The 72,089-nt window shown below is 35.1% G+C and overlaps 2 protein-coding genes and 3 long non-coding RNA genes across 10 annotated transcripts; 4 read left to right on the top strand and 1 right to left on the bottom strand.

Annotated features, from left to right (window-relative positions):
- Positions 1-6,470: 6,470 nt before the first annotated feature.
- Positions 6,471-8,647, bottom strand: LOC136203125 (uncharacterized). 2 transcript variants are annotated; one of them, XR_010674712.1, is made up of 3 exons: positions 8,248-8,647; positions 6,723-8,118; positions 6,471-6,620 (listed from the first exon to the last, which is right to left on the bottom strand). It is a non-coding gene; the product is annotated as an uncharacterized lncRNA (long non-coding RNA). The 2 variants fall into 2 exon arrangements; XR_010674713.1 differs by having other exon boundaries at positions 6,723-8,102.
- Positions 8,648-25,578: 16,931 nt separating this feature from the next.
- LOC136203517 (uncharacterized) lies at positions 25,579-28,135 on the top strand. Of its 3 annotated transcripts, none has more exons than XR_010674887.1 (5): positions 25,579-25,759; positions 25,857-26,028; positions 26,415-26,592; positions 26,812-26,881; positions 27,821-28,135. It is a non-coding gene; the product is annotated as an uncharacterized lncRNA (long non-coding RNA). The 3 variants fall into 3 exon arrangements; XR_010674886.1 differs by adding an exon at positions 26,980-27,019 and having other exon boundaries at positions 25,579-26,028; XR_010674885.1 differs by having other exon boundaries at positions 25,579-26,028.
- A 1,546-nt stretch (positions 28,136-29,681) lies between these two features.
- LOC136202344 (uncharacterized) lies at positions 29,682-30,778 on the top strand. Its single transcript, XM_065992905.1, has 2 exons — positions 29,682-30,157; positions 30,233-30,778. Exons 1-2 carry the CDS (start codon positions 29,882-29,884, stop codon positions 30,683-30,685), a joined length of 729 nt encoding a protein of 242 aa, XP_065848977.1. The 5' UTR covers positions 29,682-29,881; the 3' UTR covers positions 30,686-30,778.
- Positions 30,779-49,117: 18,339 nt separating this feature from the next.
- Positions 49,118-51,589, top strand: LOC136203455 (uncharacterized). Of its 3 annotated transcripts, none has more exons than XR_010674846.1 (5): positions 49,118-49,298; positions 49,396-49,567; positions 49,869-50,046; positions 50,266-50,335; positions 51,275-51,589. It is a non-coding gene; the product is annotated as an uncharacterized lncRNA (long non-coding RNA). The 3 variants fall into 3 exon arrangements; XR_010674845.1 differs by adding an exon at positions 50,434-50,473 and having other exon boundaries at positions 49,118-49,567; XR_010674844.1 differs by having other exon boundaries at positions 49,118-49,567.
- Positions 51,590-53,335: 1,746 nt separating this feature from the next.
- Positions 53,336-54,232, top strand: LOC136202359 (uncharacterized). The gene is made up of 2 exons (XM_065992926.1): positions 53,336-53,611; positions 53,687-54,232. The coding sequence occupies exons 1-2, from the start codon at positions 53,336-53,338 to the stop codon at positions 54,137-54,139; spliced, it is 729 nt and encodes a 242-aa protein (XP_065848998.1). The 3' UTR covers positions 54,140-54,232.
- Positions 54,233-72,089: the final 17,857 nt, after the last annotated feature.

Below are 72,089 nucleotides of genomic sequence, written 5' to 3'. Positions count from 1 at the left end.
GTCATTTCCTATGTCTTTTGCAACAACATCTAATGGCATTTGACAATGTTTCGGTCTTCTACTTGACTTTCCCTTTATAATTAGTCTTCATACAACCCATAGAAGAAAGGCAGAATAAGTTTAGGTGCTTTAATATAAGAAAAACTTCATTTTCCATTGTGGTATTCTTATATAGGTCCATCTTTTGTACGTTTAATTTTTTTTATAGAATTTGATCATTATTTGTTTGATAAATTTGTTATAAGCTTATGGTCTAAAGAAACTGTATCAATTCTGTTCAGCTATCATGAATGCTCGTTAAATGATAACAAGTTACGCCGTCTAATCCTCTGTTTCTTCTAGAAGGGTATTGTCGTATGAGGCGAATCCCCTTTGACCCCCTCTTGGGCGGATCCTTGTATGCAGCCCTAGCACGACATAGTATTCCTGTTATGTGCTATGTGGCGGATCACCGAAAGGAATGCTTAAGACGACGTCGTATCCTTATCTGTTCGCCATATATATCTTGAAGGTGGGTCTTTTCTCTCTTTAAGCCCTTTTTGCTAGGGAATATCTCCCACTTAGTCCTTCACATTTCATGGCGGATGTTATCAGAAGCCCCCCCTAAATGGTCCTTTAAGTTCTTTAGGACTTCTAAGCTTCCTCGCAGGCTATAAGCATTTATTGTTCCTGACAGGCGCCTTTATCTAAGCCAATGACGTTCTTACAGGTGGCTGTCCTCGACACTTACCATTACTTTCTACGGTTTTCTTCAGCCATCCACAGAAGCTTTTCCTCTCCTCTCTGATCTTTCATGTAAGTTCATCCTTTTACTATAGTTTCTCCATTCTTCTTTTGAATTTCTGTTTGCTTTAATGCTTCTTTCCTCCTCTACCTCCTCTTTCGAGAGAACTTCAAGTTTGAATTAGAACTATTCCCTAGCTCCCTCTTCGTTTCGTATTCCTACCGCATCCATGAAAACCCAGAATCCCACTTCTGGAGAGGAAGCGAGTTCTTCTACTCCTAAAAAGAAAGGGGCAAAGGCTCCTAAAATGGAAGTGACTTCTTACAGTTTTAGCTTTTCCCTTTTGATAACCCTTCAGTCCCTATATCCTTGGCTCCAAGCAGCTTCTTGTATGGTTCCCACGCCCTATCAAAGACCTGCATCCCCTCCTAGGGGTTATTTCGCAGTTTACAAAGCCATATCGAGAGGGGCTTTAGTTATCCAGTCCCGAAAATGATTGGGGACATTCTCGAATTTTTCCTCATCCCTATTTGTCAACTACATCCAAATGGTTGGTTAGATTTAATTTTAGATACTTACTTGGCGGCGAATCTAGGCTTAATTCTGAGCCCTCGCCTTTTCCGAACTCTTCACACCATATCCAAGCGCGGGGTGGAAAGCCACCTTACTTTTTCCAAATTAAAAGGGTACTCCCTTTTTCATAGCAAGATGTCAAACGTCCACCGTTGGGAGCAAAGATTTTTCTTTGTGAAGATAGTGGAGGTCGTACCTCTTGGATTTCCTGCCGCATGGAACTATAATCCAAAAGAAAGGGCGAATCAAAAGTTTTACCTTACCAAGGAGGAGAAGAGTACCCTGCGGATCCTTCGTTCCCTCAAGCATGATTTTTGGACGTATGACCAGGCTTTGACTATTATGAAATCTGGCGAACCCTTGGCAACAATGCGGGTGGCCAGTCCTGATGTGCAGGCTTCACAAGCTAGTGAGCCGGATCAGCAGATGGTTCCGGCTAAGACACCCAAAGTCTCCCTATTATCTTCTTCCTTTTCTCAGGTACGCCTTTTCTTTCTATATACTTCCAACTTTCAGTCCTCGAAGCCTGATATTCTTGGGGGCTATTGGCTATCCACTTATGGTCCGGGATTGGTCCTGTCTTCGGAGCACATAATGCACGACATTGAAGAAGCCATTGGCAAACTCCCTGTTGTTCTGGAGACAAGGGCCAAATACAAGACCTTATCTCATCTTAAGATGATCAAGCGTCGGGCTCTGGCGGTAAGTGTTATTTCTGAATTTGACACATTTTTGTGATTTTCTTTTCTAACTTACTCTTTCTTTTATCTATCTCAGACTATTGATCACTGCAACGCTGTGGAGGCGGACCTTTCCATGAATGCAGTGAATGAAGCTCGCCTCAAGGAGCTAGAGGATGAGGCCTCTCTCGCCAGATCCAATGCCCAGGCAGCAAGTGCTTTGGCGGATGGTTTAAAGGAGAAACTTGCTAACCTGGAGAAGAACCTAGAAGAGAAGACTACGGAAGCTGCCCGATTGTCTGAGGAGCTGAAGGCGGAGCAAGAGAGGCGGGAGAAGGATTGGGAATGCCTGGAGGGAGCTTGTGGACTCCGTGCCTACTATTACGGTGAGCGCATCCTGGCGGCTCTTTCGCGAGACTTTCCAGATGCTGGCCTCGACGACCCCCAAGTGGAGGTGCCTTCCGAGAATGAGGCAGTTCACTATGCTTCCTTGGTGGATGCTAGGGCGGTCATCTTTGTTGAAACACCTTTCCACATGATTTTGATTTGACAAAATTATTTAAGTAAATTTAAATATATTCTAAACACACTAAGTTTAAATGCTTTGATTTATTACACTAATGTGTTTGTTCAATGTTGAGTTAAATTGTTTATAAGACATAAAGACTAAATGACTTAAAGCCCAATACGAAAGTCAAAGCCCAAGTCAAACCGATCAAGACCACTCGGCCCGCATGTGCAAAACGCTATCGTTATGAACAAAACGCAGCTCAGCGAGAGAAGGATCTAGAAGACCTTCGTTGAACAACTTCGGAATGAAGCTGCTGAGTTGAATCGACAAAGAGTACAAGACAGCAGCTGAGCAAGAACAACTTCCAGACAAAGTGTTTCCACTTTGGGTAAAGTTCAGAAGACACCGGACGCTGTCTAGTTGACCTTACCATAAATGGAGAGACATTCTTCCGAACTGACTAAAAGCTGGCCGAGGACAGAAGCTACTCAAATCTGATTGGCCGAGAGCTCTGAGCAAGACTAAGTGACAACGACAGAAAGACGTTTCCCTCCAACGGTTATTTCGAAATTCGAAATGACTGATGCCTCAGACGTCTCTATAAATAGAGCCCTTCAGTTGTTTCATTTCAACACAGAACTTTATCAAGCCATTACGCTGACCAAAATTCTACTCAAAGTTCTGCGAGAAAAAGCAAAGCAAATACTTACACCAAATTCTATATCTTTCGTGTAAAAGTCTAGAGTGATTATTCAATCATCTAAGGTGTCTTAGCAATTGTTGTTTAGGACAAATCTTTATCATTTCTAGATATTAGAAAGGAGAGGCTGAGTACTCGGTTATAGTACTCAACGAGAGATTAGTTGTGAGTAGAGGTATAGAGGAAGGTACTCTTGTTATACTCAGCTTCTAAGTTGTAAAAGGTTTGATGCTCTACCGTTAAAGAGCTCAGTAGAGAATTCGAAAGCTCGGAACGTGTTCCGGGGACAGGACGTAGGCTCAGAGGCCGAACCTGGATAAATCTGCTGAGTAACATCTTTCTAACCTTAAACTCCTTAATATATATATTGCTTGCTTAAACAAAACTTACCAAGTAAAGAGGTCACGCTGAGTTGTATACATTGAGTATCTGAGTTCAGGAATAGACTCAAGTGCTATCTCCTGACTCAAAGAAACAAGCTGACTTAGTCACCAGTTGACTAAGCTAGTGTCTTAATTTACTCAGCGCACTATATTATCCTTTTTCAAAGAAAAAGAAGTAAGCCTTAACGTAATAAAATTTTAAATAGTTCCTACCCCCCCCCCCTTGGAACTAACTTGTTACGTTATAAGGGACCAACAAGTGGTATCAGAGCTTAAAAGCTCACTGAGAAAGGTTTAACTACCTTGAGCTGATCCCCACTATGGCTGAAAACAGCACTCGGTTTCTCCCAGGAAACCAGACAACTCAGATCTTACCTGAGGGGTTGTCCATTACTCGGCCTCCCCTATTCTTTGGGTCTAACTACACCTTCTAGAAGAATAGGATGAAAAACTTTATTCAGGCAACAAATATGAGTGCATGGCTTTCAATAGTCCAAGGCCCATTTGTTCCTATTGAGGTTGTGGCTGGCCAAACAGTTGTCAAAGCTGAGGCCAAATGGACAGAGGATGATCTCAAGAAGCTACAAAATCACGCTTCGGCTATAAACATGCTTCATTGTGCGCTTGATGCTGCAGAATATAATAAGATATCAGGTTGTGAGTCAACGCAAGAGATCTGGAAGAAGCTGGAGGTCACCTACGAAGGAACCAACAAAGTAAAGGAGTCCAAGGTGAACCAGCAGATGAGACTTTACGAGCTGTTCGAGATGAATGATGATAAGGGAATCTCTGACATGAATGCAAGGTTTACAAACATCATCAACGAGCTCAAGGGACTTGGGAAGATCTTCACTGAGGAAGAACAAGTCAAGAAGATTCTTAGCAGCCTTCCTAAAAACTGGCAAGCAAAGAAGACTGCTGTTGAGGAAGCTCAAGACTTAACCACCTACAAATATGATGAACTCATTGGCCCACTGCTGACCCATGAGATCTCAATGAAGAATTTCGAGGGGTAAGCACCTACAAATATGATGAACTCATTGGCTCAAGACTTAACCACCTACAAATATGATGAACTCATGGCACAGGAGACTTGGTCATGTAAGCATGGACCTCCTGGCCAAATTAGCAAGAAATCAATTGGTTGAGGGACTGCCAGAACATAAATTTGAAAAAGATCAACTATGCCACGCTTGCCAAGCTGGAAAACAAACCAAACAATCTTTTCATAGTAAAAATATTGTCTCAACTAAGCGTCCGTTAGAGTTACTACACTTGGATCTCTTCGGTCCAGTCCAGCCGCTGAGTCTGGGTGGAAGAAGATTTTCCTTGATCATTGTAGATGACTTCTCTCGGTACACTTGGGTCATCTTGCTGAGTAGCAAGGATGAGACATTTGAGACATTTTCAAATTTGGTTAGAAAACTTGAAAATGATAAAGACCTAAAATTGGCTCACATCCGAAGTGATAATGGTGGAGAATTCAAAAACCAACAGTTTGTTGAATTCTGTGAAGCCATCGGCATTGACCATAATTTTTCTGCTCCTAGGACGCCTCAACAAAATGGGGTTGTTGAAAGCAAGAACAGAACCTTGGTTGAAATAGCCAGGACAATGCTGAGTGAGCATAGGCTTCCAAAGTACTTTTAGGGAGAAGTTGTTAACATAGCGTGCTATATTCTTAATATGGCTCTTGTTAGACCTACTAAAGAAAACCCCCTACGAACTTTGGAAAGGACGAAAGCCCAACATTGGATAATTTCGTGCCTTTGGCTGTAAAAGTTTTATTTTAAACACCAAAGATAGCCTAGCCAAGTTTGACTCAAAAGCTGATGAAGCTATCTTTTTAGGCTACTCAACAAACAGCAAAGCATACAGAGTTTTCAATAAACGAACTCAAGTTTTAGAAGAGTCAGTACATGTTGAGTTCGACGAAACTAACCCTGCAGGAAGATATCTGCCGCTGACCGAGGATGATCCACACTCAGTACCCGCTGATCAAGATACAGCCGTTGAGTCATTCCCTAAAGGGCTGACCAAAGGTAAAAGTGAACCTCAAATTGTTTTCATTGACCAGTCTACACCTGCAGAGATCGTTGAAACACAGACAGCACAAGACATCAATCTACCAAAGGAGATAAGGATACCAAGAGGAAACTCAGAGAGTGCTATTCTTGATGCCGCTGAGAATACCCTGATGACAAGAAACCAACTCAGGAGATACCTCAGCAACGTAGCCTTCGTCTCAGTTCAGGAACCTAAGAACTTCGCTGATGCTGAGGAAGATGAATTCTGGATGAGCGCAATGCAAGAGGAACTTGACCAATTCAGAAGAAATGATGTATGGAAGTTAGTGCCACACCCAATGAGTCAGAAGACCATTGGAACAAGATGGGTCTTCCGCAACAAGCTGGATGAGCAAGGAAATGTAGTCAGGAACAAAGCAAGGCTTGGAGCTCAGGGCTACAGTCAGCAAGAAGGTATTGACTACGGTGAAACCTTTGCCACAGTGGCAAGGCTATATGCTATTATAATTTTGTGCGCTTATGCAAGTTATATGAACTTTAAACTGTTTCAAATGGATGTTAAGAGTGCATTTCTTAATGGAGTCTCTGTCAATTGTAATAAGAATGACGTGTCCAACCCGTTATCGAAGCCTAAACTGATATCTTTTTTAAACGTTAAGCCTATAATGGTGCTATTTTGTACGGTGAAACCTAAATTGATACTTCCCCAAAAACCATAGGCCTATTTTGGTACTTTATCTCTTAATAATAACATCTTTAAAAGTATTTAATGCCAGAATTCACTACCATACTAACAAAGCCTCAATTAGTTTCATCCATCATAAAAAAAAAACATAAAAACAAATTAAGTTCATCAACAGACAAGCGTAAGAATTGGCTTTTGTATATATATACTAACACAAATTAAGGTATGGTAGTTGAACAATATGTAATTTCAAATGCAAATAAAGAAAACATTACTGAATAGCACATTTAAATGGTATGAGTCACAGCTCTTGCAACCTCCTTGAATCCATGTATTCCTGCACATTCCATCAATCATTGAGCGAATTAACAAAAAAAAAAAAGAGATATTTATACAATCTTAGAATGTGTACCAAGACCAAGAAAGATATGATCATTACCTAACTCTTTGGCTCCATTTAATAGCTTTAGATTGAGCTTCACAAGCAGCTGTATATCACCACTTTTGGCATCCTTATATTATCCTGCCTTACTTTCTGTGCAACTTGTTTCTAGTTTAACATACAAACGTGCATAGGTTCGGTTTTCATACAAAATCCACAAAACAAAAGATAAACCATAGAAATAAAGTGGGATTCCAAATAACAGGATGTAAATGGTTCTGAGGGTAACATAACAGGACGTGTGCTTACTGTGTTTATCAGCAAATGAATCGTCCACTCGCATAGATATTAAAAGAGGCATAATGATCATTGGTCATTCAGTAATGATGCTTTGATGGTGTTTTACCCAGAACCAGATGATATTTATTTGGGTGTCAACACTATTTATTTACAAGGTAAACGACATTGATGAATTGATTTATGGTGAGAAATTCTACACATGTCAAGAGGGTTAACACGATTACAGAAATCAGAGAACATAGAAAAATAAATTATGAATCAAGAAAACTAAGAGATGGATCAAACTAATACAAGTTAAGTTTTCAATCCAATTCCTGTTGTCAAGAAAAAAAAAAGTGAAATGGGGCTTGGGCTTATTATGAAAAGATCAAATATACATTCTTCTCCCCGTCAACGCTCTAACATGCTCGCATAATAGAAGATGATGATGTACTTCAAGAGATTACCAAAAATGAAATTTACAACAGGGAAAAAAATGAAAGAATTCCAATGGGATGCTGTAGGATTTTCTTCAGAGATGAAATTTATCTCATATCAGCATTTTAAGTAAAATTCTAAAGGTAATTTCATCGAACAGGTTATGTGCATGCTAAAAAATAAGCGAGAAACAGAGATGAAAGATGAGGATAAATCATAAGCAAGGTGTAATATGACCATTTGCATCGGTCATTTAGGTTTGGCACAAGGGTTCTAATAAATGTGATGATGTTAGGTTTGGCACAAGGGTTCTAATTCTTGCTGCAATAACTGATCTAAACCTAGCAAAATCTAGGCTAGGTTACAATCATCAACATCATTTGTTCCACTGATAGAAACTAAGCCAACCAGGTCCGGAAATGCAAAATATCAAAATCACAAGCGTAAAGAAGAATTATAGTAAGTTTCATATTTCAATCAAGCTACAGAACAATTCTTTCAGAAAAATAAAAATCAAATCAAATATACCTCAAATTTGGAGCTTCAAGTATAATCATACCTAACCAACATAATCTGAAAGTAAAAGAAGAATAAAAAAACAAGGCATATATTGAAGGGAAATTTTACCAAAAGTATCAGAAATAAGAAGGATGGCAAGGTTGGAATCCGGAGAGCCAGTGAGGTAGGTTTTGAGTCCACCAAATTACAGTGCAATAAATCCTAACCCATAAAATCACTAAAATACATATCAATTAAGGGGAAAATCCCTAAATCCATTCAAAATTTAAAAAAAATCCATTCAAATTAAATTAAACCCATTCAAAATCAAATCAAATTCTCACTCAAACATAATAAGTTAACTTACCTAAATTGAACCAAAACCCAGCGCTTGACGGTAGAGACAGAGCGTTCAAATGAAGCTAATCAGCCCGAGAGAGAGAAAGAGAGATTAATCGAACTGATGTGAACGGCTAATTGGTCCAATGAGAGCAACTGCTAATCCACTACAGACTAATCCTAGTTCAACACTCCCATTGTGCTAATTCAACACTCCCATTTCGCTAATTTCTCTTTAATTTGATACAAATCCACGATGTAGAAAATTGGCCAAACTCTGCATACTTCGATTGAGTGAAAGGAAGACCATGAAAAGGAGAACAGAGAATAGAGGAAGGGAGACGAGATCTTAGGGAACGGAAGCTTGATCGGAACTCTCGATTGAGTCTCGTGGATAGGAAGCTGCGATTTGAGTAGGAAGCAGAAGATTAGAAGGTCGGCTAAGTGGGATGAAAAACCCTAAAATCCAAATTTATATTAGTGACCCAATTAATTACAAAATATCTCCTCTTATTTTCTTAAATTTTTAAATTTAGGCTAACACTATTTTTAAATGAATCAGTTGATATTTGCATCAGTCCTTTTGAAAGGACCGATGCAAATAATATAGGTATTTGCATCGTTCCTTATAAAGGGGCTGATGCAAATGATTCAAATGATATTTGCATCGATCCGTTTAAAAGGGTCGATGCAAATAATACAGTTATTTGCATCGGTCCCTGTTAAAGGGCCGATGCAAATACTGAATGTCATGACATTTGCATCGGCCCCAAACAAACGGCCGATGCAAATGGACCTTTTGCATCGGCCCCAAATAAACGGCCGATGCAAATGGACCTTTTGCATCGCACTTTATAAGGGCCGATGCAAATGTGTCGATGCAAATGCCCATTTTTCCACTAGTGTTACATAGCTGTAAAAAGAATCCTTAGATATTTGCAAAGCTCAGTGAACGCAGGTTTATGGTATCCCAACACTCATTGTTTCACACTCGTTGGATACACTGACGATGACTATGGACGAGACAAGCTTGAACGAAAAAGCACCTCTGGAGGATGTCACTTCTTAGGAAGCTGTCTTGTATCCTGGTTCAGCAAGAAGCAGGCGTCAGTAGCCTTGTCTACCACTGAAGCTGAGTACATTGCTGCTGGACACTGTGTTGCTCAAGTCCTATGGATTAAACAACAGCTTGAAGACTATGGTGTTTAAACAAAGACAATTGAGGTCAAATGCGACAACAAGAGTGCAATTGATCTATCAAAGAACCCAATTCAACACAGCAGGATGAAGCATGTCAGCATAAGACATCACTTCATTAGAGACCATGTACTCAAGGGTGAGATAAAGCTGACCTATGTCCCAACGGATGAGCAGCTTGCGGATATCTTCACAAAGTCACTGGCTCGTGAACAGTTCAGCATACAGAGAGAAACCATTGGTATGTTTAATCCTCTTCAGTAAATTCCAGCTCTTAATATAGATTCATGCTGAGTGAATTAACATGCTGAATGATCTATTATTTGTTGAGTGAATAGATGTATGCTGAGTGATTTATGCTAAATGAATGAATATCACATACTGAGCAAACATTGGCACCGAGTAGTTATCTCAAACTGAGAAATCATCCGTTTGTATAAAACTGACCACTCAGAATATAAAACGCTTAGTATTCTAAACGCTGAGTATAAGATCCGTTGCATTTAATGCTAGAGCACGCGAATAGCCACCTAGGATGACGTATGGGCCGAATGTGTCATAAAAGCCAGGATCATTGTCGGTTGACAATCCCAAGGCAAAACTGACATATGGATTTGATAAGATCCACTTTTCACCGCTATAAATAATGGGCAAATCCCCATTTTTATCACTTTACACTTACCGAATTCTCAGGCATAAGCATTCTCTCTCTTAAAAAAAACTCTCAAGACTTCCAAACCCTTCTCTGAAACTATGACTAAGATTTCAGTGAACATCTCCGGTGCCGGTCACCCTAAGACCAGTTCTGATGAACCTTCTAAGCATACTACTCTGCCTGAAACGACTAAGGCCACTATACCGAGCAAAGGCAAAGCTGGCCAAGCTACCTCCTCTAAAGGAAAGCCAACCAAAGTCAGAACCTACACTAAAGTCTTCGAAGACGTTAGAGAGTGGAAGATAGACTTCTCAAGATGGTTCTCTGAGGCTTTCGTAACAACCGAGCAACCATTCTATGAATGGATATCGAAGAATGGATGGATGGAGCTGTTCTCTATCAGAGATCCAACTTACCCTGACCTAGTAAGGGAATTCTACCACAATCTACGGGTTGCTGACGATAACCAGGACTACCTAGTAACCGTGGTAAAGGAGAAAACAATCTTTATCAACCCTACCTACCTTGCCAATTTGCTGAAATTGAAGAATGGGGGAACAAAGCTGAGGAGAACTGGTGATTATGAAGGAACTGGGTACGAAGCCACCTTCTGCAAACCCCATGTCCATTCTGGAGAAATCTCAAGTTCATCAATGGGCCAGCACCAAAAGATGGCACACTACCTGCTGACCAATTACATCTACCCCAAGATTAATTGCACCAGCTCAGCGACAAATTTCGAGCAATGCTTCATATGGCATATGCTGACCTTCAAGCCCATCAATATGCCAGTTTTCTTAATTTCCGGCTTCCAAAGGAGCACTGAAACTTTAAGGCTGGGCTCACTCATAACCAGAATCCTCATAGACCATCAGATTGACCTATTCGAGGAAACTCAGGCCCAAGGCTCTGAGATAACAGGTGCTGCGCTGCGTGCCCTGAAGTATAACCAACCGGTTAAGAAAGCCAAAGGTGGTGATCAGCCTGCTGAGGAGACTGTCCCAAAGAAGGGCAAAAGAACAAAGGCTCCAGCTGCCCGCAAAAGGAAAGCTGTTGGGACTCCTTCAAAGAATGTTGAGCCTCAAGCCAAGAAGCTAAAGTCAGCTTCTCAAAAAGGTCAAGAGAGACCTAAGTCAGCCGAGAAGAGAAGCAGGCAAGATGAGCCTGATACAGAAGAAAGAGTGGATGCTGCTGAGCAACCTCTGAAGAAGAATAAGTCTTCAGAGCTGACCCCAATTGATGCTATCCCCACTGACATCATTGTTCCTGGTGATTCTCACTTCACACAATGTCAAGGAACTGAAGCTGAGCATCAAGAAGATGATGTGGAATTGGATGATCACTTCATCACTCAGGTGGAAGAAGAATTAGATAACGAAGATCAAGATGATGAGGAAGCAGAAGAAGAAGAAGAAGAAAGCGATCAGGATGACGCTGAAGAGACATCGAGTGAAGAGGAAGCTGCTGACCCAACTAATACTGAGTTGGCTGCAGATGAAGTACAAGAACAAACTAACCAGCCCAATGTTGATCAAGAAGAGACTTCTCCTTCTCACTCAAGAGAATCTATCCAAGCTGATCCTACTCCTCCTCGCAGAAGAAGATTAGTAAAGGCAAGTCAGAAAACTGTCATTGACCTCCCTGTTCAAAAGCCGACCAAAGATCCTTCCTCACTTAAGTTAAAGTTTTTCAGTAAGCAAACCCCTTTTTCTCAACAAGCTTCTCTTGAAAAGCAAGCCTCTGTTTCTTCACAAAAGGAACAAGCCGACTTGAGTGCTTCCGCCAACTCTACAAGTCAAACCGAGCAAGTTCTCGTTAATGCTGTTGCTCCAAGCAGTGTGCTGACTCAGAACATTCCTGCCCCTGTCAGCACTGACAGCATTAGGATTACTACTTCACCAACCATCACTACTGCCGATCAATCATCTCTTCCAGAAAACCAAGTGCATCTCGAAAACACCCTTCCAGTCACTGACCATGTCATCACTCTGACTCCTCCACCAACTGGTCATACTGAGGAAACTAGGCAACATGATGAAGGATCACTCAGCTTCTGCATGCCACCGAGTCTGGTAGACAACTCATCAACTCGGTGCAGTCATTAATCAAGGATATTCATCAAATTGCTGAACCTACTGCTGGTGGCATTAGAGATTGAAACGAATAGAAAATAAAGTTTTTTTCTTATAACTATTGGTACCCAAACGACCATGAGATGAAAGTTATCTTGAATTGTTTCGTTTATTCCAAATCATTGCTATGAAAAAAAAATCAATTAAATCAATAATATTAATTTGTAATATTATTAATATCACATTCGAATATAAGTGTATAAAAAAGAACTAGTTTAAATTTGGACAAAGAACTATATTGAATAAATTGCAAGTTTATTTGGATAAGAAATTGAAAGAAAGAGGAAAACATCACATTAAGGACTAAAATAAAAAAAAATATATAAAGTGAAAAAATAGGGACTAAAATGAAAGTTCCAAATTAGGGATTAAAATGAATAAAATTAAAAATATTAAATTAAAAGTTAAAATGAATAAAAAGGAAACCTAACTTATTAATTAAGGATCAAAGTGAATAAAAATAATATTATTATGTTAGAGATTAAAATGAATTAGAAAAGTAAATTATTAGATTTGGATTAAAAGTGAAGAAGGATAAAGTTATTAGATTAGGGGTTCCAACGAATAAAAATAAAGTTTATTACATTAGAGATTAAAACGAATAGAAAATAAAGTTTTTTTTCTTATAACTATTGGTACCCAAACGACCATGAGATGAAAGTTATCTTGAATTGTTTTGTTTATTCCAAATCATTGCTATGAAAAAAAATAAATCAATTAAATCAATAATAGTAATTTGTAATATTATTAATATCACATTCGAATATAAGTGTATAAAAAAGAACTAGTTTAAATTTGGACAAAGGATTATAACGAATAAATTGAAAAGTTTATTTGGAAAGGAAATTGAAAGAAAGAGAAAAACATCACATTAAGGACTAAAGTGAATAAAATATAAAGTTCGAAAATATGGACTAAAATGAATAAAATGAAAGTTCCAAATTGGGGACTAAAATGAATAAAATTAAAAGTATTAAATTAAAAGTTAAAATGAATAAAAAGGAAAGCTAACTTATTAATTAATGATCAAAGTGAACAAAAATAATATTATTATGTTGGAGATTAAAATGAATTAGGAAAGTAAATTATTAGATTTGAAATAAAAGTGAGGAATGATAAAGTTATTAGATTAGGGGTAACAACGAATAAAAATAAAAGTTCATTACATTAGCGATTAAAACGAATAGAAAATATAGTTTTTTTTTATAACTATTGGCACCCAAACGACCATGAGATAAAAGTTATCTTGAATTGTTTCGTTTATTCTAAATCATCGTTATGAAAAAGATAAACCAATTAAATCGATTTTAAAGTTAAAGAGCATAATGAAAGTAAAACCAATGTTTAGAGAACATAAATATAATTTACTATAATTACTATGATTATTTGCACATGTCCATAAATATTATTTTGGCGGCCATATTTATAATAATAAATGAATCTTTAATTAATTATATACGTTAATTTGTTCATAATTTCCATAATTCATATAGATATAATTTGTTCCGTTAATCTTAGTTGGCTTGCATGGCTAACACTCAAGCCATGAAAGCCAAATAAATGAATCTTTAATTAATTATGTGTGAACTGAACAAAAACATTCAAATATTTCTCATGTTTTGTTATAAGTTTTTTGGACAAGTTCAGAAAGAAATGATATGTAAAGCCTAAATTGTTCTTATTTGAAAATGTTAGGGTTTTAGTTATAAAAGTTTCTAAAATTCATGAGTTGATATTAGGGTAAATAATTTATTAGTCCCCTAATTTTTACCTAACACACTGTTTAGTCCCTTATTTTGAAAAACATATTTTAAGGTCCCTATTTTGCCAATATTAACCTTGTGGTCCTTTTATCTATTTTTTAGATTTTTAACTGAACATATCTTAGCTTTTAGGACAACCACAGTACAATATAAGTTGACCATGTTACTCTGTTATTTTATATCTATCTGTTTATGCTAAAATATAACGATTACAAGTCTAAAAAAACTAGACAAAAGGACCAAAGGGTTAATATTAACAAAATTTAGGGACTTTATAATGTGTTTTTCAAAATAGGGGAATAAATAGTGTGTTAGGTAAAGAGTAAGGGGACTAATAAATTATTTAACCCATATAATATATAGGTTAAATAATTTATTAGTCCCCTTATTAATTTAATATACATAACATCAAAATACAATAGCTCTCAAATCAAATTTGAGTTCGTGGTAACAGTAAAATAGAAACTACATATGGACTCAAATCAAATTTAAGTCTGTTGATAAAGCTACAAATTAGCAACAAATCTATGAAGTACTGATACGGGTACGTGTATGTATATGGGTATGACAACCAACATTTTTGAAAAAGATTAGACACGGGTTTGGCGGGGATATATATAATCACAAATTACACTCGTAAGTCATTATAAGACCATAAATAACACTTAGGTTCTGTTCTTTATCGCTGAAAAAAACTGAACTGAACTGAACTGAATTAAACTGAACTGAACTGAATTGAACTGAACTTAACTGAATGCTACTTAACTTAACCGAATGCTACCGAATGGTTCTAATAAATTTAATAATATCAATAATAAATAAATATATTATTAAAGATAAAAATAAATTGAATATCAAATAAAAGCTCGGGTTGATAAAATCTTGGCTCGATAAAAGCCTATGAAATTAAATAAAAACGAGTCTAATTTAAATTAAAAATACAAATTACATACAAACATAAATTTACATATAATTTAAAGCCTATGAAATTAAATACAAATTTTCATATGAATATAAACTCTTAACTTTTTATTCTAATTAAGGGTTAAAGTGCAAAAATAACGTTTTTGGTCAGGAGTAATTTTACCCCTAACGTCTAAAATGGTGCAATTTTATCCCTAACATTGATAAATTCGGTAAATTTTAGAAACAATTCATAATATGGATGCAATTCCTAATTTTTAAATATGGATGCATACTTTAGTTTTAATTTTTTTTATTAAACGATATATATTTTAATAAACTATCATTTCTTCACTTTTATCTAATTTATAGATAATGATAAACTATAAATAATAATAATTATTATATTATAATAAATAATGATAAATTACTGAATGCTGAAACTGTTGAAACTGAATGCTGAACTGAACTGAATTGAACTGATTGTTACTGAAATTAAATGATAAAGAACAGATCCTTATAATAAGTCATTAATTCATGAAAAAACATTTACTACTTCAAACTATTTAAACTACAAAGTCATTAGAAAAGCATAAATACCATTTACCATAACTAATAAGTAATTAATTCATAAAAAAACATTTAATTTCAAACTATTTAAACTACAAAGTCATTATAAAAATATAAATAACATTTAATTAGTCTAAGCCCGTAAAAAAAATCAAAACTTGAAAAATAAAACCTAATTTGTGATTTTAAATCTTTAAAATAAATTAACTTTCTATTTTTTACATATTTATAGCGTTTTTATAGATTTATGGATGCAATTTTTACACTTTAAGCAATTTTAAAGGACTAATGAGACACCATGAAGTTCCTAACAAAACTATTTAAAATTGCAACCTCCATCACTCTTTTGCTGGTTTTCCTTAACAAACTTCCTTTTTCATCTTAGGTCAAAATCTTATGAAATTTGACATTTCCATTTTCTTTAAATAGAACTCGAATGGACATATTTGTTCATTAATGAACACGTTCGTTCACGAACCCATAAGACTGTTCAGGAATGAACACCACTGTTCACGAACAGAAAGGACTATTCATGAAGAGAGGTGTCTTTAGGCATTGAATTTTGATGTATAGATTAAATCAATCGTTCTATGACTATTTTAACTCGCATATAATTATCACCATTCTTGTTTCCCATTCCTTACATTTGAGATATAGACCAATTCCATCATATTATTAGTAATCTTTCACAGGAGTCTTGGAAAGAAGAAATGGAAACGAAAAGGGTCAAGAAGTTGGAAGAGAAAGAAGACCGAATTAGTGATTTGCCAGATCCCATCATTCACGATATTCTCTCCTTTTTACCTTCAACTGAAGAAGCTATCAGGACTAGTATTTTGTCAAAAAGGTGGAAGACTCAGTGGACTCAAGTTCCGGTTCTCATCTTCATCGATTCAAAATGTACGTCTTATGATAACTACCTTGAATTCATAGACAAGACCTTAGATTTGCACGACTGCTTAAAGATAGAGAAATTCCACATTCAATATGGTTATGTTGATGATAAGGAGGATCCACAATTTGCTTCGAAAATCTGTTTTGCAATTGGAAAACATGTGGAGGATTTACGTATCAGTTCAACGGATAGAAGGGTAAATTATCAGCCTTATTTCCTTTTGGACTATGGTTACATATTGCCAGAAATCCTTTTCCACAATGCTTCATTTGTTAAATTAAGCACAGAAAATTGTTGGTTTATGCCTAGTGGAAAGGTAAATTGGCCACGTCTGGCAGCATTGAATATAGGACGTTGTAACTTGACTCATCATGCCATGGGACATATTCTATCTGGCTCTCCCTTACTCAAATCCTTAGAATTAATTGACTGTGCTTTTGAAAAGATTGTTATTGCCTCCAAATCCTTGAAAATATTGGTTATAAAATCTTATTCCCTGGCTAACATTTCTGTTCTTGAAATTTCATGTGGGAACCTTGAAGAATTATCTCTCAGGGGTGTGAGTATGAATGATACAGAGTTATTTGCTCAAGCAATTGAAAATGTTATATCTAGCAATTTGTTACTTGAATCATTTAAATTAAACTACTGTCGTGGGATTCAACAACTGGTTATTTCTTCCAAATCCTTGAAAATATTGGTTTTAGGAGATGTTCACAATGAGCTTGATCTAGAAATTTCTTGTCCATGGCTTGAGGATTTATCCATTCGGGTTGGTTTGAATGTTAAAACAGTTAAATTACTAAATTTGACATCTTCACTTTGTGCTACTATTATTTTCGACTTTCGTATGAAGATATATAAAAGAATGATTGAAGACATTTTGAACCAGCTTGAGCATGTGAAGGAGCTAATAGTCAATACTTACTTTATGGAGGTAAAGAAAATAAGCATTTCATCCTTCATAATAAGTTAATTACTTGACAATTTTTAATTTTAAAATCGATTATGTTTATAGGCAATGTCGGCTATGAAGTTGAGTGATCAGTTTTCTCCTGTGTTAAATATCAAATGTTTGACTATGGAATCTGCTCATTTAGAAAAGCACCATTCTGGAATTGCACTGCTACTTGGTATATCACCTCTGCTTGAGAAATTAGTTATCAATATGCGGACTAACTACCTTACCATGGTAATTTCTGGAAACATTCTAAATAACAAATTTAGTTTAATATTTTATGCATTAAAAAGTTTTTTAACACTTTTAGTTGTATAGAGCTTAATGTTATATATGTTTATTTTTCATGTTTTGTTAATTTCTTTGGCCTAATAACAATTTCCCTTATTAGGCCCATGATAACATTGAGAACAATTATTGGATTTCAAATACAACGGTTTTCAATTGTTTGGAATCGCATCTGAAGACTATTAAGATCACTGGCTTTCCGAGGACAGATTGTACACATGAGCATATGTTAAACTTTGCTCAATTTCTGCTCAACAATTCAAGAGTGCTGGAAAGATGGTGGTCGTTTTGAAAGAAAATGAAACAACTTTTCCTTTACAAGTATCTGAAATATTGTCAGGCTTGCCAAAATGTTCTCAAAATGCAGTTATTGAGGTGTTATATTGTAAGTAAACAGAAAAGTTTTGGTAGTTTTGCTCAATGTTTAAAGGGATTATTCAAAATGGGATGATGATTATGGTTTAATGACTATTTCTAATGTAGAGCTTATTGTTTTTTTCAAGGTTAAATAATTTATTTGTCCCCTAGTTTTTGCCTAACACACTATTTAGTCCCTCTATTTTGAAAAACACATTATAAGGTCCCTAGTTTTTACCAATATTAACCCTTTGGTCCTTTCGTCTAGTTTTTTTAGACTTGTAACAGAGTAACATGGTCAACTTGTATTGTAATGTGGTTGTCCTAAAAACTAAAATATGTTCGGTTAAGAATCTAAAATGACCACAAGATTAATATTGACAAAAGATAGAGACTTTAAAATGTGTTTTTCAAAATAGAGGGACTAAACAATATGTTATTGAAAAAAAGGGTAATATGTGCCTTGTCTGTTCTTCAAGGTGATCAGTTCTAACTTGAACATTGTATTTCAATTTGTGATGTTTATATTGTATTTCAATTTGTGATTTACGTTGATACTCCAATAATTGCTTTTTTTTTGCACATGATTTTGCAGTTGGCACGTATAGTTAGAATAAGTTTTTCTTATAATAAATAGAAAAGTTTTTGCAATTTTTTGTGCTTGATTATGCTTTTACGTTTGGGGTAAAATGAAGTAACCTGATTAATGAACTACAATAATCAGTTACCTGATTCTCCATGGAATTTGAGTCAATATAGAAGCACTAGGAAAGTGCACGGCTGCTCTATGAAGCCTTTGTTGAAACAACATAGTTCTATAGAATGGGTTGAAAAAACTCTTTCCCTATTCATAATGTTCTTGTTTTCATACTCCGGTGATAACGAGTCTATATAAGATTTGAGTTCGCTTGACTAATCTATATTGTATCCTGGGAGACGATCATTTCTTTTAATTTTGAGTGACAGTAGGTGAAATTTCCAGAATATGTCCAATTTGTTTTTCTGCATTCTTTTCCAGTCTTAAGCTAGCAGTGCATCCTGTATTGTTGATCCTGATTGTACAAGATAATTATACACACCGTGCATCACACGGGTACAAACTAGTTAATTTATATGTGACAAGTTTATACATTTTGACATGTTATTTGTATTTCCGTTAGTAATAAAATAAATATTTTAAACGTAATTAATGTTTGAAATGTTTGATATGATATCTTCGAAAATATATAGGAAATAAACTATAAAAATATAGGCTTAATACATCTTGTTGTTCCTGTACTTAACTATCAAAGAATATTTTTATTTTTTTTATTAAATTATATTTATTTATTAATAAAAACTGATGCCGATATTATTATTATCTTTGGGGTCGGTTTTTAATAACCCCGCCCTAAGAAAGCAATATTGTCACCCGTTTTTTTAAAAAACCAATACCGTTTTTTTTTAAGAAGGATAAAGTTATTAGATTAGGGGTAACAACGAATAAAAATAAAAGTTTATTACATTAGTGATTAAAACAAATAGAATCTTGAATTGTTTATAAAGCTAAAATTGATATTATTTGAAAATGTTATAAGTCCGTTGACAAAGCTACAAATTAGCAACAAATCTATGAAGCACTGATACGGGTACGTGTATGTATATGGGTATGACAACCAACATTTTTGAAAAAGATTAGACAGGGGTTTGGCGGGGATATATATAATCACAAATTACACTCGTAAGTCATTATAAGACCATAAATAACACTTATAATAAGTCATTAATTCATAAAAAAAACATTTACTACTTCAAACTATTTAAACTACAAATTTTCACACTTAAACTTCCTTTTTAGGTCAAAAACTTATGAAATTTGACATTTCCATTTTCTTTAAATAGAAATCGAATGGACATATATGTTCATTAATGAACACGTTCTTTCACGAACCCATAAGACTGTTCAGGAATGAACACCACTGTTCACGAACAGAAAGGACTATTCATGAAGGGAGGTGTCTTTAGGCATTGAATTTTGATTTATAGATTAAATCAATCGTTCTATGACTATTTTAACTCGCATATAATTATCACCATTCTTGTTTCCCATTGCTTACATTTGAGATATAGACCAATTCCATCATATTATTAGTAATCTTTCACAGGAGTCTTGGAAAGAAGAAATGGAAACGAAAAGGGTCAAGAAGTTGGAAGAGAAAGAAGACCGAATTAGTGATTTGCCAAATCCCATCATTCACGATATTCTCTCCTTTTTACCTTCAACTGAAGAAGCTATCAGGACTAGTGTTTTGTCAAAAAGGTGGAAGACTCAATGGACTCAAGTTCCAGTTCTCAATGTTGATGATAAGGAGGATCCACAATTTGCTTCAAAAATCTGTTTTGCAATTGGAAAACATGTGGAGGATTTACGTATCAGTTCAACTGATAGCAGGGTAAATTGTCAGCCTTATTTCCTTTTGGACTATGGTTATATATTGCCAGAAATCCTTTTCGACAATGCTTCATTGGTTAAATTAAGCACCGAAAATTGTTGGTTTATGCCTAGTGGAAAGGTAAATTGGCCGCGTCTCACAACATTGAATATAGGACGTTGTAACTTGACTCATCATGCCATGGGACATATTCTATCTGGCTCTCCTTTACTCAAATCCTTAGAATTAATGGACTGTGCTTTTGAAAAGATTGTTATTGCCTCCAAATCCTTGAAAATATTGGTTATACAATCTCATTCCCTGGCTAACATTTCTGTTCTTGAAATTTCATGTGGGAACCTTGAAGAATTATCTCTCAGCGCTGTGAGTATGAATGATATAGAGTTATTTGCTCAAGCAATTGAAAATGTTATATCTAGCAATTTGTTACTTGAATCATTTAAATTAAACTACTGTCGTGGGATTCAACAACTGGTTATTTCTTTCAAATCCTTGAAAATATTGGTTTTAGGAGATGTTTACAATGAGCTTGATTTAGAAATTTCTTGTCCACGGCTTGAGGATTTATCCATTGGGGTGGGTTTGAATGTTAAAACAGTTAAATTACTAAATTTGTCATCTTCACTTTGTGCTACTATTATTTTCGACTTTGGTATGAAGATATATAAAAGAATGATTGAAGACATTTTGAACCAGCTTGAGCATGTGAAGGAGCTAATAGTCGATACTTACTTTATGGAGGTAAAGAAAATAAGCATTTCATCCTTCGTAATAAGTTAATTACTTGACATTTTTTAATTTTAAAATCGATTATGTTTATAGGCAATGTCGGCTATGAAGTTGAGTGATCAGTTTTCTCTTGTGTTAAATATCAAATGTTTGACTCTGGAATCTCCTCATTTAGAAAAGCACCATTCTGGAATTGCACTGCTACTTGTTTTTCATGTTTTGTTAATTTCTTTGGCCTAATAACAATTTCCCTTGTTAGGCCCATGATAACATTGAGAACAATTATTGGATTTCAAATACAACGGTTTTCAATTGTTTGGAATCGCACCTGAAGACTATTAAGATCACTCGCTTTCCGAGGACTTGAGGTGTTATATTGTAAGTAAACAGAAAAGTTTTTGTAGTTTTGCTCATTGTTTAAAGGGATTATTCAAAATGGGATGATGATTATAGTTTAATGACTATTTCTAATGTAGATCTTACTGTTTTTTTCAAGGTTAAATAATTTATTTGTCCCCTAGTTTTTACATAACACACTATTTAGTCCCTCTATTTTGAAAAACACATTATAAGGTCCCTAGTTTTTATCAATATTAACCCTTTGGTCCTTTCGTCTAGTTTTTTTAGACTTGTAATCGTTATATTTTAGCATAAATAGATATATATAAAATAACAGAGTAACATGGTCAACTTGTATTGTACTGTGGTTGTCCTAAAAACTAAAATATGTTCGGTTAAGAATCTAAAATGACCACAAGATTAATATTGGCAAAAGATAGAGACCTTAAAATGTGTTTTTCAAAATAGAGGGACTAAACAATATGTTATTGGAAAAAAGGGTAATATGTGCCTTGTCTGTTCTTCAAGGTGATCAGTTCTAACTTGAACGTTGTATTTCAATTTGTGATGTTTATATTGTATTTCAATTTGTGATTTATGTTGATACTCCAATAATTGCTTTTTTTTTTTGCACATGATTTTGCATTTGGCATGTATAGTTAGAATAAGTTTTTCTTATTGAAAACTTGATTTTTCCTCTTATTTTTGCAAGCAAAATAATAAATAGAAAAGTTTTTGCATTTTTTTATGCTTGATTATGCTTTTACGTTTGGGGCAAAATGAAGTTACCTATTTGAGTCAAAGTCATGTCAATATAGAAGCACTAGGAGAGTGGACGGGCCAGCTAGATGTTGGCTGAACTGTGTCTGCCGTTAGAGCATGTCGTGTTCGTACGTGAACAATCGTGTCTGTGCGTGTACAGTTGTGTTCGTTCATCAAAAGACATCTTTACGAGTTCTATTTCTATAGAATGGGTTGAAAAAACTCTTTCTCTGTTCATAATGTTCTTGTTTCATACTCGGGTGATAATGAGTCTATATACGATGTAACACCCGTATCAAAAACCGTTTTATTTAATTAACATTTAGCTATAATAGACAATTAAAACATCATTAAAACAAGTAGATGTTTTAAATACACCAATTTATTAATTTATCAAAACTTTACACCTTAAAACTTAATAAGTCTATATTTTTACTATAGACTGCAAAGTAGTTTAACATATTGACCATCCTCACAATTGAACCGCTAGTCAATCAATACCTTTAACCTGAAAAGAAAACTGATAGGGAGTATGGTGAGTTTGAGAGGCTCAGTAAGATAGTTAATTATATACATAGCTCTAAGGGCCCTGCTTGTCAAGAAAAGATATACCCAATGGTTCACCGGTCAATTCAAAATATCACAATCTCAATCTCATCATAATCAACAGCACAGGATACCCCTCTCGGCCATGTATCCCCGCACCATCCCGGTGCGTAGCAAAAACAGCACAGAGTATCTCCTGCATCCCAAGATACTCCGACACTAGCCTCGTGGACAAGTGCCTAGCAATTCATATCTCAACTCAACCATATATATCATCAATACGTACACGAATGAACCATTGAATATAACTTCGTTAAGACAAGCTATTACTCATTCTCAATTTCTTTCTTTACCAAACACATCCAACATTCGCTTTCCTCAATAATAATTATTTCATAACATTTAATATCGCATTAATATATATCACGCTGACCACATTTATTAAACAAATCACAACAGTCACATAGTTTCAACTATCATCAATATTATCACTGAAAATAAAAAAGGGCACAGACATCATCAATCAGTTCATATTCACAAACTTAATACATCAATCAATGAACCACATCAATACTAATTTAACGATCAAGTGCAAAGAACATACAAATAAATATAATTAACCACATAATTAACCACTTACCTCAATATCCAAATTTAAATCTAACGAATCAGTAAACTCTGCGATCTAATCTTTCACTTGATCCTCGCATCGACAAAAAGAAAGAGTTCATTGGCATCGGCATTTTCTTTTTCCTGGAAAAGTCGGCTGCCTCCCCATTTGAAAAACTAGGGCTTTATTTGTATGTCATCCTCCCTTTTTTTTAACCTCAATATCTATTCCTTTATTAATTTCGCCTGATATATACTACTATTCTTAATTATTATCTTTAACTATAAAAGTATTTATTATTCTTTTTATGTTACTATTTTACTCGGCCTTAAGAGTCCTAATTTAACATATTTACATATATAATTATAATAATGCATTTTTTTTTACGATCGTTACATATTTAAATATAATAATGTATTTAAAAATTATTGATGATGTAGAGTTAAAATAAAAAGGGTAATTCCGTAATATATCAAAATTGTCTAAATCTGTAAAAAAAATATTACTGATGTGTCGTATTTTAATACCTTCATTGTTGAGAATTTTTCTGGATTGCGATAATTTAGCGGAAGCGATAAAATAATTTTATTGAATTTATGAGGTTTACAAGAGGTGCTCTCTAGAAACTTTCTAGAGTTACAATGAGATAAAACAAAAATAGTAGCACTCGCGTGTTTTCCAAAAATACCCAAAATAATTATCTTTACTATTTTTATCTCTCCCCAAAATAATTAGTCTACCCTCTCCAAATTAAGATCTCCTAACCGAAGACTTAATTCTCACAAAACTTTCTTAATTCATTTTGTCTTACTCCCCAGTGTCTCCATACTCTCAACTTCTCACATTTTTCCTTTTTCCCATTCTATGCAAATGGCAACCCACCAATATATTTATACATGAGAAGCTTCGTCTGCCAACAATAATGTTGGCAGATTTAATGTTCAACATTGAATGGGTTGACACCGATTCTGTGCCTACCCATTCAATATATTTGACTTTTTATTTATTTATTTATTTTTTTAATTATAAATTACAAAAACCAATCCCTCAATAATAAAAATTATAAAAATAGTTCTTCATGAATTAGGACTTCACAACAATTCCTTTTTTATTTAATTGTTTTAAATTAATAGTTAATTTTCTCAACAATCTTCCCCTTAACTATTAATTTAAAACATTCATTTTTTTAATATATTTATGATGTACTTTCTCATCATCACTTTGTAAACGGAGCACTTCTCTCCGCAAACAACTCCTTCGGAGCACTTGTCACCGAATCGATTTGTTAATGCACTTCTTATCAACCTTCAACTATTGGAGCACTTCTTTTCAAGTTAAACAAATTCTTCTTTCTCAACATTATGTGCCAAATTGACACTTTCTTCTCTCTTGTTCCTGCAATTCTGTTGCACGTGCCTAGACTTCTTACACTTGAAACATTTAGGTTTCCCCTTTTGCCAGCAGTTTTTCTCATCATGACCATACTTTTTGCAATGACCACATTGAAGAATTTCATTTTTTTTAACCTTGAGCAAGGAAAACTCTCTCAACTGCTTGCTCATTTTCTCCATTTCCTCACGCCCAATTCTTTGGTGCGTGACACTAATATCAGCGTAAGCGCCAATATTGAACCATGGTTCTGATACCACTGTTGGAAATTTTTCTGGATTGCGATAATTTAGCGGAAGCGAAACTTTCTAGAGTTACAATGAGATAAAACAAAAATAGTAGCACTCCGGTGTTTTCCAAAAATACACAAAATAATTATCTTTACTATTTTTATCTCTCCCCAAAATAATTAGTCTACCCTCTCCAAATTAAGATCTCATAACCGGAGACTTAATTCTCACAAAACTTTCTTAATTCATTTTGTCTTGCTCCCTAATCTCTCCATACTCTCAACTTCTCACATTTTTCCTTTTTCTCATTCTATGCAAATGGCAACCCACCAATATATTTATACATGAGAAGCTTCATCTGCCAACAATAATGTTGGCAGAATTAATGCTCAACATTGAATGGGTTGACACAGATTCTGTGCCTACACATTTAATATATTTGACTTTTTATTTATTTATTTATTTTTTAATTATAAATTACAAAAACCAATCCCTCAATAATACAAATTACGAAAATAGTCCTTCATCAATTAGGACTTCACAACAATTCATTTTTTATTTAATTGTTTTAAATTAATAGTTAATAATCGGTTTGTGATTTTCATTTCTGGGTCCAATCTCTAGAGACTCCAAAGCCCTGAGAATCAATCGGTTTGTGATTTTCATTTCTAGATTCTCTCACTGATTCCATATCTGTTTTTGGAGTTGTAATCTCTAGAGACTCCAAAGCCCTGAGAATCAACGCTAAAGACAAATTCCCTCTGGATTGTAAAACGCACTTGCATGTAATTGATTTTAAATGTTCAATTGCGAAATTCAAATCTCTTTTAAAATTTACTTGAATCTGTGCAAAATTCGAAGAAAATGATTAGAATTCCTCAGGTCCATGGAAGAATTGGGCCAACCAGAGAAGCTGGCCATCCAAGACTCTTACTAAGTCTTCTAACCACCACCACCACAGCTTCTCCACCGCTGTTTTGCCTCTCTCTGGAACTCTCCATGAAGTTGCTATTTACATTCATAGGTTTCATAACCTTGATCTTATCCAATAAGGGTAAACTTTCCTTTTTCTTTTAATTTTTGGCGTTTGATTTGCAGATGAATATTATTAAGCTTTTTTACTCATATGCCTCAGTTTCCATTTATGTACTTTTTGAGCTTTTTTATGATTCAAGTTTCCCTTTCAATTAAATTTCCTTTTACATTTATGTACTTGGGATTGTTGGCCTTTGTATTTTTCTTAATTGTTTGATTACTTAAAATACTCGATATTCTACTTGATTTGAATGCATATAATTGGAGTTATACTCATTCATATGAATTTCAGGTATGTATTCTATCTATAATCTCTTCAAAAGTTGCTCTCTATTTCACTTTTCATTTTTCTGTTGTATCTCTTGGCAAATGGCTCAACCTTTCAATATCTGATCTAATTTACAGGTTCAAGGTTTGTAAACATTACCTTTATGGAGTTGTAATTTCTTAATGGTAAGTTTGCTTCAATGGTAAGTTTGCTCCAAAATAAAGGCATTTCTGAGCAGTTCCTGTAATTACAAGAGGTTCTTTTTGACACCATGGCTGCTGAGGCGTCATTTCTATCCAAACTTACATTAATGAGGTAATGTTGTTTCTTCACCGGTTGTTTTTCCCTCTTATATCTACACTTGCAACTATCGACAATTAACAAGTTACAAGTAACTTTTTATGTGCCTAATGTTTAAATTTTCTCGATTGCAGAAATTTTCTTATAGGGGTTCCAATTTCCTTGAACTTAAACTATGTTTACATTATTTACCATATGTTACACTTACCTCTACATCGTTTGCCATAAATGCAGGAATGTGATATAAAGCTGTTCTCTCTAATCTTCCACAACCTTTATCTTTATTGGGATTTATTAAATGAAGGTACTAAGACTCGATCTCTATTTCATTTCATTTTAAATACTTTTTCTAGATTCTTAATAAAAGATTTGGTTTTATTTCCAATTTTTTCTTTTTGTTAGCTTCATTGTTGATTGAGGTACACATTGTGTTTACATGGAGGTGTGTTTCTCATTGTATTCCTATTCCTTTTTATTGTTTTTTTGGTTTATAGTCTTTTCATATACTCTTCTACGAGAACATGTGGGAAGAACAACAATAAATTCATAACGAGTTTAGTGTTGATGAGCAGTTTTCAATTAAATTCTTTATGATCTATGTACATTCTTTTGTTTTGAGGCTCCATTTTCCAGTCTAATATATTCTCGCTATAATATGTCAATTTCATTTATTTTTCCATTAGAGTTGTTAAATGAATGGAAATAGAGAGTTTGAAAATGGATATATATTTTTTCTTTGCTGTTAAATTAGAGTTGTTGATTGATTACTTTTTCTTTGCTGCTAAATTTTAATGAAAATAATATAGGAAAGACCGTTAACTCTCTATTAATATAGAAGACTCGCTAATAAGGGCAACAGAATTAGCAAAGAAAGAATGTGAAAGAAAATAATGTATGAAAAGACAGCTAACTCTCTATTGTTTACCTAGAGGTCATGCAAATATCCTACCACGTTTGCCGTTTAGTAAATGTTCATTCCCTATAGATTTTCCTGAGTGGCAGATGTGCATTTATTTAATATTTGGTAAAAAAATCAACTTAACTCAATGGTTTGCTGCATTTTAGGTTATTACTAATGGAATTCAGATGTGGAATAAAAGAACATGCCTATTTATTACCAAATGAAATCTACATAACCTCTTTGGTTTATCTTTCACTCATTCTTTCATTTCACTATACCTTCACCTCTTTACCCTAACTTTTTATTATTATTTTTTCTAATCTTTATATGTTCTTTTCTCAGTTTCGCTGCTTTTATTGTGGGAAATTAGAATATGAACCAAAAAAGCAAACAGAGCTTATAAAGCATGCAAGAGAAGTATGTGTCATTTCCTATGTCTTTTGCAACAACATCCAATGGCATTTGACAATGTTTCGGTCTTCTACTTGACTTTCCCTTTATAATTAGTCTTCATACAACCCATAGAAGAAAGGCAGAATAAGTTTAGGTGCTTTAATATAAGAAAAACTTCATTTTCCATTGTGGTATTCTTATATAGGTCCATCTTTTGTACGTTTAATTTTTTTTATAGAATTTGATCATTATTTGTTTGATAAATTTGTTATAAGCTTATGGTCTAAAGAAACTGTATCAATTATGTTCAGCTATCATCAATGCTCGTTAAATGATAACGAGTTACGCCGTCTAATCCTCTGTTTCTTCTAGAAGGGTATTGTCGTATGAGGCGAATCCCCTTTGACCCCCTCTTGGGCGGATCCTTGTAAGTAGCCCTGGCACGACATCGTATTCCTGTTATGTGCTATGTGGCGGATCACCGGAAGGAATGCTTAAGACGACGTCGTATCCTTATCTGTTCTCCATATATATCTTGAAGACGGGTCTTTACTCTCCTTAAGCCCTTTTTGCTAGGGAATATCTCCCACTTAGTCCTTCACATTTCATGGCGGATGTTATCAGAAGCCCCACCTAAATGGTCCTTTAAGTTCTTTTGGACTTCTAAGCTTCCTCGCATGCTATAAGCATTTATTGTTCCTGACAGGCGCCTTTATCTAAGCCAATGACGTTCTTACAAGTGGCTGTCCTCGACACTTACCATTACTTTCTACGGTTTTCTTCAGCCATCCTCAGAAGCTTTTCCTCTCCTCTCTGATCTTTCATGTAAGTTCATCCTTTTACTATAGTTTCTCCATTCTTCTTTTGAATTTCTGTTTGCTTTAATGCTTCTTTCCTCCTCTACCTCCTCTTTCGAGAGAACTTCAAGTTTGAATTAGAACTATTCCCTAGCTCCCTCTTCGTTTCGTATTCCTACCGCATCCATGAAAACCCAGAATCCCACTTCTGGAGAGGAAGCGAGTTCTTCTGCTCCTAAAAAGAAAGGGGCAAAGGCTCCTAAAATGGAAGTGACTTCTTACAGATTTAGCTTTTCCCTTTTGATAACCCTTCAGTCCCTATATCCTTGGCTCCAAGCAGCTTCTTGTATGGTTCCCACGCCCTATCAAAGACCTGCATCCCCTCTTGGGGGTTATTTCGCAGTTTACCAAAGCCATATCGAGAGGGGCTTTAGTTATCCAGTCCCGAAAATGATTGGGGACATTCTTGAATTTTTCCTCATCCCTATTTGTCAACTACATCCAAATGGTTGGTTAGATTTAATTTTAGATACTTACTTGGTGGCGAATTTAGGCTTAATTCTGAGCCCTCGCCTTTTCCGAACTCTTCACACCATATCCAAGCGCGGGGTGGAAAGTCACCTTACTTTTTCCAAATTAAAAGGGTACTCCCTTTTTCATAGCAAGATGTCAAACGTCCACCGTTGGGAGTAAAGATTTTTCTTTGTGAAGATAGTGGAGGTCGTACCTCTTGGATTTCCTGCCGCATGGAACTATAATCCAAAAGAAAGGGCGAATCAAAAGTTTTACCTTACCAAGGAGGAGAAGAGTACCCTGCGGATCCTTCGGTCCCTCAAGCATGATTTTTGGACGTATGACCAGGCTTTGACTATTATGAAATCTGGCGAACCCTTGGCAACAATGCGGGACGGAGAGATTCGCTACAATTATTTCTACGCTTTTGAAGGTATCTTCCTTTTTGATTCACCTTATTGACTTGTTTTTGTTCTTCGCCCCTTCTTGCAGGGGGAGGATTAACGCCAAGGATGCTATTGCAGAGAGGCATAAGCTTCAAGCAGCTCTGATTGCCCAGGAGAAGGCGAACGCTGCGCTCAGCAAGAAGGACAGGAAGCGTCCTGCAACCTCTGGAGCTCAATCCCCTCCTTCTTCGAAAAAGGCCCGGGTGGCCAGTCCTGATGTGTAGGCTTCACAAGCTGGTGAGCCGGATCAGCAGATGGTTCCGGCTAAGACTCCCAAAGTCTCCCTATTATCTTCTTCCTTTTCTCAGGTACGCCTTTTCTTTCTATATACTTCCAACTTTCAGTCCTCGAAGCCTGATATTCTTGGGGGCTATTGGCTATCCACTTATGGTCCGGGATTGGTCCTGGCTTCGGAGCACATAATGCACGACATTGAAGAAGCCATTGGCAAACTCCCTGTTGTTCTGGAGACAAGGGCCAAATACAAGACCTTATCTCATCTTAAGATGATCAAGCGTCGGGCTCTAGCGGTAAGTGCTATTTCTGAATTTGACACATTTTTGTGATTTTCTTTTCTAACTTACTCTTTCTTTTATCTATCTCAGACTATTGATCACTGCAACGCAGTGGAGGCGGACCTTTCCATGAATGCAGTGAATGAAGCTCGCCTCAAGGAGCTAGAGGATGAGGCCTCTCTCGCCAGATCCAATGCCCAGGCAGCAAGTGCTTTGGCGGATGGTTTAAAGGAGAAACTTGCTAACCTAGAGAAGAAGCTAGAAGAGAAGACTACGGAAGCTGCCCGGTTGTCTGAGGAGCTGAAGGCGGAGCAAGAGAGGCTGGAGAATGATTGGGAACGCCTGGAGGAAGCTTGTGGATTCCGTGCCTACTATTACGGTGAGCGCATCCTGGCGGCTCTTTCGCGAGACTTTCCAGATGCTGGCCTCGACGACCCCCAAGTGGAGGTGCCTTCCGAGAATGAGGCAGTTCACTATGCTTCCTTGGTGGATGCTAGGGCGATCATCTTTGTTGAAACACCTTTCCACATGATTTTGATTTGACAAAATTATTTAAGTAAATTTAAATATATTCTAAACACACTAAGTTTAAATGCTTTGATTTATTACACTAATGTGTTTGTTCAATGTTGAGTTAAATTGTTTATAAGACATAAAGACTAAATGACTTAAAGCCCAATACGAAAGTCAAAGCCCAAGTCAAACAGATTAAGACCACTCGGCCCGCGTGTGCAAAACGCTGTCGTTATGAACAAGACGCAGCTCAGCGAGAGAAGGATCTAGAAGACCTTCGTTGAACAACTTCGGAATGAAGCTGTTGAGTTGAATCGACAAAGAGTACAAAACAGCAGCTGAGCAAGAACAACTTCCAGACAAAGTGTTTCCACTTTGGGTAAAGTTCAGAAGACACAGGACGCTGTCTAGTTGACCTTACCATAAATGGAGAGACATTCTTCCGAACTGACTAAAAGCTGACCGAGGACAGAAGCTACTCAAATCTGATTGGCCGAGAGCTCTGAGCAAGACTGAGTGACAACGACAGGAAGCCGTTTCCCTCCAACGGTTATTTCGAAATTCGAAATGACTGATGCCTCAGACGTCTCTATAAATAGAGCCCTTCAGTTGCTTCATTTCAACACAGAACTTTATCAAGCCATTACGCTGACCAAAATTCTACTCAAAGTTCTGCGAGAAAAAGCAAAGCAAATACTTACACCAAATTCTATATCTTTCGTGTAAAAGTCTAGAGTGATTATTCAATCATCTAAGGTGTCTTAGCAATTGTTGTTTAGGACAAACCTTTATCATTTCTAAATATTAGAAAGAAGAGGCTGAGTACTCGGTTATAGTACTCAGCGAGAGATTAGGAGTGAGTAGAGGTATAGAGGAAGGTACTCTTGTTATACTCAGCTTCTAAGTTGTAAAAGGTTTGATGCTCTACCGTTAAAGAGCTCAGTAGAGAATTCGAAAGCTCGGAACGTGTTCCGGGGACAGGACATAGGCTCAGAGGCCAAACCTGGATAAATCTGCTGAGTAACATCTTTCTAACCTTAAACTCCTTAATATATATATTGCTTGCTTAAACAAAACTGACCAAGTAAAGAGGTCACGCTGAGTTGTATACATTGAGTATCTGAGTTCAGGAATAGACTCAAGTGCTATCTCCTGACTCAAAGAAAGAAGCTGACTTAGTCACCAGTTGACTAAGCTAGTGTCTTAATTTACTCAGCGCGCTGTGTTATCCTTTTTCAAAGAAAAAGAAGTCAGCCTTAACGTAATAAAATTTTAAATAGTTCCTACCCCCCCCCTCTTGGAACTAACTTGTTACGTTATAAGGGACCAACAAGTGGTATCAGAGCTTAAAAGCTCACTGAGAAAGGTTTAACTACCTTGAGCTGATCCCCACTATGGCTGAAAACAGCACTCGGTTTCTCCCAGGAAACCAGACAACTCAGATCTTACCTGAGGGGTTGTCCATTACTCGGCCTCCCCTATTCTTCGGGTCTAACTACACCTTCTGGAAGAATAGGATGAAAAACTTTATTCAGGCAACAAATATGAGTGCATGGCTTTCAATAGTCCAAGGCCCATTTGTTCCTGTTGAGGTTGTGTCTGGCCAAACAGTTGTCAAAGCTGAGGCCAAATGGACAGAGGATGATCTCAAGAAGCTACAAAATCACGCTTCGGCTATAAGCATGCTTCATTGTGCGCTTGATGCTGCAGAATATAATAAGATATCAGGTTGTGAGTCAGCGCAAGAGATCTGGAAGAAGCTGGAGGTCACCTACGAAGGAACCAACAAAGTAAAGGAGTCCAAGGTGAACCAGCATATGAGACTTTACGAGCTGTTCGAGATGAATGATGATGAGGGAATCTCTGACATGAATGCAAGGTTTACAAACATCATCAACGAGCTCAAGAGACTTGGGAAGATCTTCACTGAGGAAGAACAAGTTAAGAAGATTCTTAGGAGTCTTCCTAAAAACTGGCAAGCAAAGAAGACTGATGTTGAGGAAGCTCAAGACTTAACCACCTACAAATATGATGAACTCATTGGCTCACTGCTGACCCATGAGATCTCAATGAAGAATTTCGAGGGGTAAGCACCTACAAATATGATGAACTCATTGGCTCAAGACTTAACCACCTACAAATATGATGAACTCATGTCACAGGAGACTTGGTCATGTAAGCATGGACCTCCTGGCCAAATTAGCAAGAAATCAATTGGTTGAGGGACTGCCAGAACTTAAATTTGAAAAAGATCAACTATGCCACGCTTGCCAAGCTGGAAAACAAACCAAACAATCTTTTCATAGTAAAAATATTGTCTCAACTAAGCGTCCGTTAGAGTTACTACACTTGGATCTCTTCGGTCCAGTCCAGCCACTGAGTCTGGGTGGAAGAAGATTTTCCTTGGTCATTGTAGATGACTTCTCTCGGTACACTTGGGTCATCTTGCTGAGTAGCAAGGATGAGACCTTTGAGACATTTTCAAATTTGGTTAGAAAACTTGAAAATGATAAAGACCTAAAATTGGCTCACATCCGAAGTGATAATGGTGGAGAATTCAAAAACCAACAGTTTGTTGAATTCTGTGAAGCCATCGGCATTGACCATAATTTTTCTGCTCCTAGGACGCCTCAACAAAATGGGGTTGTTGAAAGGAAGAACAGAACCTTGGTTGAAATAGCCAGGACAATGCTGAGTGAGCATAGGCTTCCAAAGTACTTTTGGGGAGAAGCTGATAACACAACATGCTATATTCTTAATAGGGCTCTTGTTAGACTTATACTAAAGAAAACCCCCTACGAACTTTGGAAAGGACGAAAGCCCAACATTGGATACTTTCGTGCCTTTGGCTATAAATGTTTTATTTTAAACACCAAAGCTAGCCTAGCTAAGTTTGACTCAAAAGCTGATGAAGCTATCTTTTTAGGCTACTCAACAAACAGCAAAGCATACATAGTTTTCAATAAACGAACTCAAGTTTTAGAAGAGTCAGTACATGTTGAGTCCGATGAAACTAACCCTGCAGGAAGATATCTGCCGCTGACCGAGGATGATCCACACTTAGTACCCGCTGATCAAGATACAGCCGCTGAGTCATTCCCTCAAGGGCTGACCAAAGGTAAAAGTGAACCTCAAATTGTTTTCGCTGACCAGTCTACACCTGCAGAGATCGTTGAAACACAGACAACACAAGACATCAATCTACCAAAGGAGATAAGGATACCAAGAGGAAACTCAGAGAGTGCTATTCTTGATGCCGCTGAGAATACCCTGATGACAAGAAACCAACTCAGGAGATACCTCAGCAACGTAGCCTTCGTCTTAGTTTAGGAACCTAAGAACTTCGCTGATGCTGAGGAAGATGAATTCTGGATGAGCGCAATGCAAGAGGAACTTGACCAATTCAGAAGAAACGATGTATGGGAGTTAGTGCCACACCCAAGGAGTCAGAAGACCATTGGAACAAGATGGGTCTTCCGCAACAAGCTGGATGAGCAAGGAAATGTAGTCAGGAACAAAGCAAGGCTTGTAGCTCAGGGCTACAGTCAGCAAGAAGGTATTGACTACGGTGAGACCTTTGCCCCAGTGGCAAGGCTATAGGCTATTATAATTTTGTGCGCTTATGCAAGTTATATGAACTTTAAACTGTTTCAAATGGATGTTAAGAGTGCATTTCTTAATGGAGTTAAAAACGAGGAAGTTTATGTTAATCAACCTCCAGGGTTTGAGGATCCTAAATTCCCAAACCACGTTTATAAACTCAAAAAGGCTCTGTACGGCCTCAAGCAAGCACCACGTGCTTGGTATGAGAGGCTGACCAGTTTCCTGCTGACTAGAAACTATGTCAGAGGCAAAGCTGATACAACCTTATTCATTAAGAGAAAAGGTAAAGATACCCTGCTGGCTCAAATATATGTGGATGATATTATTTTCGGTGCTACTAATGAGTCAATGTGCAAGGAATTTAGCAAGCAAATGCAGACTGAGTTTGAAATGTCAATGATGGGAGAACTCAACTTCTTCCTTGGACTTCAAATCAAGCAAGTGAAAAATGGCATCTTCATCAGTCAAGCCAAATATGCCAAGGAGATATTGAAGAAATATGATCTTGAAAATTGCAAGCCAATATCTACTCCTATGGGCACTGACACTGTCCTCTGCGCTGACGAGAATGGTAAGTCGGTAGACAGCAAATTGTATCGAGGTATGATAGGCTCTCTACTTTACTTAACAGCAAGTAGACCGGACATTCAGTTCTCAGTATGCTACTGTGCTAGATATCAATCTAGCCCTAAGGAATCTCATTACATAGCTGTAAAAAGAATCCTTAGATATTTGCAAAGCTCAGTGAACGCAGGTTTATGGTATCCCAACACTCGTTGTTTCACACTCGTTGGATACACTGACGATGACTATGGACGAGACAAGCTTGAACGAAAAAGCACCTCTAGAGGATGTCACTTCTTAGGAAGCTGTCTTGTATCCTGGTTCAGCAAGAAGCAGGTGTCAGTAGCCTTATCTACCACTGAAGCTGAGTACATTACTGCTGGACACTGTGTTGCTCAAGTCCTATGGATTAAACAACAGCTTGAAGACTATGGTGTTCAAACAAAGACAATTGAGGTCAAATGCGACAACAAGAGTGCAATTGATCTATCAAAGAACCCAATTCAACACAGCAGGATGAAGCATGTCAGCATAAGACATCACTTCATTAGAGACCATGTACTCAAGGGTGAGATAAAGCTGACCTATGTCCCAACGGATGAGCAGCTTGCGGATATCTTCACAAAGCCACTGGCTCGTGAATAGTTCAGCATACTGAGAGAAGCCATTGGTATGTTTAATCCTCTTCAGTAAATTCCAGCTCTTAATATAGATTCATGCTGAGTGAATTAACATGCTGAATGATCTATTATTTGTTGATTGAATAGACGTATGCTGAGTGATTAATGCTAAATGAATGAATATCACATACTGAGCAAACATTGGCACCGAGTAGTTATCTCAAACTGAGAAATCATCCGTTTGTATAAAACTGACCACTCAGAATATAAAACGCTTAGTATTCTAAACGCTGAGTATAAGATCCGTTGCATTTAATGCTAGAGCACGTGAATAACCACCTAGGATGACGTATGCGCTGAATGTGTCATAAAAGCCAGGATCATTATCGGTTGACAATCCCAAGGCAAAACTGACACATGGATTCGATAAGATCCACTTTTCACCGCTATAAATAATGGGCAAATCCCCATTTTTATCACTTTACACTTACCGAATTCTCAGGCATAAGCATTCTCTCTCTTAAAAAAAAACTCTCAAGACTTCCAAACCCTTCTCTGAAACTATGACTAAGATTTCAGTGAACATCTCCGGTGTCGGTCACCCTAAGACTAGTTCTGATGAACCTTCTAAGCATACTACTCTGCCTGAAACGACTAAGGCCACTACACCGAGCAAAGGCAAAGCTGGCCAAGCTACCTCCTCTAAAGGAAAGCCGACCAAAGTCAGAACCTACACTAAAGTCTTCGAAGACGCTAGAGAGTGGAAGATAGACTTCTCAAGATGGTTCTCTGAGGCTTTCGTAACAACCGAGCAACCATTCTGTGAATGGATATCGAAGAATGGATGGATGGAGCTGTTCTCTATCAGAGATCCAACTTACTCTGACCTAGTAAGGGAATTCTACCATAATCTACGGGTTGCTGACGATAACCAGGACTACCTAGTAACCGTGGTAAAGGAGAAAACAATCTTTATCAACCCTACCTACCTTGCCAATTTGCTAAAATTGAAGAATGAGGGAACAAAGCTGAGGAGAACTGGTGATCATGAAGGAACTGGGTACGAAGCCACCTTCTGCAAACCCCCTGGCCATTCTGGAGAAATCTCAAGTTCATCAATGGGCCAGCACCAAAAGATGGCACACTACCTGCTGACCAATTACATCTACCCCAAGATTAATTGCACCAGCTCAGCGACAAATTTCGAGCAATGCTTCATATGGCATATGTTGACCTTCAAGCCCATCAATATGCCAGTTTTCTTAATTGCCGGCTTCCAAAGGAGCACTGGAACTTTAAGGCTAGGCTCACTCATAACCAGAATCCTCATAGACCATCAGATTGACCTATTCGAGGAAACTCAGGCCCAAGGCTCTGAGATAACAGCTGCTGCGCTGTGTGCCCTGAAGTATAACCAACCGGTTAAGAAAGCCAAAGGTGGTGATCAGCCTGCTGAGGAGACTGTCCCAAAGAAGGGCAAAAGAACAAAGGCTCCAGCTGCCCGCAAAAGGAAAGCTGTTGGGACTCCTTCAAAGAATGTTGAGCCTCAGGCCAAGAAGCTAAAGTCAACTTCTCAAAAAGGTCAGGAGAGACCTAAGTCAGCCGAGAAGAGAAGCAGGCAAGATGAGCCTGATACAGAAGAAAGAGTGGATGCTGCTGAGCAACCTCTGAAGAAGAATAAGTCTTCAGAGCTGACCCCAATTGATGCTATCCCCACTGACATCATTGTTCCTGGTGATTCTCACTTCACACAATGTCAAGGAACTGAAGCTGAGCATCAAGAAGATGATGTGGAATTGGATGATCACTTCATCACTCAGGTGGAAGAAGAATTAGATAACGAAGATCAGGATGATGAGGAAGCAGAAGAAGAAGAAGAAGAAGAAGAAAGCGATCAGGATGACGCTGAGGAGACAGCGAGTGAAGAGGAAGCTACTGACCCAACTAATACTGAGTTGGCTGCAGATGAAGTACAAGAACAAACTAACCAGCCCAATGCTGATCAAGAAGAGACTTCTCCTTCTCACTCAAGAGAATCTATCCAAGCTGATCCTACTCCTCCTCGCAGAAGAAGATTAGTAAAGGCAAGTCAGAAAACTGTCATTGACCTCCCTGTTCAAAAGCCAACCAAAGATCCTTCCTCACTTAAGTTAAAGTTTTTCAGTAAGCAAACCCCTTTTTCTCAACAATCTTCTCTTGAAAAGCAAGCCTCTGTTTCTTCACAAAAGGAACAAGCCGACTTGAGTGCTTCCGCCAACTCTACAAGTCAAACCGATCAAGTTCTCGTTAATGCTGTTGCTCCAAGCAGTGTGCTGACTCAGAACATTCCTGCCCCTGTCAGCACTGACAACATTAGGATTACTACTTCACCGACCATCACTACTGCCGATCAATCATCTCTTCCAGAAAACCAAGTGCAGCTCGAAAACACCCTTCCAGTCACTGACCATATCATCACTCTGACTCCTCCACCAACTGGTCATACTGAGGAAACTAGGCAACATGATGAAGGATCACTCAGCTATCTGCATGCCACCGAGTCTGGTAGACAACTCATCAACTTGGTGCAGTCATTAATCAAGGATATTCATCAAACTGCTGAACCTACTGCTGGTGGCATTAGAGATTGAAACGAATAGAAAATAAAGTTTTTTTCTTATAACTATTGGTACCCAAACGACCATGAGATGAAAGTTATCTTGAATTGTTTCGTTTATTCCAAATCATTGCTATGAAAAAAAAATCAATTAAATCAATAATATTAATTTGTAATATTATTAATATCACATTCGAATATAAGTGTATAAAAAAGAACTAGTTTAAATTTGGACAAAGAACTATATTGAATAAATTGCAAGTTTATTTGGATAAGAAATTGAAAGAAAGAGGAAAACATCACATTAAGGACTAAAATAAAAAAAAATATAAAGTGAAAAAATAGGGACTAAAATGAAAGTTCCAAATTAGGGATTAAAATGAATAAAATTAAAAATATTAAATTAAAAGTTAAAATGAATAAAAAGGAAACCTAACTTATTAATTAAGGATCAAAGTGAATAAAAATAATGTTATTATGTTAGAGATTAAAATGAATTAGAAAAGTAAATTATTAGATTTGGATTAAAAGTGAAGAAGGATAAAGTTATTAGATTAGGGGTTCCAACGAATAAAAATAAAGTTTATTACATTAGAGATTAAAACGAATAGAAAATAAAGTTTTTTTTTCTTATAACTATTGGTACCCAAACGACCATGAGATGAAAGTTATCTTGAATTGTTTCGTTTATTCCAAATCATTGCTATGAAAAAAAATAAATCAATTAAATCAATAATAGTAATTTGTAATATTATTAATATCACATTCGAATATAAGTGTATAAAAAAGAACTAGTTTAAATTTGGACAAAGGATTATAAAATTGAAAAGTTTATTTGGAAAGGAAATTGAAAGAAAGAGGAAAACATCACATTAAGGACTAAAGTGAATAAAATATAAAGTTCAAAAATATGGACGAAAATGAATAAAATGAAAGTTTCAAATTGGGGACTAAAATGAATAAAATTAAAAGTATTAAATTAAAAATTAAAATGAATAAAAAGGAAAGCTAACTTATTAATTAATGATCAAAGTGAATAAAAATAATATTATTATGTTGGAGATTAAAATGAATTAGGAAAGTAAATTATTAGATTTGAAATAAAAGTGAGGAATGATAAAGTTATTAGATTAGGGGTAACAACGAATAAAAATAAAAGTTTATTACATTAGCGATTAAAACGATAAACCAATTAATCTTAGTTGGCTTGCATGGCTAACACTCAAGCCATGAAAGCCAAATAAATGAATCTTTAATTAATTATGTGTGAACTGAACAAAAACATTCAAATATTTCTCATGTTTTGTTATAAGTTTTTTGGACAAGTTGAGGAAGAAATGATATGTAAAGCTTAAATTGTTCTTATTTGAAAATGTTAGGGTTTTAGTTATAAAAGTTTCTAAAATTCATGAGTTGATATTAGGGTAAATAATTTATTAGTCCCCTAATTTTTACCTAACACACTGTTTAGTCCCCTATTTTGAAAAACATATTTTAAGGTCCCTATTTTGCCATGTTACTCTGTTATTTTATATCTATCTGTTTATGCTAAAATATAACGATTACAAGTCTAAAAAAACTAGACAAAAGGACCAAAGGGTTAATATTAGCAAAATTTAGGGACTTTATAATGTGTTTTTCAAAATAGGGGGACTAAATAGTGTGTTAGATAAAAAGTAAGGGGACTAATAAATTAATATACATAACATCAAAATACAATAGCTCTGAAATCAAATTTGAGTTCGTGATAACAGTAAAATAGAAACTACATATGGACTCAAATCAAATTTAAGTCTGTTGACAAAGCTACAAATTAGCAACAAATCTATGAAGCACTGATACGGGTACGTGTATGTATATGGGTATGACAACCAACATTTTTGAAAAAGATTAGACACGGGTTTGGCGGGGATATATATAATCACAAATTACACTCGTAAGTCATTATAAGACCATAAATAACACTTAGGTTCTGTTCTTTATCGCTGAAAAAAACTGAACTGCGAATTGAACTGAACTGAACTGAATTGAACTGAACTGAATGCTACTGAATACTGAACTGAACTGAATTGAATTTAACTGAATGCTACTTAACTTAACTGAATGCTACCGAATGGTTCTAATAAATTTAATAATATCAATAATAAATAAATATATTATTAAAGATAAAAATAAATTGAATATCAAATAAAAGCTCGGGTTGATAAAATCTTGGCTCGATAAAAGCCTATGAAATTAAATAAAAACGAGTCTAATTTAAATTAAAAATACAAATTACATACAAACACAAATTTACATATAATTTAAAGCCTATGAAATTAAATACAAATTTTCATATGAATATAAACTCTTAACTTTTTATTCTAATTAAGGGTTAAAGTGCAAAAATAACGTTTTGGGTCAGGAGTAATTTTAACCCTAACGTCTAAAATGGTGCAATTTTATCCCTAACATTGATAAATTCGGTAAATTTTAGAAACAATTCATAATATGGATGCAATTCCTAATTTTTAAATATGGATGCATACTTTAGTTTTAATTTTTTTATTAAACGATATATATTTTAATAAACTATCATTTCTTCACTTTTATCTAATTTATAGATAATGATAAAGTATAAATAATAATAATTATTATAGTATAATAAATAATGGTAAATTACTGAATGCTGAAACTGTTGAAACTGAATGCTGAACTGAACTGAACTGAATTGAACTGATTGTTACTAAAATTAAGTGATAAAGAACAGATCCTTATAATAAGTCATTAATTCATAAAAAAAACATTTACTACTTCAAACTATTTAAACTACAAAGTCATTAGAAAAGCATAAATACCATTTACAATAACTAATAAGTAATTAATTCATAAAAAAACATTTAATTTCAAACTATTTAAACTACAAAGTCATTATAAAAATATAAATAACATTTAATTAGTCTAATCCCGTAAAAAAAAATCAAAACTTGAAAATAAAACCTAATTTGTGATTTTAAATCTTTAAAATAAATTAACTTTCTATTTTTTACATATTTATGGCGTTTTTATAGATTTACGGATGCAATTTTTACACTTTAAGCAAATTTAAAGGACTAATGAGACACCATGAAGTTCCTAACAAAACTATTTAAAATTGCAACCTCCATCACTCTTTTGCTGGTTTTCCTTAACAAACTTCCTTTTTCATCTTAGGTCAAAATCTTATGAAATTTGACATTTCCATTTTCTTTAAATAGAACTCGAATGGACATATCTGTTCATTAATGAACACGTTCTTTCACGAACCCATAAGACTGTTCAGGAATGAACACCACTGTTCACGAACAGAAAGGACTATTCATGAAGGGAGGTGTCTTTAGGCATTGAATTTTGATGTATAGATTAAATCAATCGTTCTATGACTATTTTAACTCGCATATAATTATCACCATTCTTGTTTCCCATTCCTTACATTTGAGATATAGACCAATTCCATCATATTATTAGTAATCTTTCACAGGAGTCTTGGAAAGAAGAAATGGAAACGAAAAGGGTCAAGAAGTTGGAAGAGAAAGAAGACCGAATTAGTGATTTGCCAGATCCCATCATTCACGATATTCTCTCCTTTTTACCTTCAACTGAAGAAGCTATCAGGACTAGTGTTTTGTCAAAAAGGTGGAAGACTCAGTGGACTCAAGTTCCGGTTCTCATCTTCATCGATTCAAAATGTACGTCTTATGATAACTACCTTGAATTCATAGACAAGACCTTAGATTTGCACGACTGCTTAAAGATAGAGAAATTCCACATTCAATATGGTTATGTTGATGATAAGGAGGATCCACAATTTGCTTCGAAAATCTGTTTTCCAATTGGAAAACATGTGGAGGATTTACGTATCAGTTCAACAGTTCAACGGATAGAAGGGTAAATTATCAACCTTATTTCCTTTTGGACTATGGTTATATATTGCCAGAAATCCTTTTCGACAATGCTTCATTTGTTAAATTAAGCACAGAAAATTGTTGGTTTATGCCTAGTGGAAAGGTAAATTGGCCACGTCTCACAGCATTGAATATAGGACGTTGTAACTTGACTCATCATGCCATGGGACATGTTCTATCTGGCTCTCCCTTACTCAAATCCTTAGAATTAATTGACTGTGCTTTTGAAAAGATTGTTATTGCCTTCAAATCCTTGAAAATATTGGTTATAAAATCTTATTCCCTGGCTAACATTTCTGTTCTTGAAATTTCATGTGGGAACCTTGAAAAATTATCTCTCAGGGGTGTGAGTATGAATGATACAGAGTTATTTGCTCAAGCAATTGAAAATGTTATATCTAGCAATTTGTTACTTGAATCATTTAAATTAAACTACTGTCGTGGGATTCAACAACTGGTTATTTCTTCCAAATCCTTGAAAATATTGGTTTTAGGAGATGTTCACAATGAGCTTGATTTAGAAATTTCTTGTCCATGGCTTGAGGATTTATCCATTCGGGTTGGTTTGAATGTTAAAACAGTTAAATTACTAAATTTGCCATCTTCACTTTGTGCTACTATTATTTTCGACTTTGGTATGAAGATATATAAAAGAATGATTGAAGACATTTTGAACCAGCTTGAGCATGTGAAGGAGCTAATAGTCAATACTTACTTTATGGAGGTAAAGAAAATAAGCATTTCATCATTCGTAATAAGTTAATTACTTGACAATTTTTAATTTTAAAATCGATTATGTTTATAGGCAATGTCGGCTATGAAGTTGAGTGATCAGTTTTCTCCTGTGTTAAATATTAAATGTTTGACTCTGGAATCTGCTCATTTAGAAAAGCACCATTCTGGAATTGCACTGCTACTTGGTATTTCACCTCTGCTTGAGAAATTAGTTATCAATATGCGGACTAACTACCGTACCATGGTAATTTCTGGAAACATTCTAAATAACAAATTTAGTTTAATATTTTATGCATTAAAAAGTTTTTTAACACTAACTACCTCTGTTTATTTTTCATGTTTTGTTAATTTCTTTGGCCTAATAACAATTTCCCTTGTTAGGCCCATGATAACATTGAGAACAATTATTGGATTTCAAATACAACGGTTTTCAATTGTTTGGAATCGCACCTGAAGACTATTAAGATCACTGGCTTTCCGAGGACAGATTGTACACATGAGCATATGTTAAACTTTGCTCAATTTCTGCTCAACAATTCAAGAGTGCTGGAAAAGATGGTGGTCGTTTTGAAAGAAAATGAAACAACTTTTCCTTTACAAGTATCTGAAATATTGTCAGGCTTGCCAAAATGTTCTCAAAATGCAGTTATTGAGGTGTTATATTGTAAGTAAACAGAAAAGTTTTGGTAGTTTTGCTCAATGTTTAAAGGGATTATTCAAAATGGGATGATGATTATGGTTTAATGACTATTTCTAATGTAGAGCTTATTGTTTTTTTCAAGGTTAAATAATTTATTTGTCCCCTAGTTTTTGCCTAACACACTATTTAGTCCCTCTATTTTGAAAAACACATTATAAGGTCCCTAGTTTTTACCAATATTAACCCTTTGGTCCTTTCGTCTAGTTTTTTTAGACTTGTAATCGTTATATTTTAGTATAAATAGATATATATAAAATAACAGAGTAACATGGTCAACTTGTATTGTAATGTGGTTGTCCTAAAAACTAAAATATGTTCGGTTAAGAATCTAAAATGACCACAAGATTAATATTGACAAAAGATAGAGACTTTAAAATGTGTTTTTCAAAATAGAGGGACTAAACAATATGTTATTGAAAAAAAGGGTAATATGTGCCTTGTCTGTTCTTCAAGGTGATCAGTTCTAACTTGAACATTGTATTTCAATTTGTGATGTTTATATTGTATTTCAATTTGTGATTTACGTTGATACTCCAATAATTGCTTTTTTTTTTGCACATGATTTTGCAGTTGACACGTATAGTTAGAATAAGTTTTTCTTATAATAAATAGAAAAGTTTTTGCAATTTTTTGTGCTTGATTATGCTTTTACGTTTGGGGTAAAATGAAGTAACCTGATTAATGAACTACAATAATCAGTTTTTCTGATTCTCCATGGAATTTGAGTCAATATAGAAGCACTAGGAAAGTGCACGGCTGCTCTATGAAGCCTTTGTTGAAACAACATAGTTCTATAGAATGGGTTGAAAAAACTCTTTCCCTATTCATAATGTTCTTGTTTTCATACTCCGGTGATAACGAGTCTATATAAGATTTGAGTTCGCTTGACTAATCTATATTGTATCCTGGGAGACGATCATTTCTTTTAATTTTGAGTGACAGTAGGTGAAATTTCCAGAATATGTCCAATTTGTTTTTCTGCATTCTTTTCCAGTCTTAAGCTAGCAGTGCATCCTGTATTGTTGATCCTGATTGTACAAGATAATTATACACACCGTGCATCACACGGGTACAAACTAGTTAATTTATATGTGACAAGTTTATACATTTTGACATGTTATTTGTATTTCCGTTAGTAATAAAATAAATATTTTAAACGTAATTAATGTTTGAAATGTTTGATATGATATCTTCGAAAATATATAGGAAATAAACTATAAAAATATAGGCTTAATACATCTTGTTGTTCCTGTACTTAACTATCAAAGAATATTTTTATTTTTTTATTAAATTATATTTATTTATTAATAAAAACTGATGCCGATATTATTATTATCTTTGGGGTCGGTTTTTAATAACCCGGCCCTAAGAAAGCAATATTGTCACCCGTTTTTTTAAAAAACCAATACCGTTTTTTTTAAGAAGGATAAAGTTATTAGATTGGGGTTCCAATGAATAAAAATAAAATCTATTACATTACAGATTAAAACGAATAGAAAATAAGGATTTTTTTATAACTATTGGCACCCAAACGATCATAATATGAAAGTTATCTTGAATTGTTTCGTTCGAATATAAGTGTATAAAAAAGAACTAGTTTAAATTTGGACAAAAGGATATATCGAATAAATTGAAAAGTTTATTTGGAAACGAAATTGAAAGAAAGAGGAAAACATCACATTAAGAACTAAAGTGAATAAAATATAAATTTCGAAAATATGGACTAAAATGAAAGTTCTAAATTAGGGACTAAAATGAATAAAATTAAAAGTATTAAATTAAAAGTTAAAATGAATAAAAAGGAAAGCTAACTTATAAATTAAGTAAGAAGGATAAAGTTATTAGATTAGGGGTAACAACGAATAAAAATAAAAGTTTATTACATTAGCGATTAAAACAAATAGAATCTTGAATTGTTTCGTTTACCAAATCATGTGACTGCTTAAAGATAGAGAAATTCCACATTCAATATGGTTATGTTGATGATAAGGAGGATCCACAATTTGCTTCGAAAATCTGTTTTGCAATTGGAAAACATGTGGAAGATTTACGTATCAGTTCAACCAGTTCAACGGATAGCAGGGTAAATTGTCAGCCTTATTTCCTTTTGGACTATGGTTATATATTGCCAGAAATCCTTTTCGACAATGCTTCATTGGTTAAATTAAGCACTGAAAATTGTTGGTTTATGCCTAGTGGAAAGGTAAATTGGCCGCGTCTCACAACATTGAATATAGGACGTTGTAACTTGACTCATCATGCCATGGGAAATATTCTATCCGGCTCTCCTTTACTCAAATCCTTAGAATTAATGGACTGTGCTTTTGAAAAGATTGTTACAGAGTTATTTGCTCAAGCAATTGAAAATGTTATATCTAGCAATTTGTTACTTGAATCATTTAAATTAAACTACTGTCGTGGGATTCAACAACTGGTTATTTCTTCAACATTTTGAACCAGCTTGAGCATGTGAAGGAGCTAATAGTCGATACTTACTTTATGGAGGTCTAAGTTAATTACTTGACATGATCAGTTTTCTCCTGTGTTTATTTTTCATGTTTTGTTAATTTCTTTGGCCTAATAACAATTTCCCTTGTTAGGCCCATGATAACATTGAGAACAATTATTGGATTTCAAATACAACGGTTTTCAATTGTTTGGAATCGCACCTGAAGACTATTAAGATCACTCGCTTTCCGAGGACAGATTGTACACATGAGCATATGTTACTTTCCCGTTACAAGTATCTGAAATATTGTCAGGCTTGCCAAAATGTTCTCAAAATGCAGTTATTGAGGTGTTATATTGTAAGTAAACAGAAAAGTTTTTGTAGTTTTGCTCATTGTTTAAAGGGATTATTCAAAATGGGATGATGATTATAGTTTAATGACTATTTCTAATGTAGAGCTTACTGTTTTTTTCAAAGTTAAATAATTTATTTGTCCCCTAGTTTTTACCTAACACACTATTTAGTCCCTCTATTTTGAAAAACACATTATAAGGTCCCTAGTTTTTACCAATATTAACCCTTTGGTTCTTTCGTCTAGTTTTTTTAGACTTGTAATCGTTATATTTTAGCATAAATAGATATATATAAAATAACAGAGTAACATGGTCAACTTGTATTGTACTGTGGTTGTCCTAAAAACTAAAATATGTTCGGTTAAGAATCTAAAATGACCACAAGATTAATATTGGCAAAAGATAGAGACCTTAAAATGTGTTTTTCAAAATAGAGGGACTAAACAATATGTTATTGGAAAAAAGGGTAATATGTGCCTTGTCTGTTCTTCAAGGTGATCAGTTCTAACTTGAACGTTGTATTTCAATTTGTGATGTTTATATTGTATTTCAATTTGTGATTTATGTTGATACTCCAATAATTGCTTTTTTTTTTTTTTGCACATGATTTTGCATTTGGCACGTATAGTTAGAATAAGTTTTTCTTATTGAAAACTTGATTTTTCCTCTTATTTTTGCAAGCAAAATAATAAATAGAAAAGTTTTTGCATTTTTTTATGCTTGATTATGCTTTTACGTTTGGGGCAAAATGAAGTTACCTATTTGAGTCAAAGTCATGTCAATATAGAAGCACTCACAGAGTATCTCCTGCATCCCGAGATACTCCGACACTAGCCTCGTGGACAAGTGCCTAGCAATTCATATCTCAACTCAACCATATATATCATCAATACGTACACGAATGAACCATTGAATATAACTTCGTTAAGACAAGCTATTACTCATTCTCAATTTCTTTCTTTACCAAACACATCCAACATTCGCTTTCCTCAATAATAATTATTTCATAACATTTAATATCGCATTAATATATATCACGCTGACCACATTTATTAAACAAATCACAACAGTCACATAGTTTCAACTATCATCAATATTATCACTGAAAATAAAAAAGGGCACAGACATCATCAATCAGTTCATATTCACAAACTTAATACATCAATCAATGAACCACATCAATACTAATTTAACGATCAAGTGCAAAGAACATACAAATAAATATAATTAACCACATAATTAACCACTTACCTCAATATCCAAATTTAAATCTAACGAATCAGTAAACTCTGCGATCTAATCTTTCACTTGATCCTCGCATCGACAAAAAGAAAGAGTTCATTGGCATCGGCATTTTCTTTTTCCTGGAAAAGTCGGCTGCCTCCCCATTTGAAAAACTAGGGCTTTATTTGTATGTCATCCTCCCTTTTTTTTAACCTCAATATCTATTCCTTTATTAATTTCGCCTGATATATACTACTATTCTTAATTATTATCTTTAACTATAAAAGTATTTATTATTCTTTTTATGTTACTATTTTACTCGGCCTTAAGAGTCCTAATTTAACATATTTACATATATAATTATAATAATGCATTTTTTTTTTACGATCGTTACATATTTAAATATAATAATGTATTTAAAAATTATTGATGATGTAGAGTTAAAATAAAAAGGGTAATTCCGTAATATATCAAAATTGTCTAAATCTGTAAAAAAATATTACTGATGTGTCGTATTTTAATACCTTCATTGTTGACGTGTCATTTTTCTAAAGCTTCACCTTCTCTCATTTCACGTTTCACGTTCATTTTTTTAAAGCTTCAGTTTCTCTCATTTAGCGTTCTTTTTGTTGAGAATTTTTCTGGATTGCGATAATTTAGCGGAAGCGATAAAATAATTTTATTGAATTTATGAGGTTTACAAGAGGTGCTCTCTAGAAACTTTCTAGAGTTGCAATGAGATAAAACAAAAATAGTAGCACTCGCGTGTTTTATTTTTATCTCTCCCCAAAATAATTAGTCTACCCTCTCCAAATTAAGATCTCCTAACCGAAGACTTAATTCTCACAAAACTTTCTTAATTCATTTTGTCTTACTCCCTAGTGTCTCCATACTCTCAACTTCTCACATTTTTCCTTTTTCCCATTCTATGCAAATGGCAACCCACCAATATATTTATACATGAGAAGCTTCGTCTGCCAACAATAATGTTGGCAGATTTAATGTTCAACATTGAATGAGTTGACACCGATTCTGTGCCTACCCATTCAATATATTTGACTTTTTATTTATTTATTTTTTTTTTTAATTATAAATTACAAAAACCAATCCCTCAATAATAAAAATTATAAAAATAGTTCTTCATGAATTAGGACTTCACAACAATTCCTTTTTTATTTAATTGTTTTAAAACAAAAATAGTAGCACTCCGGTGTTTTCCAAAAATACACAAAATAATTATCTTTACTATTTTTATCTCTCCCCAAAATAATTAGTCTACCCTCTCCAAATTAAGATCTCATAACCGGAGACTTAATTCTCACAAAACTTTCTTAATTCATTTTGTCTTGCTCCCTAATCTCTCCATACTCTCAACTTCTCACATTTTTCCTTTTTCTCATTCTATGCAAATGGCAACCCACCAATATATTTATACATGAGAAGCTTCATCTGCCAACAATAATGTTGGCAGAATTAATGCTCAACATTGAATGGGTTGACACAGATTCTGTGCCTACACATTTAATATATTTGACTTTTTATTTATTTATTTATTTTTTAATTATAAATTACAAAAACCAATCCCTCAATAATACAAATTACGAAAATAGTCCTTCATCAATTAGGACTTCACAACAATTCATTTTTTATTTAATTGTTTTAAATTAATAGTTAATAATCGGTTTGTGATTTTCATTTCTGGGTCCAATCTCTAGAGACTCCAAAGCCCTGAGAATCAATCGGTTTGTGATTTTCATTTCTAGATTCTCTCACTGATTCCATATCTGTTTTTGGAGTTGTAATCTCTAGAGACTCCAAAGCCCTGAGAATCAACGCTAAAGACAAATTCCCTCTGGATTGTAAAACGCACTTGCATGTAATTGATTTTAAATGTTCAATTGCGAAATTCAAATCTCTTTTAAAATTTACTTGAATCTGTGCAAAATTCGAAGAAAATGATTAGAATTCCTCAGGTCCATGGAAGAATTGGGCCAACCAGAGAAGCTGGCCATCCAAGACTCTTACTAAGTCTTCTAACCACCACCACCACAGCTTCTCCACCGCTGTTTTGCCTCTCTCTGGAACTCTCCATGAAGTTGCTATTTACATTCATAGGTTTCATAACCTTGATCTTATCCAATAAGGGTAAACTTTCCTTTTTCTTTTAATTTTTGGTTCGAGTTTCCCTTTCAATTAAATTTCCTTTTACATTTATGTACTTGGGATTGTTGGCCTTTGTATTTTTCTTAATTGTTTGATTACTTAAAATACTCGATATTCTACTTGATTTCAATGCATATAATTGGAGTTATACTCATTCATATGAATTTCAGATATGTATTCTATCTATAATCTCTTCAAAAGTTGCTCTCTATTTCACTTTTCATTTTTCCGTTGTATCTCTTGGCAAATGGCTCAACCTTTCAATATCTGATCTAATTTACAGGTTCAAGGTTTGTAAACATTACCTTTATGGAGTTGTAATTTCTTAATGGTAAGTTTGCTTCAATGGTAAGTTTGCTCCAAAATAAAGGCATTTCTGAGCAGTTCCTGTAATTACAAGAGGTTCTTTTTGACACCATGGCTGCTGAGGCGTCATTTCTATCCAAACTTACATTAATGAGGTAATGTTGTTTCTTCACCGGTTGTTTTTCCCTCTTATATCTACACTTGCAACTATCGACAATTAACAAGTTACAAGTAACTTTTTATGTGCCTAATGTTTAAATTTTCTCGATTGCAGAAATTTTCTTATAGGGGTTCCAATTTCCTTGAACTTAAACTATGTTTACATTATTTACCATATGTTACACTTACCTCTACATCGTTTGCCATAAATGCAGGAATGTGATATAAAGCTGTTCTCTCTAATCTTCCACAACCTTTATCTTTATTGGGATTTATTAAATGAAGGTACTAAGACTCGATCTCTATTTCATTTCATTTTAAATACTTTTTCTAGATTCTTAATAAAAGATTTGGTTTTATTTCCAATTTTTTCTTTTTGTTAGCTTCATTGTTGATTGAGGTACACATTGTGTTTACATGGAGGTGTGTTTCTCATTGTATTCCTATTCCTTTTTATTGTTTTTTTGGTTTATAGTCTTTTCATATACTCTTCTACGAGAACATGTGGGAAGAACAACAATAAATTCATAACGAGTTTAGTGTTGATGAGCAGTTTTCAATTAAATTCTTTATGATCTATGTACATTCTTTTGTTTTGAGGCTCCATTTTCCAGTCTAATATATTCTCGCTATAATATGTCAATTTCATTTATTTTTCCATTAGAGTTGTTAAATGAATGGAAATAGAGAGTTTGAAAATGGATATATATTTTTTCTTTGCTGTTAAATTAGAGTTGTTGATTGATTACTTTTTCTTTGCTGCTAAATTTTAATGAAAATAATATAGGAAAGACCGTTAACTCTCTATTAATATAGAAGACTCGCTAATAAGGGCAACAGAATTAGCAAAGAAAGAATGTGAAAGAAAATAATGTATGAAAAGACAGCTAACTCTCTATTGTTTACCTAGAGGTCATGCAAATATCCTACCACGTTTGCCGTTTAGTAAATGTTCATTCCCTATAGATTTTCCTGAGTGGCAGATGTGCATTTATTTAATATTTGGTAAAAAAATCAACTTAACTCAATGGTTTGCTGCATTTTAGGTTATTACTAATGGAATTCAGATGTGGAATAAAAGAACATGCCTATTTATTACCAAATGAAATCTACATAACCTCTTTGGTTTATCTTTCACTCATTCTTTCATTTCACTATACCTTCACCTCTTTACCCTAACTTTTTATTATTATTTTTTCTAATCTTTATATGTTCTTTTCTCAGTTTCGCTGCTTTTATTGTGGGAAATTAGAATATGAACCAAAAAAGCAAACAGAGCTTATAAAGCATGCAAGAGAAGTATGTGTCATTTCCTATGTCTTTTGCAACAACATCCAATGGCATTTGACAATGTTTCGGTCTTCTACTTGACTTTCCCTTTATAATTAGTCTTCATACAACCCATAGAAGAAAGGCAGAATAAGTTTAGGTGCTTTAATATAAGAAAAACTTCATTTTCCATTGTGGTATTCTTATATAGGTCCATCTTTTGTACGTTTAATTTTTTTTATAGAATTTGATCATTATTTGTTTGATAAATTTGTTATAAGCTTATGGTCTAAAGAAACTGTATCAATTATGTTCAGCTATCATCAATGCTCGTTAAATGATAACGAGTTACGCCGTCTAATCCTCTGTTTCTTCTAGAAGGGTATTGTCGTATGAGGCGAATCCCCTTTGACCCCCTCTTGGGCGGATCCTTGTAAGTAGCCCTGGCACGACATCGTATTCCTGTTATGTGCTATGTGGCGGATCACCGGAAGGAATGCTTAAGACGACGTCGTATCCTTATTTGTTCTCCATATATATCTTGAAGACGGGTCTTTTCTCTCCTTAAGCCCTTTTTGCTAGGGAATATCTCCCACTTAGTCCTTCACATTTTATGGCGGATGTTATCAGAAGCCCCCCCTAAATGGTCCTTTAAGTTCTTTAGGACTTCTAAGCTTCCTCGCATGCTATAAGCATTTATTGTTCCTGACAGGCGCCTTTATCTAAGCCAATGACGTTCTTACAAGTGGCTGTCCTCGACACTTACCATTACTTTCTACGGTTTTCTTCAGCCATCCTCAGAAGCTTTTCCTCTCCTCTCTGATCTTTCATGTAAGTTCATCCTTTTACTATAGTTTCTCCATTCTTCTTTTGAATTTCTGTTTGCTTTAATGCTTCTTTCCTCCTCTACCTCCTCTTTCGAGAGAACTTCAAGTTTGAATTAGAACTATTCCCTAGCTCCCTCTTCGTTTCGTATTCCTACCGCATCCATGAAAACCCAGAATCCCACTTTTGGAGAGGAAGCGAGTTCTTCTGCTCCTAAAAAGAAAGGGGCAAAGGCTCCTAAAATGGAAGTGACTTCTTACAGATTTAGCTTTTCCCTTTTGATAACCCTTCAGTCCCTATATCCTTGGCTCCAAGCAGCTTCTTGTATGGTTCCCACGCCCTATCAAAGACCTGCATCCCCTCTTGGGGGTTATTTCGCAGTTTACCAAAGCCATATCGAGAGGGGCTTTAGTTATCCAGTCCCGAAAATGATTGGGGACATTCTCGAATTTTTCCTCATCCCTATTTGTCAACTACATCCAAATGGTTGGTTAGATTTAATTTTAGATACTTACTTGGTGGCGAATTTAGGCTTAATTCTGAGCCCTCGCCTTTTCCGAACTCTTCACACCATATCCAAGCGCGGGGTGGAAAGTCACCTTACTTTTTCCAAATTAAAAGGGTACTCCCTTTTTCATAGCAAGATGTCAAACGTCCACCGTTGGGAGTAAAGATTTTTCTTTGTGAAGATAGTGGAGGTCGTACCTCTTGGATTTCCTGCCGCATGGAACTATAATCCAAAAGAAAGGGCGAATCAAAAGTTTTACCTTACCAAGGAGGAGAAGAGTACCCTGCGGATCCTTCGGTCCCTCAAGCATGATTTTTGGACGTATGACCAGGCTTTGACTATTATGAAATCTGGCGAACCCTTGGCAACAATGCGGGACGGAGAGATTCGCTACAATAATTTCTACGCTTTTGAAGGTATCTTCCTTTTTGATTCACCTTATTGACTTGTTTTTGTTCTTCGCCCCTTCTTGCAGGGGGAGGATTAACGCCAAGGATGCTATTGCAGAGAGGCATAAGCTTCAAGCAGCTTTGATTGCCCAGGAGAAGGCGAACGCTGCGCTCAGCAAGAAGGACAGGAAGCGTCCTGCAACCTCTGGAGCTCAATCCCCTCCTTCTTCGAAAAAGGCCCGGGTGGCCAGTCCTGATGTGTAGGCTTCACAAGCTGGTGAGCCGGATCAGCAGATGGTTCCGGCTAAGACTCCCAAAGTCTCCCTATTATCTTCTTCCTTTTCTCAGGTACGCCTTTTCTTTCTATATACTTCCAACTTTCAGTCCTCGAAGCCTGATATTCTTGGGGGCTATTGGCTATCCACTTATGGTCCGGGATTGGTCCTGGCTTCGGAGCACATAATGCACGACATTGAAGAAGCCATTGGCAAACTCCCTGTTGTTCTGGAGACAAGGGCCAAATACAAGACCTTATCTCATCTTAAGATGATCAAGCGTCGGGCTCTAGCGGTAAGTGCTATTTCTGAATTTGACACATTTTTGTGATTTTCTTTTCTAACTTACTCTTTCTTTTATCTATCTCAGACTATTGATCACTGCAACGCTGTGGAGGCGGACCTTTCCATGAATGCAGTGAATGAAGCTCGCCTCAAGGAGCTAGAGGATGAGGCCTCTCTCGCCAGATCCAATGCCCAGGCAGCAAGTGCTTTGGCGGATGGTTTAAAGGAGAAACTTGCTAACCTAGAGAAGAAGCTAGAAGAGAAGACTACGGAAGCTGCCCGGTTGTCTGAGGAGCTGAAGGCGGAGCAAGAGAGGCTGGAGAATGATTGGGAACGCCTGGAGGAAGCTTGTGGACTCCGTGCCTACTATTACGGTGAGCGCATCCTGGCGGCTCTTTCGCGAGACTTTCCAAATGCTGGCCTCGACGACCCCCAAGTGGAGGTGCCTTCCGAGAATGAGGCAGTTCACTATGCTTCCTTAGTGGATGCTAGGGCGATCATCTTTGTTGAAACACCTTTCCACATGATTTTGATTTGACAAAATTATTTAAGTAAATTTAAATATATTCTAAACACACTAAGTTTAAATGCTTTGATTTATTACACTAATGTGTTTGTTCAATGTTGAGTTAAATTGTTTATAAGACATAAAGACTAAATGACTTAAAGCCCAATACGAAAGTCAAAGCCCAAGTCAAACAGATTAAGACCACTCGGCCCGCGTGTGCAAAACGCTGTCGTTATGAACAAAACGCAGCTCAGCGAGAGAAGGATCTAGAAGACCTTCGTTGAACAACTTCGGAATGAAGCTGTTGAGTTGAATCGACAAAGAGTACAAAACAGCAGCTGAGCAAGAACAACTTCCAGACAAAGTGTTTCCACTTTGGGTAAAGTTCAGAAGACACAGGACGCTGTCTTGTTGACCTTACCATAAATGGAGAGACATTCTTCCGAACTGACTAAAAGCTGACCGAGGACAGAAGCTACTCAAATCTGATTGGCCGAGAGCTCTGAGCAAGACTGAGTGACAACGACAGGAAGTCGTTTCCCTCCAACGGTTATTTCGAAATTCGAAATGACTGATGCCTCAGACGTCTCTATAAATAGAGCCCTTCAGTTGCTTCATTTCAACATAGAACTTTATCAAGCCATTACGCTGACCAAAATTCTACTCAAAGTTCTGCGAGAAAAAGCAAAGCAAATACTTACACCAAATTCTATATCTTTCGTGTAAAAGTCTAGAGTGATTATTCAATCATCTAAGGTGTCTTAGCAATTGTTGTTTAGGACAAACCTTTATCATTTCTAAATATTAGAAAGAAGAGGCTGAGTACTCGGTTATAGTACTCAGCGAGAGATTAGGAGTGAGTAGAGGTATAGAGGAAGGTACTCTTGTTATACTCAGCTTCTAAGTTGTAAAAGGTTTGATGCTCTACCGTTAAAGAGCTCAGTAGAGAATTCGAAAGCTCGGAACGTGTTCCGGGGACAGGACATAGGCTCAGAGGCCAAACCTGGATAAATCTGCTGAGTAACATCTTTCTAACCTTAAACTCCTTAATATATATATTGCTTGCTTAAACAAAACTGACCAAGTAAAGAGGTCACGCTGAGTTGTATACATTGAGTATCTGAGTTCAGGAATAGACTCAAGTGCTATCTCCTGACTCAAAGAAAGAAGTTGACTTAGTCACCAGTTGACTAAGCTAGTGTCTTAATTTACTCAGCGCGCTGTGTTATCCTTTTTCAAAGAAAAAGAAGTCAGCCTTAACGTAATAAAATTTTAAATAGTTCCTACCCCCCCCCCCTCTTGGAACTAACTTGTTACGTTATAAGGGACCAACAAGTGGTATCAGAGCTTAAAAGCTCACTGAGAAAGGTTTAACTACCTTGAGCTGATCCCCACTATGGCTGAAAACAGCACTCGGTTTCTCCCAGGAAACCAGACAACTCAGATCTTACCTGAGGGGTTGTCCATTACTCGGCCTCCCCTATTCTTCGGGTCTAACTACACCTTCTGGAAGAATAGGATGAAAAACTTTATTCAGGCAACAAATATGAGTGCATGGCTTTCAATAGTCCAAGGCCCATTTGTTCCTGTTGAGGTTGTGGCTGGCCAAACAGTTGTCAAAGCTGAGGCCAAATGGACAGAGGATGATTTCAAGAAGCTACAAAATCACGCTTCGGCTATAAGCATGCTTCATTGTGCGCTTGATGCTGCAGAATATAATAAGATATCAGGTTGTGAGTCAGCGCAAGAGATCTGGAAGAAGCTGGAGGTCACCTACGAAGGAACCAACAAAGTAAAGGAGTCCAAGGTGAACCAGCATATGAGACTTTACGAGCTGTTCGAGATGAATGATGATGAGGGAATCTCTGACATGAATGCAAGGTTTACAAACATCATCAACGAGCTCAAGAGACTTGGGAAGATCTTCACTGAGGAAGAACAAGTTAAGAAGATTCTTAGGAGTCTTCCTAAAAACTGGCAAGCAAAGAAGACTGCTGTTGAGGAAGCTCAAGACTTAACCACCTACAAATATGATGAACTCATTGGCTCACTGCTGACCCATGAGATCTCAATGAAGAATTTCGAGGGGTAAGCACCTACAAATATGATGAACTCATTGGCTCAAGACTTAACCACCTACAAATATGATGAACTCATGTCACAAGAGACTTGGTCATGTAAGCATGGACCTCCTGGCCAAATTAGCAAGAAATAAATTGGTTGAGGGACTGCCAGAACTTAAATTTGAAAAAGATCAACTATGCCACGCTTGCCAAGCTGGAAAACAAACCAAATAATCTTTTCATAGTAAAAATATTGTCTCAACTAAGCGTCCGTTAGAGTTACTACACTTGGTTCTCTTCGGTCCAGTGCAGCCACTGAGTCTGGGTGGAAGAAGATTTTCTTTGGTCATTGTAGATGACTTCTCTCGGTACACTTGGGTCATCTTGCTGAGTAGCAAGGATGAGACCTTTGAGACATTTTCAAATTTGGTTAGAAAACTTGAAAATGATAAAGACCTAAAATTGGCTCACATCCGAAGTGATAATGGTGGAGAATTCAAAAACCAACAGTTTGTTGAATTCTGTGAAGCCATCGGCATTGACCATAATTTTTCTGCTCCTAGGACGCCTCAACAAAATGGGGTTGTTGAAAGGAAGAACAGAACCTTGGTTGAAATAGCCAGGACAATGCTGAGTGAGCATAGGCTTCCAAAGTACTTTTGGGGAGAAGCTGTTAACACAACATGCTATATTCTTAATAGGGCTCTTGTTAGACTTATACTAAAGAAAACCCCCTACGAACTTTGGAAAGGACGAAAGCCCAACATTGGATACTTTCGTGCCTTTGGCTATAAATGTTTTATTTTAAACACCAAAGCTAGCCTAGCTAAGTTTGACTCAAAAGCTGATGAAGCTATCTTTTTAGGCTACTCAACAAACAGCAAAGCATACAGAGTTTTCAATAAACGAACTCAAGTTTTAGAAGAGTCAGTACATGTTGAGTCCGATGAAACTAACCCTGCAGGAAGATATCTGCCGCTGACCGAGGATGATCCACACTTAGTACCCGCTGATCAAGATACAGCCGCTGAGTCATTCCCTCAAGGGCTGACCAAAGGTAAAAGTGAACCTCAAATTGTTTTCGCTGACCAGTCTACACCTGCAGAGATCGTTGAAACACAGACAGCACAAGACATCAATCTACCAAAGGAGATAAGGATACCAAGAGGAAACTCAGAGAGTGCTATTCTTGATGCCGCTGAGAATACCCTGATGACAAGAAACCAACTCAGGAGATACCTCAGCAACGTAGCCTTCGTCTTAGTTTAGGAACCTAAGAACTTCGCTGATGCTGAGGAAGATGAATTCTGGATGAGCGCAATGCAAGAGGAACTTGACCAATTCAGAAGAAACGATGTATGGGAGTTAGTGCCACACCCAAGGAGTCAGAAGACCATTGGAACAAGATGGGTCTTCCGCAACAAGCTGGATGAGCAAGGAAATGTAGTCAGGAACAAAGCAAGGCTTGTAGCTCAGGGCTACAGTCAGCAAGAAGGTATTGACTACGGTGAGACCTTTGCCCCAGTGGCAAGGCTATAGGCTATTATAATTTTGTGCGCTTATGCAAGTTATATGAACTTTAAACTGTTTCAAATGGATGTTAAGAGTGCATTTCTTAATGGAGTTAAAAACGAGGAAGTTTATGTTAATCAACCTCCAGGGTTTGAGGATCCTAAATTCCCAAACCACGTTTATAAACTCAAAAAGGCTCTGTACGGCCTCAAGCAAGCACCACGTGCTTGGTATGAGAGGCTGACCAGTTTCCTGCTGACTAGAAACTATGTCAGAGGCAAAGCTGATACAACCTTATTCATTAAGAGAAAAGGTAAAGATACCCTGCTGGCTCAAATATATGTGGATGATATTATTTTCGGTGCTACTAATGAGTCAATGTGCAAGGAATTTAGCAAGCAAATGCAGACTGAGTTTGAAATGTCAATGATGGGAGAACTCAACTTCTTCCTTGGACTTCAAATCAAGCAAGTGAAAAATGGCATCTTCATCAGTCAAGCCAAATATGCCAAGGAGATATTGAAGAAATATGATCTTGAAAATTGCAAGCCAATATCTACTCCTATGGGCACTGACACTGTCCTCTGCGCTGACGAGAATGGTAAGTCGGTAGACAGCAAATTGTATCGAGGTATGATAGGCTCTCTACTTTACTTAACAGCAAGTAGACCGGACATTCAGTTCTCAGTATGCTACTGTGCTAGATATCAATCTAACCCTAAGGAATCTCATTACATAGCTGTAAAAAGAATCCTTAGATATTTGCAAAGCTCAGTGAACGCAGGTTTATGGTATCCCAACACTCGTTGTTTCACACTCGTTGGATACACTGACGATGACTATGGACGAGACAAGCTTGAACGAAAAAGCACCTCTAGAGGATGTCACTTCTTAGGAAGCTGTCTTGTATCCTGGTTCAGCAAGAAGCAGGTGTCAGTAGCCTTATCTACCACTGAAGCTGAGTACATTACTGCTGGACACTGTGTTGCTCAAGTCCTATGGATTAAACAACAGCTTGAAGACTATGGTGTTCAAACAAAGACAATTGAGGTCAAATGCGACAACAAGAGTGCAATTGATCTATCAAAGAACCCAATTCAACACAGCAGGATGAAGCATGTCAGCATAAGACATCACTTCATTAGAGACCATGTACTCAAGGGTGAGATAAAGCTGACCTATGTCCCAACGGATGAGCAGCTTGCGGATATCTTCACAAAGCCACTGGCTCGTGAATAGTTCAGCATACTGAGAGAAGCCATTGGTATGTTTAATCCTCTTCAGTAAATTCCAGCTCTTAATATAGATTCATGCTGAGTGAATTAACATGATGAATGATCTATTATTTGTTGATTGAATAGACGTATGCTGAGTGATTAATGCTAAATGAATGAATATCACATACTGAGCAAACATTGGCACCGAGTAGTTATCTCAAACTGAGAAATCATCCGTTTGTATAAAACTGACCACTCAGAATATAAAACGCTTAGTATTCTAAACGCTGAGTATAAGATCCATTGCATTTAATGCTAGAGCACGTGAATAGCCACCTAGGATGACGTATGCGCTGAATGTGTCATAAAAGCCAGGATCATTATCGGTTGACAATCCCAAGGCAAAACTGACACATGGATTCGATAAGATCCACTTTTCACCGCTATAAATAATGGGCAAATCCCCATTTTTATCACTTTACACTTACCGAATTCTCAGGCATAAGCATTCTCTCTCTTAAAAAAAAACTCTCAAGACTTCCAAACCCTTCTCTGAAACTATGACTAAGATTTCAGTGAACATCTCCGGTGTCGGTCACCCTAAGACTAGTTCTGATGAACCTTCTAAGCATACTACTCTGCCTGAAACGACTAAGGCCACTACACCGAGCAAAGGCAAAGCTGGCCAAGCTACCTCCTCTAAAGGAAAGCCGACCAAAGTCAGAACCTACACTAAAGTCTTCGAAGACGCTAGAGAGTGGAAGATAGACTTCTCAAGATGGTTCTCTGAGGCTTTCGTAACAACCGAGCAACCATTCTGTGAATGGATATCGAAGAATGGATGGATGGAGCTGTTCTCTATCAGAGATCCAACTTACTCTGACCTAGTAAGGGAATTCTACCATAATCTACGGGTTGCTGACGATAACCAGGACTACCTAGTAACCGTGGTAAAGGAGAAAACAATCTTTATCAACCCTACCTACCTTGCCAAGTTGCTAAAATTGAAGAATGAGGGAACAAAGCTGAGGAGAACTGGTGATCATGAAGGAACTGGGTACGAAGCCACCTTCTGCAAACCCCCTGGCCATTCTGGAGAAATCTCAAGTTCATCAATGGGCCAGCACCAAAAGATGGCACACTACCTGCTGACCAATTACATCTACCCCAAGATTAATTGCACCAGCTCAGCGACAAATTTCGAGCAATGCTTCATATGGCATATGTTGACCTTCAAGCCCATCAATATGCCAGTTTTCTTAATTGCCGGCTTCCAAAGGAGCACTGGAACTTTAAGGCTAGGCTCACTCATAACCAGAATCCTCATAGACCATCAGATTGACCTATTCGAGGAAACTCAGGCCCAAGGCTCTGAGATAACAGCTGCTGCGCTGTGTGCCCTGAAGTATAACCAACCGGTTAAGAAAGCCAAAGGTGGTGATCAGCCTGCTGAGGAGACTGTCCCAAAGAAGGGCAAAAGAACAAAGGCTCCAGCTGCCCGCAAAAGGAAAGCTGTTGGGACTCCTTCAAAGAATGTTGAGCCTCAGGCCAAGAAGCTAAAGTCAACTTCTCAAAAAGGTCAGGAGAGACCTAAGTCAGCCGAGAAGAGAAGCAGGCAAGATGAGCCTGATACAGAAGAAAGAGTGGATGCTGCTGAGCAACCTCTGAAGAAGAATAAGTCTTCAGAGCTGACCCCAATTGATGCTATCCCCACTGACATCATTGTTCCTGGTGATTCTCACTTCACACAATGTCAAGGAACTGAAGCTGAGCATCAAGAAGATGATGTGGAATTGGATGATCACTTCATCACTCAGGTGGAAGAAGAATTAGATAACGAAAATCAGGATGATGAGGAAGCAGAAGAAGAAGAAGAAGAAGAAGAAGAAAGCGATCAGGATGACGCTGAGGAGACAGCGAGTGAAGAGGAAGCTACTGACCCAACTAATACTGAGTTGGCTGCAGATGAAGTACAAGAACAAACTAACCAGCCCAATGCTGATCAAGAAGAGACTTCTCCTTCTCACTCAAGAGAATCTATCCAAGCTGATCCTACTCCTCCTCGCAGAAGAAGATTAGTAAAGGCAAGTCAGAAAACTGTCATTGACCTCCCTGTTCAAAAGCCAACCAAAGATCCTTCCTCACTTAAGTTAAAGTTTTTCAGTAAGCAAACCCCTTTTTCTCAACAATCTTCTCTTGAAAAGCAAGCCTCTGTTTCTTCACAAAAGGAACAAGCCGACTTGAGTGCTTCCGCCAACTCTACAAGTCAAACCGATCAAGTTCTCGTTAATGCTGTTGCTCCAAGCAGTGTGCTGACTCAGAACATTCCTGCCCCTGTCAGCACTGACAACATTAGGATTACTACTTCACCGACCATCACTACTGCCGATCAATCATCTCTTCCAGAAAACCAAGTGCAGCTCGAAAACACCCTTCCAGTCACTGACCATATCATCACTCTGACTCCTCCACCAACTGGTCATACTGAGGAAACTAGGCAACATGATGAAGGATCACTCAGCTATCTGCATGCCACCGAGTCTGGTAGACAACTCATCAACTTGGTGCAGTCATTAATCAAGGATATTCATCAAACTGCTGAACCTACTGCTGGTGGCATTAGAGATTGAAACGAATAGAAAATAAAGTTTTTTTCTTATAACTATTGGTACCCAAACGACCATGAGATGAAAGTTATCTTGAATTGTTTCGTTTATTCCAAATCATTGCTATGAAAAAAAAATCAATTAAATCAATAATATTAATTTGTAATATTATTAATATCACATTCGAATATAAGTGTATAAAAAAGAACTAGTTTAAATTTGGACAAAGAACTATATTGAATAAATTGCAAGTTTATTTGGATAAGAAATTGAAAGAAAGAGGAAAACATCACATTAAGGACTAAAATAAAAAAAAATATAAAGTGAAAAAATAGGGACTAAAATGAAAGTTCCAAATTAGGGATTAAAATGAATAAAATTAAAAATATTAAATTAAAAGTTAAAATGAATAAAAAGGAAACCTAACTTATTAATTAAGGATCAAAGTGAATAAAAATAATATTATTATGTTAGAGATTAAAATGAATTAGAAAAGTAAATTATTAGATTTGGATTAAAAGTGAAGAAGGATAAAGTTATTAGATTAGGGGTTCCAACGAATAAAAATAAAGTTTATTACATTAGAGATTAAAACGAATAGAAAATAAAGTTTTTTTTTCTTATAACTATTGGTACCCAAACGACCATGAGATGAAAGTTATCTTGAATTGTTTCGTTTATTCCAAATCATTGCTATGAAAAAAAATAAATCAATTAAATCAATAATAGTAATTTGTAATATTATTAATATCACATTCGAATATAAGTGTATAAAAAAGAACTAGTTTAAATTTGGACAAAGGATTATAAAATTGAAAAGTTTATTTGGAAAGGAAATTGAAAGAAAGAGGAAAACATCACATTAAGGACTAAAGTGAATAAAATATAAAGTTCAAAAATATGGACGAAAATGAATAAAATGAAAGTTTCAAATTGGGGACTAAAATGAATAAAATTAAAAGTATTAAATTAAAAATTAAAATGAATAAAAAGGAAAGCTAACTTATTAATTAATGATCAAAGTGAATAAAAATAATATTATTATGTTGGAGATTAAAATGAATTAGGAAAGTAAATTATTAGATTTGAAATAAAAGTGAGGAATGATAAAGTTATTAGATTAGGGGTAACAACGAATAAAAATAAAAGTTTATTACATTAGCGATTAAAACGATAAACCAATTAAATCGATTTTAAAGTTAAAGAGCATAATGAAAAAGATAAACCAATTAAATCGATTTTAAAGTTAAAGAGCATAATGAAAAAGATTAACCAATTAAATCGATTTTAAAGTTAAAGAGCATAATGAAAGTAAAACCAATGTTTAGAGAACATAAATATAATTTACTATAATTACTATGATTATTTGCACATGTCCATAAATATTATTTTGGCGGCCATATTTATAATAATAAATGAATCTTTAATTAATTATATACGTTAATTTGTTCATAATTTCCATAATAGCTTTGAATTATAGATATAATTTGTTCCATTAATCTTAGTTGGCTTGCATGGCTAACACTCAAGCCATGAAAGCCAAATAAATGAATCTTTAATTAATTATGTGTGAACTGAACAAAAAATTCAAATATTTCTCATGTTTTGTTATAAGTTTTTTTGGACAAGTTCAGGAAGAAATGATATGTAAAGCTTAAATTGTTCTTATTTGAAAATGTTAGGGTTTTAGTTATAAAAGTTTCTAAAATTCATGAGTTGATATTAGGGTAAATAATTTATTAGTCCCCTAATTTTTACCTAACACACTGTTTAGTCCCCTATTTTGAAAAACATATTTTAAGGTCCCTATTTTGCCAATATTAACCTTGTGGTCCTTTTATCTATTTTTTAGATTTTTAACTGAACATATCTTAGCTTTTAGGACAACCACAGTACAATACAAGTTGACCATGTTACTCTGTTATTTTATATCTATATGTTTATGCTAAAATATAACGATTACAAGTCTAAAAAAACTAGACAAAAGGACCAAAGGGTTAATATTAGCAAAATTTAGGGACTTTATAATGTGTTTTTCAAAATAGGGGGACTAAATAGTGTGTTAGGTAAAAAGTAAGGGGACTAATAAATTAATATACATAACATCAAAATACAATAGCTCTGAAATCAAATTTGAGTTCGTGATAACAGTAAAATAGAAACTACATATGGACTCAAATCAAATTTAAGTCTGTTGACAAAGCTACAAATTAGCAACAAATCTATGAAGCACTGATACGGGTACGTGTATGTATATGGGTATGACAACCAACATTTTTGAAAAAGATTAGACACGGGTTTGGCGGGGATATATATAATCACAAATTACACTCGTAAGTCATTATAAGACCATAAATAACACTTAGGCTCTGTTCTTTATCGCTGAAAAAAACTGAACTGCGAATTGAACTGAACTGAACTGAATTGAACTGAACTGAATGCTACTGAATACTGAACTGAACTGAACTGAACTGAATTTAACTGAATGCTACTTAACTTAACTGAATGCTACCGAATGGTTCTAATAAATTTAATAATATCAATAATAAATAAATATATTATTAAAGATAAAAATAAATTGAATATCAAATAAAAGCTCGGGTTGATAAAATCTTGGCTCGATAAAAGCCTATGAAATTAAATAAAAACTATAATAAATAATGGTAAATTACTGAATGCTGAAACTGTTGAAACTGAATGCTGAACTGAACTGAACTGAATTGAACTGATTGTTACTAAAATTAAGTGATAAAGAACAGATCCTTATAATAAGTCATTAATTCATAAAAAAACATTTACTACTTCAAACTATTTAAACTACAAAGTCATTAGAAAAGCATAAATACCATTTACAATAACTAATAAGTAATTAATTCATAAAAAAACATTTAATTTCAAACTATTTAAACTACAAAGTCATTATAAAAATATAAATAACATTTAATTAGTCTAATCCCGTAAAAAAAAATCAAAACTTGAAAATAAAACCTAATTTGTGATTTTAAATCTTTAAAATAAATTAACTTTCTATTTTTTACATATTTATGGCGTTTTTATAGATTTACGGATGCAATTTTTACACTTTAAGCAAATTTAAAGGACTAATCAGACACCATGAAGTTCCTAACAAAACTATTTAAAATTGCAACCTCCATCACTCTTTTGCTGGTTTTCCTTAACAAACTTCCTTTTTCATCTTAGGTCAAAATCTTATGAAATTTGACATTTCCATTTTCTTTAAATAGAACTCGAATGGACATATCTGTTCATTAATGAACACGTTCTTTCACGAACCCATAAGACTGTTCAGGAATGAACACCACTGTTCACGAACAGAAAGGACTATTCATGAAGGGAGGTGTCTTTAGGCATTGAATTTTGATGTATAGATTAAATCAATCGTTCTATGACTATTTTAACTCGCATATAATTATCACCATTCTTGTTTCCCATTCCTTACATTTGAGATATAGACCAATTCCATCATATTATTAGTAATCTTTCACAGGAGTCTTGGAAAGAAGAAATGGAAACGAAAAGGGTCAAGAAGTTGGAAGAGAAAGAAGACCGAATTAGTGATTTGCCAGATCCCATCATTCACGATATTCTCTCCTTTTTACCTTCAACTGAAGAAGCTATCAGGACTAGTGTTTTGTCAAAAAGGTGGAAGACTCAGTGGACTCAAGTTCCGGTTCTCATCTTCATCGATTCAAAATGTACGTCTTATGATAACTACCTTGAATTCATAGACAAGACCTTAGATTTGCACGACTGCTTAAAGATAGAGAAATTCCACATTCAATATGGTTATGTTGATGATAAGGAGGATCCACAATTTGCTTCGAAAATCTGTTTTCCAATTGGAAAACATGTGGAGGATTTACGTATCAGTTCAACAGTTCAACGGATAGAAGGGTAAATTATCAGCCTTATTTCCTTTTGGACTATGGTTATATATTGCCAGAAATCCTTTTCGACAATGCTTCATTTGTTAAATTAAGCACAGAAAATTGTTGGTTTATGCCTAGTGGAAAGGTAAATTGGCCACGTCTCACAGCATTGAATATAGGACGTTGTAACTTGACTCATCATGCCATGGGACATGTTCTATCTGGCTCTCCCTTACTCAAATCCTTAGAATTAATTGACTTGCTTTTGAAAAGATTGTTATTGCCTTCAAATCCTTGAAAATATTGGTTATAAAATCTTATTCCCTGGCTAGCATTTCTGTTCTTGAAATTTCATGTGGGAACCTTGAAAAATTATCTCTCAGGGGTGTGAGTATGAATGATACAGAGTTATTTGCTCAAGCAATTGAAAATGTTATATCTAGCAATTTGTTACTTGAATCATTTAAATTAAACTACTGTCGTGGGATTCAACAACTGGTTATTTCTTCCAAATCCTTGAAAATATTGGTTTTAGGAGATGTTCACAATGAGCTTGATTTAGAAATTTCTTGTCCATGGCTTGAGGATTTATCCATTCGGGTTGGTTTGAATGTTAAAACAGTTAAATTACTAAATTTGCCATCTTCACTTTGTGCTACTATTATTTTCGACTTTGGTATGAAGATATATAAAAGAATGATTGAAGACATTTTGAACCAGCTTGAGCATGTGAAGGAGCTAATAGTCAATACTTACTTTATGGAGGTAAAGAAAATAAGCATTTCATCATTCGTAATAAGTTAATTACTTGACAATTTTTAATTTTAAAATCGATTATGTTTATAGGCAATGTCGGCTATGAAGTTGAGTGATCAGTTTTCTCCTGTGTTAAATATTAAATGTTTGACTCTGGAATCTGCTCATTTAGAAAAGCACCATTCTGGAATTGCACTGCTACTAGGTATTTCACCTCTGCTTGAGAAATTAGTTATCAATATGCGGACTAACTACCGTACCATGGTAATTTCTGGAAACATTCTAAATAACAAATTTAGTTTAATATTTTATGCATTAAAAAGTTTTTTAACACTAACTACCTCTGTTTATTTTTCATGTTTTGTTAATTTCTTTGGACTAATAACAATTTCCCTTGTTAGGCCCATGATAACATTGAGAACAATTATTGGATTTCAAATACAACGGTTTTCAATTGTTTGGAATCGCACCTGAAGACTATTAAGATCACTGGCTTTCCGAGGACAGATTGTACACATGAGCATATGTTAAACTTTGCTCAATTTCTGCTCAACAATTCAAGAGTGCTGGAAAAGATGGTGGTCGTTTTGAAAGAAAATGAAACAACTTTTCCTTTACAAGTATCTGAAATATTGTCAGGCTTGCCAAAATGTTCTGAAAATGCAGTTATTGAGGTGTTATATTGTAAGTAAACAGAAAAGTTTTGGTAGTTTTGCTCAATGTTTAAAGGGATTATTCAAAATGGGATGATGATTATGGTTTAATGACTATTTCTAATGTAGAGCTTATTGTTTTTTTCAAGGTTAAATAATTTATTTGTCCCCTAGTTTTTGCCTAACACACTATTTAGTCCCTCTATTTTGAAAAACACATTATAAGGTCCCTAGTTTTTACCAATATTAACCCTTTGGTCCTTTCGTCTAGTTTTTTTAGACTTGTAATCGTTATATTTTAGTATAAATAGATATATATAAAATAACAGAGTAACATGGTCAACTTGTATTGTAATGTGGTTGTCCTAAAAACTAAAATATGTTCGGTTAAGAATCTAAAATGACCACAAGATTAATATTGACAAAAGATAGAGACTTTAAAATGTGTTTTTCAAAATAGAGGGACTAAACAATATGTTATTGAAAAAAAGGGTAATATGTGCCTTGTCTGTTCTTCAAGGTGATCAGTTCTAACTTGAACATTGTATTTCAATTTGTGATGTTTATATTGTATTTCAATTTGTGATTTACGTTGATACTCCAATAATTGCTTTTTTTTTGCACATGATTTTGCAGTTGGCACGTATAGTTAGAATAAGTTTTTCTTATAATAAATAGAAAAGTTTTTGCAATTTTTTGTGCTTGATTATGCTTTTACGTTTGGGGTAAAATGAAGTAACCTGATTAATGAACTACAATAATCAGTTACCTGATTCTCCATGGAATTTGAGTCAATATAGAAGCACTAGGAAAGTGCACGGCTGCTCTATGAAGCCTTTGTTGAAACAACATAGTTCTATAGAATGGGTTGAAAAAACTCTTTCCCTATTCATAATGTTCTTGTTTTCATACTCCGGTGATAACGAGTCTATATAAGATTTGAGTTCGCTTGACTAATCTATATTGTATCCTGGGAGACGATCATTTCTTTTAATTTTGAGTGACAGTAGGTGAAATTTCCAGAATATGTCCAATTTGTTTTTCTGCATTCTTTTCCAGTCTTAAGCTAGCAGTGCATCCTGTATTGTTGATCCTGATTGTACAAGATAATTATACACACCGTGCATCACACGGGTACAAACTAGTTAATTTATATGTGACAAGTTTATACATTTTGACATGTTATTTGTATTTCCGTTAGTAATAAAATAAATATTTTAAACGTAATTAATGTTTGAAATGTTTGATATGATATCTTCGAAAATATATAGGAAATAAACTATAAAAATATAGGCTTAATACATCTTGTTGTTCCTGTACTTAACTATCAAAGAATATTTTTATTTTTTTATTAAATTATATTTATTTATTAATAAAAACTGATGCCGATATTATTATTATCTTTGGGGTCGGTTTTTAATAACCCGGCCCTAAGAAAGCAATATTGTCACCCGTTTTTTTAAAAAACCAATACCGTTTTTTTTAAGAAGGATAAAGTTATTAGATTGGGGTTCCAATGAATAAAAATAAAATCTATTACATTACAGATTAAAACGAATAGAAAATAAGGATTTTTTTATAACTATTGGCACCCAAACGATCATAATATGAAAGTTATCTTGAATTGTTTCGTTCGAATATAAGTGTATAAAAAAGAACTAGTTTAAATTTGGACAAAAGGATATATCGAATAAATTGAAAAGTTTATTTGGAAACGAAATTGAAAGAAAGAGGAAAACATCACATTAAGAACTAAAGTGAATAAAATATAAATTTCGAAAATATGGACTAAAATGAAAGTTCTAAATTAGGGACTAAAATGAATAAAATTAAAAGTATTAAATTAAAAGTTAAAATGAATAAAAAGGAAAGCTAACTTATAAATTAAGTAAGAAGGATAAAGTTATTAGATTAGGGGTGTTGATGATAAGGAGGATCCACAATTTGCTTCGAAAATCTGTTTTGCAATTGGAAAACATGTGGAGGATTTACGTATCAGTTCAACCAGTTCAACGGATAGCAGGGTAAATTGTCAGCCTTATTTCCTTTTGGACTATGGTTATATATTGCCAGAAATCCTTTTCGACAATGCTTCATTGGTTAAATTAAGCACTGAAAATTGTTGGTTTATGCCTAGTGGAAAGGTAAATTGGCCGCGTCTCACAACATTGAATATAGGACGTTGTAACTTGACTCATCATGCCATGGGAAATATTCTATCTGGCTCTCCTTTACTCAAATCCTTAGAATTAATGGACTGTGCTTTTGAAAAGATTGTTACAGAGTTATTTGCTCAAGCAATTGAAAATGTTATATCTAGCAATTTGTTACTTGAATCATTTAAATTAAACTACTGTCGTGGGATTCAACAACTGGTTATTTCTTCCAAATCCTTGAAAATATTGGTTTTAGGAGATGTTTACAATGAGCTTGATTTAGAAATTTCATGTCCACGGCTTGAGGATTTATCCATTCGGGTTGGTTTGAATGTTAAAACAGTTAAATTACTAAATTTGCCATCTTCACTTTGTGCTACTATTATCATGATAACATTGAGAACAATTATTGGATTTCAAATACAACGGTTTTCAATTGTTTGGAATCGCACCTGAAGACTATTAAGATCACTCGCTTTCCGAGGACAGATTGTACACATGAGCATATGTTACTTTCCCGTTACAAGTATCTGAAATATTGTCAGGCTTGCCAAAATGTTCTCAAAATGCAGTTATTGAGGTGTTATATTGTAAGTAAACAGAAAAGTTTTTGTAGTTTTGCTCATTGTTTAAAGGGATTATTCAAAATGGGATGATGATTATAGTTTAATGACTATTTCTAATGTAGAGCTTACTGTTTTTTTCAAAGTTAAATAATTTATTTGTCCCCTAGTTTTTACCTAACACACTATTTAGTCCCTCTATTTTGAAAAACACATTATAAGGTCCCTAGTTTTTACCAATATTAACCCTTTGGTTCTTTCGTCTAGTTTTTTTAGACTTGTAATCGTTATATTTTAGCATAAATAGATATATATAAAATAACAGAGTAACATGGTCAACTTGTATTGTACTGTGGTTGTCCTAAAAACTAAAATATGTTCGGTTAAGAATCTAAAATGACCACAAGATTAATATTGGCAAAAGATAGAGACCTTAAAATGTGTTTTTCAAAATAGAGGGACTAAACAATATGTTATTGAAAAAAAGGGTAATATGTGCCTTGTCTGTTCTTCAAGGTGATCAGTTCTAACTTGAACGTTGTATTTCAATTTGTGATGTTTATATTGTATTTCAATTTGTGATTTATGTTGATACTCCAATAATTGCTTTTTTTTTTTTTGCACATGATTTTGCATTTGGCACGTATAGTTAGAATAAGTTTTTCTTATTGAAAACTTGATTTTTCCTCTTATTTTTGCAAGCAAAATAATAAATAGAAAAGTTTTTGCATTTTTTTATGCTTGATTATGCTTTTACGTTTGGGGCAAAATGAAGTTACCTATTTGAGTCAAAGTCATGTCAATATAGAAGCACTAGGAGAGTGGACGGGCCAGCTAGATGTTGGCTGAACTGTGTCTGCCGTTAGAGCATGTCGTGTTCGTACGTGAACAATCGTGTCTGTGCGTGTACAGTTGTGTTCGTTCATCAAAAGACATCTTTACGAGTTCTATTTCTATAGAATGGGTTGAAAAACTCTTTCTCTGTTCATAATGTTCTTGTTTCATACTCGGGTGATAATGAGTCTATATACGATGTAACACCCGTATCAAAAACCGTTTTATTTAATTAACATTTAGCTATAATAGACAATTAAAACATCATTAAAACAAGTAGATGTTTTAAATACACCAATTTATTAATTTATCAAAACTTTACACCTTAAAACTTAATAAGTCTATATTTTTACTATAGACTGCAAAGTAGTTTAACATATTGACCATCCTCACAATTGAACCGCTAGTCAATCAATACCTTTAACCTGAAAAGAAAACTGATAGGGAGTATGGTGAGTTTGAGAGGCTCAGTAAGATAGTTAATTATATACATAGCTCTAAGGGCCCTGCTTGTCAAGAAAAGATATACCCAATGGTTCACCGGTCAATTCAAAATATCACAATCTCAATCTCATCATAATCAACAGCACAGGATAGCCCTCTCGGCCATGTATCCCCGCACCATCCCGGTGCGTAGCAAAAACAGCACAGAGTATCTCCTGCATCCCGAGATACTCCGACACTAGCCTCGTGGACAAGTGCCTAGCAATTCATATCTCAACTCAACCATATATATCATCAATACGTACACGAATGAACCATTGAATATAACTTCGTTAAGACAAGCTATTACTCATTCTCAATTTCTTTCTTTACCAAACACATCCAACATTCGCTTTCCTCAATAATAATTATTTCATAACATTTAATATCGCATTAATATATATCACGCTGACCACATTCATTAAACAAATCACAACAGTCATATAGTTTCAACTATCATCAATATTATCACTGAAAATAAAAAAGGGCACAGACATCATCAATCAGTTCATATTCACAAACTTAATACATCAATCAATGAACCACATCAATACTAATTTAACGATCAAGTGCAAAGAACATACAAATAAATATAATTAACCACATAATTAACCACTTACCTCAATATCCAAATTTAAATCTAACGAATCAGTAAACTCTGCGATCTAATCTTTCACTTGATCCTCGCATCGACAAAAAGAAAGAGTTCATTGGCATCGGCATTTTCTTTTTCCTGGAAAAGTCGGCTGCCTCCCCATTTGAAAAACTAGGGCTTTATTTGTATGTCATCCTCCCTTTTTTTTAACCTCAATATCTATTCCTTTATTAATTTCGCCTGATATATACTACTATTCTTAATTATTATCTTTAACTATAAAAGTATTTATTATTCTTTTTATGTTACTATTTTACTCGGCCTTAAGAGTCCTAATTTAACATATTTACATATATAATTATAATAATGCATTTTTTTTTACGATCGTTACATATTTAAATATAATAATGTATTTAAAAATTATTGATGATGTAGAGTTAAAATAAAAAGAGTAATTCCGTAATATATCAAAATTGTCTAAATCTGTAAAAAAATATTACTGATGTGTCGTATTTTAATACCTTCATTGTTGACGTGTCATTTTTCTAAAGCTTCACCTTCTCTCATTTCACGTTTCACGTTCATTTTTCTAAAGCTTCAGTTTCTCTCATTTAGCTTTCTTTTTGTTGTGAATTTTTCTGGATTGCGATAA

The sequence above is a fragment of the Euphorbia lathyris genome, chromosome 8, assembly GCF_963576675.1.
Source record: "Euphorbia lathyris chromosome 8, ddEupLath1.1, whole genome shotgun sequence".
In the NCBI taxonomy this organism is placed as follows: Eukaryota; Viridiplantae; Streptophyta; class Magnoliopsida; order Malpighiales; family Euphorbiaceae; genus Euphorbia; species Euphorbia lathyris.
Note: the sequence above shows the minus strand (reverse complement) of the source record. Positions and strands in the feature narration are given on the sequence as shown.

Coding starts and splice junctions, on each gene's coding strand:
- LOC136202359 (XM_065992926.1), top strand. CDS start 53,336: ATGGTTCCGGCTAAGACTCCCAAAGTCTCCCTATTATCTTCTTCCTTT. Junction 53,612..53,686: donor TCAAGCGTCGGGCTCTAGCG/GTAAGTGCTATT, acceptor TATCTATCTCAG/ACTATTGATCACTGCAACGC.
- LOC136202344 (XM_065992905.1), top strand. CDS start 29,882: ATGGTTCCGGCTAAGACTCCCAAAGTCTCCCTATTATCTTCTTCCTTT. Junction 30,158..30,232: donor TCAAGCGTCGGGCTCTAGCG/GTAAGTGCTATT, acceptor TATCTATCTCAG/ACTATTGATCACTGCAACGC.